The sequence below is a fragment of the Cibotium barometz genome, chromosome 55, assembly GCF_041138505.1.
Source record: "Cibotium barometz isolate CiBa-2024 chromosome 55, ASM4113850v1, whole genome shotgun sequence".
Classification (NCBI taxonomy): domain Eukaryota; kingdom Viridiplantae; phylum Streptophyta; class Polypodiopsida; order Cyatheales; family Cibotiaceae; genus Cibotium; species Cibotium barometz.
The window spans coordinates 23,720,670-23,792,405 of NC_141100.1; the positions used below are offsets into that span (position 1 = coordinate 23,720,670).

A 71,736-nucleotide genomic window follows, 5' to 3' on the forward strand; every position below is an offset into this window, starting at 1 on the left:
ACTATGTATGCTATGTAAAAGAAAAAGAAAAAGAAAAACCTTCATTCAATTTACATTTTGGAAGTGGTCAATTAACATTGTAAATTGATACAAAGCTTGAATTATTTCACAAAACAAAATATAGTCTTTCAAGGATTATATAAAGTATAGAATAGAAATCACTGACAAATGACACCACAAAACATGCATAAAAAGTCTCGAAATTGACATATCTAAATTACTAAATTTATGACCAAACTTAATCTTTTATGTCCTCTAAGTATTTCTTACTTTTTAACATTAAATATAGATGCTCAAAATCGTCGAGTCCAATGGACCCAAAAATACATACATATGAGTACGTTACAATTCCTAAAAGGGGTTGCGAATGTAATGATGATTCCTAAAAGGGGGTGAGAATGTAATGATACCCAACAATGGAAGCATCACAATGCGTTAAATACAAAGGAGCATAGAATGCCACACGATGAGGTAGATATATCTACCAATGCAAGAATGAGGTATCTTACTACATTACACTTTTTAGCATTGATTATGGTATCAATAAAGGTATTGGTGTCCTCTATCCTACCTATGTTCCCTTATATGGGCCCTATCATGCATCCTTAAATGGGTATTGGTGTCCTCTATCCTACCTATGTCCTCTATCCTACCTATGTTCCCTTATATGGGCCCTATCATGCATCCTTAAATGGGTGTTTCCCATGTACAACATTGTATCCATGTATCCACCCAAAATTATACGGTTTTGATAGCTATCATTAAGCTCAAAAATCTTCAAGTACACATTTCCAGAAAACTCCTCATGAACATGGACATGCTTTCAAATTAAACATTTTTTTGTAATAAAAGAGTATACACACACCCTCTCTCTCTCTCTCTCTCTCTACATGTGTGTGTGTGTGTGTGCATTTACAGTGAGCGACACAGAGAATATATATATATATATATATGTTTGTGTGTGTGTGTGTGTGTGCATGTGGAAAGAGAGAGAGAGAGAGAGAGAGAGAGAGAGAGAGAGAGAGAGGGGATTTGTGTTTGTGTTTGTGTGTGTGTGTGTGTGTGTGTGTGTGCGCATCAGCTTAATAATATTCTGTTTGGAAATTCTTCAATGAAGGAGTGATATATCATAGCCTATTGAAAAAAACAAAAAAGTAACATTAATAAGTGTAAGCTAGCATGAAAGTCATATAGATATAATGCGTGAAATATTCCATTTTGCTTTATGTAATAAATGTAGGCTTTACATCAATTTACAATGTTTGTGAACCCCTTCCAAATTATAAATTACATATCATTCATAGTACTCTTTAGCTATAAGATTTATAGCAACATTAATTAAACATACCCCCATTAATTAACAAATGCCTCCATTATGCTTTTGTAGTTTTCAAACATGTGAAAGTGAAGGAAAATCAGGATGAGCATAACCTATTTGAAGTTCTTATCCATGTATGTTAAATTTGAGAAACACATCGTCATACTGGATACAGTTGATAAGCATATGGTCAAAGATGATATGGTAAATAAGCACATGGTGCCTTTAGAAGAGACGTAGATGAACTTCTATCGTAGTCCTTTGGACTTGACCATTCAAATAGGTTTAGGTTTGAAAAGGTGGCAAGGTGGCAATCCTTTAGTGCGGAATGAACTTGTTAGTCCTTACCTTTTTCCTTGTTGTTTAAACTTGAGAGTCCTTACTTTTTTTTTGTTGATTACAACCTTTGAATATTAGTGATTCAACGAGTGTACATGTACTTGGATTTCTAGTGTACATGTACTTGGATTTCAAACGTGGACACCATGTCTCAAAAGTGGCAATCCTTTAGTGTGGATATTGCACAACCTTTTGAAGAAATTCAAGAGTGGATACCATGTCTGAAAAGGGTCGTAATCCTTTTTGGTGGATGCATAACATTTGAAGAACCTTTGAAGATAAAGTTAGTCTAAACGAGTTTACCAGGAACTCACGAGTGAGTATACCATGTTTTCTTATGAATATGCAACGCTACAATTAATATTTGTTTTAACTATTGTTTTGAAGCAGTGTAAATCACCCAGAGAGATTCAGGCCAAAGATTTGCCTGGGAAGATAGGTTTTATATGTACTATAGTGGGGGCCTTGCTGATGAGTAGAGACCAGAGTCACCAGATCCCAATTGATTTCAACCAACAAGAAGGCGTGGAGAACGTGCGCAGGTTATTGACGGACATGTTGTGAGTCGTGAGTGGTGAGTCGTGCACCACCCTTGTGTGCTCTCTTGACGGACATGTTTTGACACGAAGGCGTGGAGAACGTGCGCAGGTTATTAACGGACATGTTGTGACACCACCCTCGTGTGCTCTATAAATACTCTAACGCAGCATCAAGCAGCAATCGCATCAAACGCGTAATAATAGCTCCCAGGTCTATTATCTACATATTGATGCTGCGGCGTCAGTCGTGTAATTGCTTCCAAGTCTATTATCTACTAATTGCCACCGTTCCTCCTCCCAGGGACTGATCATCTCGCAAGTTTAGTTCTGTAACGAGTAATTGCCCTCTCATCTTCCTCTCTCTCTCACTCTGTCTCTCTATCTCTCGTACTCACCATTCCACCGCCTTCGAAGCAAAATCACCTGCAAGATGACATTCTTGTCAAGCTCCCTACTCCATCATCAATCAGAGTCATCTTTCACATAGGTAGAAAACTCCTACTTCAGTAGCCTGCTTGAGCACTTGCCTGAGCTGCTCTCTGGCGCTGAAGCGGTAGAATCGCCTCGCTTGGCATGCGGTGGAGCTAGAGTCGCTGAACTTCGTAGAAGCAACATACAAAAGCTAAAGCTGAAGACATGTCTTGCAGGAGTTCCATCATATATATGGGCATTATTGAACAGCACCAAAAAGCTAAAGTTTGAGTTTCTTAAAGGCTAAGCTTTTGACATAATCGATATTTTGACTTCAATGCAAATAGCCTACATGGAGAGAAATTACTGTCATGAGAATTAGCAAGATAGTGTGTCGTGACTTTGTGGGCCATGCTTGCAGGAAGGACAACATGCATAGTGTGCATAAAAACTCTGCCATGCATAAGGATCAGCTCTTGGAATTTCTCTGTCAAACAATACTATGTGTGCATGTGTAGCAGAAAGTGCCTTTGCTTTCTATTTTACCCACCTAAGTATTCGGGTAGCACTGTACATTGGTTAGACCTGATACCTTGTGCTTTTAGGTGAGGACAAGCAATGTGCGGCATTGTAAAAGGATTAAAGCATTTCAAGCCTTGCACTCCCTTTTGAAGGTAGTTTTTATTGATTTGTACTTTGCCTATTGGTGGCCATGAATGATATGGTTCATAAACTTAATGTTTCCTTGTGGACTGTGTGAGATTTTGATATTTGTTCCATCTTTGTACTAAGCCTTGAATCTTATAAAAGGCTCCATCATTCCATGTCATACGTTCTTAGAGAAAGGATGTTTTCTTTGGATGGACGATGTAGGCATAGTCATGTATCTTCTATCAAAAGCCTAACAATAGAGTTTAAGATGTTGGCACACTGTGTTCTTATGTATTATATATCGTAGTTTAGAGCCCAAATCAATAAACATCCTTAAAATTTTAAAGCATATATACTAATTCGATTATGTTCTTTGAAGGCATATGATATTATAAGAGGAACGTCTTTTTGTCTACTCGATGGGTGTGAATCTTACTCATATTACAAGTTTACCTATAATTTTGAAGCACATATACTAATGTCATTATGTTCTTGGAAGGCATATGTTATTTTAAGAGGGATGTCTTCTTGTCTACTTAATGGGTGTGAATCTTGCTCACATTTAGAAATTATATGTGGTAATGTATTCATATAGTTTTTTATTTTCCTTCATTTTATTTGGCTAAAATCATGAATTATTCGGATTTACAAAATGATATATTGTATGCTTATTTAAAGTTTTGTGAAATCAACCTAGTATATGGAGGAAAGGAAAGGTGTTCTTGGAGGTGGAAGAGGTAAACGGATAGGTAGAGGAAAGTTGACATCCAAGGGATGGGCTAGGAAGAGTCCTACATACTAGGGTTAACTCTGTTGATGCAGGTGTGAAAATGAAACAAGGAGAAAATTCATGCAGGACAGGAAACCTTTAAGGTGATATCATGAAGAACAATTTACGTACTAGGGTTAACTCTATTGATGGAGGAGTGGAAATGGAGCAAGGAGAAAATTCATGCAGGATTTGAAACCTTTAAGGTGATATCATGAAGAACAATTTAGTTATGGGGAAGAAAGAAGGGATGAGGGTGCCATTCATGTGTGAAGGAAACATGCATTGGATTCACAAGGCAATAGGGATGGCTTGCAAAATTGTAAGGGGATGACTTGAAAAATTGTAATTGAAGAAAGAAGGGGATGAGGGTAGACAGACATTGGATTCACAAGGTAGTGGGGATGGCTTGCAAAATTGTAAGGGTGAGATTGGATTTCTAGATTTAGGATCCTACACTCTTATGATTGTCTAAGGATACCCTTATGGAGGTTTATCCCATTTACAAAGGTTAGGGGATTAAGGCCAGATGTCACTGCTGGAGTGAAAATTAACACTTCAATCAACAAGATATGTACTAGAGAAGGGCACTTTTGTAGTGTCATTACATTAAAAACTGAAGAATATTTGGTGGAAGAAGATGTAAAAGAGAAAACGATTGGAAACAATGGCATCCTCTCATTAGAGGCACAACCATTCTATCCTCTTATTAGGAGCTACTTGGCCAAGCTTACCTCTTTTACTATAGAAGTGAGAGTTTCTTATGGTACTCTAATATGGCTACTATCATTGGTCTGGCCTTTTTTTTTGTATTTGATGGTGGAGATCCTTGTAAATACCTATCAACCACCTTGGATAATAAAGCTGATTTGTTAGGTGAGTGTAACCTTGATAAAACTCTTGAGCTTGTAGCACATGCTTTGGCACCCATATATGATTTCCATCGTTAGTAGTAGATCTAGAGATGGGTAATGGCTTTAGCTTTTTGTTGGAGTTGGATTTTTGAGCTCCTCTATGGTTTGTGGCCAACACGAGAAACACATTTTCTTCATAGTTTGTTTTGGCAAGGTAGTGGTCATCAAGGAAAACAAATAGCAAGGTAGTGGTCATCAAGGAAAACAAATAGCAAGGAAACTAAGGACTGGTGATACAGGTAACCAAAGCAAGGGGTGTGTAGCTTGTGATGTGGTTTCAAAGCACAAGCAGCGATTGCCTGTAGTAGTAAAGTCATAGGTGCATTCTTGCATATTTCTAAGTTGTAGAGAAGAGAATTAGGGAGATTATTCTAAGATAAGGCCCCTTTACCGGGAATGAAGGTCCACCTTCTCTTTGTGTTGGTGGCCGCAAGAAGAGAGATAAGGGATTCATCTACTGCTAAGGCCTAACAAGGGTCATATGTGAGGATTAAAAAAGTAAATTTGAAACTATGGATGGACTTGAGAAGCATATGAAGCCTCCAAGAGAACTTCGTTTCTCAAAAGTGATTGATATGATTAAGAATGTTTTTTAGAAGTGAAAGATGCATTTAGCATGAGAATACTGATGCATTGGATACAAGTTTACATGTATGTGGTAATGTTAAAAACCGATTTTAATTGAACTTGTTCATGGCCATGGTGTCATGTGATGCTCATCAAAGGACTTGAAGAGGTGGTGGCAATGGAGAGCCCTATGGAGGGGGTTGATGCCACAGGAAAGTAGTAGTAGAGAGGTTGTGAGTGCCCTTTAGTGACACTAGAGAAGAACTCTAGAAATGCATTGGCAGCAGCAGGTGATGATGTTGCTCCTAAGATGGGTGGTGCTATGGTGCCATGTTGCAAAATATATAAATCCACTAGAAGGTTGTGCGCTCGAGGGAGAATGCATGGTTGAGTGTGATCAACATGTTGATTGGTTATATACTCAAGTTCGTTATGTGACATGGCATAGAGATGATAGGTACCATCCATGTCACACATGGTTTTTGACATTGGTGGATGATGATGCATCACATAAAATGGTGAAAATGATGACGCATAGCCTCACTATTAGCATCACATCTTCAAGTGAGCTATTACTAAATTTTGAACATGGAGTGACGTTATGAGTCATAAAAAATGACGCTAAAAGTGACGTTCTATATCATGTCAGGGGCGTCACCTCTAGCATCACTTTCTACACCTCCCTTGTGTGACATTTCTGACGCCATTTGTGACGCTACAAAGCCAATCCCTTGTAGTGTATAAGCTTAATGTATAATCCGTATAGATTAAGCTTAATGCATAAGGCTTTTAAATTAAGCCTTCTGCATAAGAACGTAATGCGTAAGGCTTAATGCACATGGCTTCTGCATAAGCTTAATGCACATGGCTTATTCATAAGCTTAATGTAAATGGCTTAATGCATATGCCTTATCCATAAAGGTTTAAGCTTTATACATAAGCCATATGGCTTAATGCACATGGCTTATGCGAGCATAAGCTTAATGCACGTGGCTTATGCATAAGCTTAATGTAAATGGCTTAATGCATATGCCTTATCCATAAAGGTTTAAGCTTTATACATAAGCGATATGCATTAAAAGCCATATACCTTACGTTTATGCATAAGCCATATGTATTAAGCCTTATGCATTATGTTCTTATGCATAAGAAAAAACCCTTATGCATAAAGCTTAATGCATAGGGCTTATGCATTAAGCTTAATGTCAATGGCTTAAACCTTTATGCATAAGGCATATGTATTAAGCCATTTACATTAAGCTTATGAATTAAACCTTATGCATTATGTTCTTATGCATAAGACTTAATGTAAAAGGCTTATGCAAAAAGCTTAATGCACATGGCTTATGCATTAAGCCATTAATGTAGATGGCTTATGCATAAGACTTAATGTAAAAGCCTTATGCATTAAGCTTAATGCATAAGCCACATCCATAAGGCTTTTGCATTAAGTCTTATGCATAGGACTTAATGTAAAAGCCTCATGCATATGGCTTATGCATTAAGCCTAATGCATAAGCCATATCCATAAGGCTTTTACATTAAGTCTTATGCATATGGTTTATGCATAAGCTTAATGTAAATGGCTTATGCATAGATTTATGCAATTTTCTCGTAACTTTTTACCCATTCCCTTTTTCTCTTTCATCTTTTTTTGTTATTTTTTAATTAGTTTTATTTTTTTCTTTTTTTAAATAACTAAATTAATTAATTAATAAAAATAAAATATTCAAATGGTTAGATGTAAAAATAAAAAATGAAAACCAAGAAATAAAAACAGAAATGAAGATCCAAAACAAAAAATAAAAAATGAAAAGGCATGAATTAAAAATGAAAAAAAGAGGAATCAAAGGCAAACATTTTTCTTTTTTGTGATAAATTTCCCTTTTTAATATATATTTAAATTAATAAATATACATATGAATGAATTTTTATCCTTTTTAATATATATACACTTTTTTAATATATACACATTTAGAGTGTAAATGCTTTAGCATGGACAAGGTTTGGCTACATAGATAGGACACTTTGCACTAATGCCTACTTGGTGGTTCTACATATGGTGTGTCGGCTGCACGACATGCGGTCAAGGCCTTGTCACCCTCCTGGTGCAATTTTGTCAAGCAGGATCGAGGGACAATGTCCCTGCATGGTGCAAAGACAATGCTCCAAAATTTTATTTTTTTATGGCCTTTGTTGTAATGTATTTGTTATGGAATTTTACCGTCCATTGATTCAAAAAAATGTTTTACATGAGCATATAAAACTTGGCCAATGTAAGGGCTAAAATTTGAAACCTTCAAAAACTCTTCAAGAGAAGATTATTTAAAAATTGGGTTACTAGTGAAGACCAATTATCTAAAAATAAAATCAATTCAATTACACAACAGCCTTAGAAGAAGCACGTGCATGGGATAATTATCCAGCCAGAGCAAGGTGGGTACCTACGAAGCCTGGTAGCACAATAGCAAGGAGGGTAGTAAAGCAGTGAGGTAGGGCCTTGCGCAACATTCGAGAGTCACTCGCGAACAAGTGCAACAATAGGGTAGGCCTGATTGTGCAACATGGCAGCACTCGTTGAACAACTAGAGCTTGGACTAGCCAATTTTAGGAATTTTACAATATTATATTTTTTAGCTAGCTTTTTCTTCCTTCACCCTCAAATTGAGCAGGCTTTTTCCAATTTCAACCAATTCTAAGATGAATCGAATTTGTAAGAACACATTTTCCACACCGCACCTGATGGCTCTGTTGGATATAGAAATGACATTCATTTGTGGGGTGGTAATGCAAAGCAAAAAAGGAGACAGCAAAGGTATTGTGGTCATTGTTGGTCTAGATGGTGAGAGGACGAGCCCGACCATGGAGTATGAAACCCACATCCCATATCTCATTCCAGAGAGTAGGTTTTGAAGACTTTTTCAAGAGCAATTAACCCTTTTTTCTATGCTCCAATTCCTAAGATTCCCGTTGACCGTTCCCACACCCATTAGGTTCCCAACAATACACCACAATTGAATTCACAATTACACGCAAACAACCTTCATTTAATAAGCACATGAAGAATCATCAAGAGAACGATGTGGACTATAAATTTACAAAATTGAAACTCCTTAGTGCTCGAAAGCACAAATTGAATGGCGTTTTTTATTTTGTGTCACAAAATTAAATAGAAAAACACAACAAAATGAACAAATTAATGTAAAATGAAACACAATTCAAGCAAAAATTGACAAATTGGGACAAAATTAAGCATGAAATAACTTAACAAAACAAGAGTTAAACATGATCTTGACAAAACAAAGATGAAATTGCCATTGTGGGGTTTGTTAGTTTCTCCCAACTTGTTACCAAGTCGTTAAGTAGCTTCATTAGTGAATTGAACAAAGAATAGGAATCCTACGAAGGGAACATGTTAGTCTAGTTTCCCACAACCCATCGAGAAGTTGAAGGGTGCAACTCCAACAAAAAGATGAAGCCATTTTTCCCAACTCTACTGATGGAAATCATATATGTGTGCCAAAGCCAACGCTACAAGGTCAAGGGTTATATCAAAGTAACCTTGTCCTCTCAATACCTAAGAAAGGGGATTCATTTTCCAAGGTGATTGACAAATAATTATAAGGATCTCCATCAAATACGGAAAAAGGACAAACTAGTAATAGTAACCATATTAGAGTACCATAAGAAGCTCGCAGCCTTAAGAGTAGAAGAGGTAAAACATGGATATGCTTCTAGGAAGGGTAAGGTTCCAATTTTTGGTATACAAGAACCTGTAACGAAAAAGGTACAACACCATAAAAACCTACCCCAAGAAGAGTAAGGAGCCCATTCTGTATTTAATGGATACACAAGAACTTGAAACCTAAAAAGTTAACATAATAATAACATCCAAGCAAAAAAATGGTCTTTAACATCAAAGTAAGTTATAAGCCAGGTGGTTACAATAAAAGAAAAGACAATTGAAGGAGATCCATGATGCATAAACACGCTCTCTCTCAATAGGGGAAGAAAAAATCCCTACTGTAGAGATCGTAGTCTTGGATCTCTCAAATTTTGGCTTCGAAAAAAATGGGGTGGATCACACTGAAAACATTGTCAACTTTGCCAAGGATGTGTCGACAAGTCCTTTTAAATCAAAGACCTTTCTTCTTAATTTATCCCCAATAAAATGATTCAATATATTCAATACCCACCACACAAAAAATAGAACTTTAATGGTTGATTTATTTAATCTAGAATTGAAACCAAATAAATGATCCCTGCAAAACATTCTCAAAAGACTTTGTTTAAACCTAAATGATCCTTGCAAGACTTTGTTTAAACCTAAATTTAATTCTATTCCACCACAAAACTACTTTTCTATCTTGTCATACTACAACTTATGTGGCTTCTTCTCCTCTCTTGCTCTATAGGTCCTCTTGAGGAATAACTACCCTCACTTACTAGTTACTTTTAAAGAACTGTTTGGTATTTCACCTGTAAGCATGGAAAGTTAGAAAAGAAAACCACCAAGAATTTGTCAACTTTAAAAAATACCCAAAAAAAACATACTTGATATACAAGCTTAGCCATCTAGCCCCTAATAAGAGGATATAATGGTTGTGCCTCTTCTACGAGGATGCAATGGTTGTGCATCTACTAAGAGGATACCATGGATGCACACCTTTTCTTTCTAATATTATTAATGATAGCCACATCTACAAGTGACAACTCTTTCAGTATTATGATGCATCTACCCTATAGATGTTATAAGTGTTGATAAGCTCATCTCTACAAGATGGAAAAACAAAAGCATGCTTATTCAACATATTCCTTTTTGTTAAGGAACCAATAATTAAAGTCTTCACGTAAAAGTTTCATCAACTCAAAGGAAAATATCAATCACAATCACACATTCTTCTCTGTAGACAAGCTATTAAATAAGACATTTCAATTATCTTTCTTAAATGAATTATATAGTTCTCATAACTCTGATTTGCTTATCCCTGAACTCTTCAAGAGCTTCACAACGATAATCATGCTATTGTGCGATCATTTCCTTCCATTACATAAAACATATTATTTGAAAAGAAATGTAATTCTTCAGTCATTTCCACCTCCCTCTGAAACTCTTTTTCATTTACATCTTCTACCACCACCAAAGATTCTTCATTTTCTTATGTAATGACACTACAAAAGTGCCCTTCTCTCGTACATATTCTTTTGATTGAAGTATTAATTTCAGTGAGGTGACATCTGGACTTAACCCCCTAACCTTTGAATCAACCTACACAAGGGTATCCATAGACAATCACAAGAGTGTAGGATCCTAGATAAGGGCATCCTTGGACAATCATAAGAGTGTAGGATCCTACATCTAGAAATCATATCCTAGCCTTTTTATTTTGCAATTCATGTCCACTACTTTGTGAATCCAATGTTTATGTTACTTCACATGAATGACACCCTCTCCGCCATATAGTATCCTTGGACAATCATAAGTATGTAGGATCCTACATCTAGATATCACATCCCACCCTTATAATTTTGCAATACCTTGTCAAGTTAGTGTCTAGGTCTCTTCACATGAATGGTACCCTCTCCCTCACATTGTTCCTCATGATATCACCTTGAAGTTTTATAGTCCCACATATGAATTTTCTCCTTGCTCCATTCCGTCACCTCCATCTCTCAATAGAGTAAACACTAGTTCGTAGGGCTCTTTTCTTATGAGCCCCTCTCTTTGATGTCTACTTTCCTATACCCATCCCTTTACCTCTTCCACCTCCAAGAGCGTCTTGCGCTTCCTCTGTACACTTGGCTTACAATATATTATTTTGCAAATCTTTAAATAATTCAAGAATCTATTCAAATAAAGTGAGGAAAATAAAAAACAATATAAATACATTATGAAATATGATTTTTAATTGTGAGCAAAATTCACACCCATCAAGTACGATCTCGAAAAACACATTGCTCTTAAAATCAAGTATGCCTTCGAAGAACATAATAAAATTAGTACTTGTGCTTGGAATTACAAGGACACTTATTGATTCATGCTTATTGATTTAGGCTCTAAATTGCAACATCATGTACTACAAAAGAACACAGTGTGCCAACACCTAAAACCCTCCCATCAAGCTTGATAGAAGAGCTTGACCACATGAGTCTACCCAAAGACACCCCCTTGCCCTAAGCAAGGTATGACACAAAATGATGGAGCCTTTTAAAGATTCAAGTATCATTACAAAGATGGAACATGTATGAAACACTTGCATACTCACACAATTCTATTGAGATTTATTTTTTTTGTATTTCTATCCTCTCTTACTTTAAGGATTCTATTTTGTTCCTCGCTTTCTTTGGAAAGGAGTTAACCAAACCTTTTGTATAACTTTTATTAAGACTTAACCAAACCTTTTGTATAACTTTTATTCAGACAGGACATAATATATATTTGTTCTTGTCCAAAAAAAGGAGAAGAAGAGAGTAATATGGAGAAAGAAACCAAGGTATAATTTCTCCCAGTAGGGTATATATTTGTCTCAAAGTGAAAATATGTCAAAAACAAGAAAAACCCAACTTTAGAAGCTTTTTAGTGTTGTAATCACGAATTCAAGAATGCCCATGGTGGATGAAAGAACTTGAACTTTTACATGTTGCTTTTAAATGGTAATATTAGATTAAAAGTTATACAATACAACAAAATCCTCAGAACTGTGTTTTGAGTAAAATGCTGCACTGTCAAAGTAATATGAGATATAACCTAACTACAAGGAAATGACAGTCAAGCTTGGGTTACTAGAATTTGTGTGGGCAACTAGTTGTGTGCACGCAAGGGCATTAAGCAGCGGCGTACCTAGGCGGGTTGCCTTCCTCCTCCTTGGGGCTCTGGGCAGTGTCCTCGTTGGGGCTCTCAGGCACTGCCCAGAGGCCCTTAGCGTTCTTGCGCAGGCCCTTGTTCTTATCCTGCCACCAGAAGGAAGGAATGCCATAGCCGTCAACGAGGACCGAGGTGTGCTGCCAGGTCCCTGCCATGGGGGACGAAACCTGCTTCTTTGCCAGCGCCTGGGTAGCCGTCTACCATGTGCAGGTAGACCTCGAGATTGTGAAGGAAGTGCAGGTTCCTGGTAGTCTTGAGAAAGGGCGAGCCGTTGTTATCCAGTAGGAGTTCTGTGCCGACGTGGAAATAGGTCCACCGCATGGCGTCGAGAATCGGCCTAACTAGGCGTGGTATGTTTTCGTTGCCGAGGATGCCAGGAACTTTGGGCACGATATCGTTGTCATTAACCACGCGCAGCATCTTGATACCCAGCGCCTGAAAGTGGTCCTTGAAGGCGCGGTTCCCGACGCGAGGGCAGCCAAAGGTAAAGGCAGTGATAGGCGCAGCCACCATATTCTCGCCAACGTCTTCGGCTTGTGTAGCAGATACGCCAGTGTTGGGAGCGGTTTGGCTCCTGTGCTGTGCGCGCATGCAATAGAGGTTTTCGCCCGAAAGGGCCAGGTCGTAGGCGCTGACGGTGGCGAGTGCTCCCCCGAGGCTGTGGCCAGTCACCGTGATACTGAGCTCCACCGCATCATCCTTGTAGAGATCTAGCAGCCTTCGGATCTCTTGCCTTAGCTGCTCTCTGGCGCTAAAGCGGTTCAAACGGGAACCCTCCAGGGTGGAGGTGTAGAGGCTGAGGAAGCCGCGCTCCGCTTTCACGCCGGTGTGAATGTCCAAGTCTATTTTTTCTTCCTCCACTTCCTCTTGCAGGGCATGGCGATGAAGCCACTCAGCGGTGTGGTGGCCATGGTGTGAGGGAAGATGAGAGATGATCAGAATGAGGCTGCGTAGTACGCCATAGCCATGAACAGAGAGAGAGAATGCATAGACACCAAGAATAGCGTAATAGACGAACTGATTTATTCATGTGGAGGTTACAACCATATATAAGTGACGGTTGCTGGAGGTGTGCCGATTGGCATCACGTGTGTGTGGGTTAGACTTAAAGTCTTAATTATTCCAACACTCCCCCGTAAGACGAAAAAGTCTATACGAGTAATAAAGTGCGGATGTGTGTGTGTTTTGCTGAAAGAGATTCACCAGTGTTTACAGCTGGGGGTGAGTCGCCAGTTAATTATTTATGTATGTGTGCTATAGAATTCAACCCGGATCAATCACAGCTTTCATCATGAAGAACAATAGAAGTTCTGATTTTTTCTTGACACGAGCTAGTGGCTTCACTTGGATCAGTATTTGAATAAAATGAGCTGCATAATGCTTCTTTCGAGCTTGAGTGTCACCATTGACCTGAATCCTGAATCGATCTTTGATTGTAGCAGCAGAGTTGTAGGTTGATGCACCAAGATTAGACAAAACGACCATTGCTTCAAGGAGAGTTGGACCGCAGTTGAGTCCTGATCGGAGTGAAATTGATGGAGCAGTTTCCTTGTTCACCAAACTCTTCTCTAGTTGCAGGAAGCACGGGGCAGTAAACTGGAACAAGTTGCCTTCAGTTATATATGTGTTGGGCCAAAAATTGCCTTGGTAATTTGAGGCTTCACCCATTAATTTGCGGTGTGTCTTCTTCCCAATATCTTGGAGTTCCTGATCGTTTCTTTGTAGGACTTCAACCCAATTTCTAGGATTTTGCTCTTCTTGGGTATCTACAATCAAGTTGTAGTAAGGTACCAACGTTCCTTTGCTTAGATTGTGCTACATAGATGTCTGGCGGGCTTCGACATTCTTACAGGCGGCCGAATGAGTCATTGCAAGAATAGCGTTGTCACATTGATGTTGAAGACAAGCTTTCTCTCTATGGACATCTTTCAATTGTCGTTGTTGCAGCAAGGCTATTGATAGAAGCAGCATCCCCGCCATCTGTAGTGTGTTCGAATCACACAGATTTGGAAACACTTTGCCATCACTCTGATTGCTTGGGCTGGTGATGCTTACGTTTCGTTGTAGGATCAAGGTATCCTCCACCACTGAAGGGTGGGCTTCAGCATTCTTGAGGTCTTCCGGTTGAGATTCATTCAGGATCGTAAGGCTTGGCAATGCTTGCAAGCTCTCCTCCACCGAACGTGAAAGGCAGGCTTCAACGTTGCTGGCTGGACACAACGCACCTGTTTTGGAAGATGCTTTGCCACTGATTATTGAGACATGATCCTTTGTGTCGTTCATCACTACAAGACACGATTTTGTTGCATCTGTGGCTGTATGCAAGGCATGCATTGCTGTGATGAGGGGGGTTGCTTTATTGCTGCCAACTACTGGATCTGTGTTGCATGTTGTTGTGGCTTCATGATGTGCTTCATTGCGCACTGGTTTGCCCGTTTGCTGGCCAGAGGATGGCCCATTCATTTGCAGGTCTGTGAGATAATCTGCAGCGAAAGATGTTTTCTTGCCTGTGAATTGCAGCAGAGGAACATCACCAATTGCCTGGGCGTTGAGATCCGAGAGGTCTGCATGCAGCAGGATTTGGGCTAGACGATATTCATGGCCGTCAAAAAAATCAGGGTGAGAAAGACCGTAATTGATCAGGCCTGCGGCTTCTTTGTCTTCTGCATGCACGCCCTTTTGCTGGGAATCTCCATCACTTTGGTTGTCCTTTTCAGCAATCTTCTGTGGGACCCTTGGGCCGTTGAAGAGTGAGATGTTGATTTCGAGTGCATGCATAGATGCTGACGTCGTACCATTGTTGTTTACAGAATCTGGGTAGAGTATAGACAGCGTGCCTGGGCTTGGAGTACAGAATCCGTCAAATAAGGCTAAAACTGCATCTGCCCCTAACACAACAGGTGAGATTGGTTTGGACGTGAGGGAGATGCCAGGCGGCCTCAACAAATTCATAAAGAACTCCATCAGAGGGAGCGCCAGTGGGTAGAACCACAGGAAATCGTGAACTAGGCTCTGATACCATGTGAGGGAAGATGAGAGATGATCAGAATGAGGCTGCGTAGTACGCCATAGCCATGAACAGAGAGAGAGAATGCATAGACACCAAGAATAGCGTAATAGACGAACTGATTTATTCATGTGGAGGTTACAACCATATATAAGTGACGGTTGCTGGAGGTGTGCCGATTGGCATCACGTGTGTGTGAGTTAGACTTAAAGTCTTAATTATTCCAACACATGGTGCTCATGCAGACGAGTGCGACGGGCGCCAACTGCAGCTATGTCATCCTTGTGGGCGTTGTCGTCCCGCAGCCGTGGCGCCACGGCCACCAGCACGTCGCGGAAGTCCTCCGCCCACTCCGTGGAGGTGACCGTCCCCCGCCAGCACACCACAATGTCTCGCCGTCCCAGCCTGGCAACTTCCTCGGCTGAGGTGCAGACAGCGACGTAGCCCATCCAGTTGCACTGCCTTTCCTCTGATCCGTCGGGGAAGAACATCACCCCTGGGAAGGAGAACTCTGACGTCGCGTACAGGTACTTGGTGACTTGGTAGCCGCAGTCCGCCATGTCCAGCTCCTGGAAAAGCTTGGCCCGCCTGAACTTGCACCGGCCGTAGTGTGTGGACTCGGGATCGGAATCGAAGCTGTCGTAGCACACCTGCGTGAGCTCTCCATACCGTATGATCTCCTCTCTCAAGGCGTCGTCCATAACCGGGTCGAGCAAGCCTTGCCAGTCACGGGCTCCTTGGATTTCTCTCCATTTGTGAGCAATCTTGGGCCGTCGAGAACGTGTCGTGGTAACGTCGTGGCCTGACTCTGATTGAAGGAGGAGTAATTGGCGCAAGGAGCTGGGAGCCATTTTGCAGGTGATTTTGTTTCGCAGGTGTAAGAGAGGGGGAGAAAGAGAGTTAAAGATAAGGGACCGGCGCAATTACTAGAGTTAAAGAACGAAACTTGGGAGATGATAGGGCCCTGAGAGAGAGCGACTTTGGCAATCAGTAGTTTACTAGACTTGGGGGAACTAGTAGTTATGAAGACGAGGGTTGAATCTTAATTGCAGCGTTTGATGCGGGTGCTCCGTTCGGCATATTTATAGAGCCACACGAGGGTGGTGTCACAACATGCCCGTCAACCCTCAACACTAAAGGGCACGGGACACTGGGGAAGCCAAAGATTTGGGATCGAGGGTGGGCAAGTGGGGGGACGCTGGCGGCTTCAATCTGGGCCGTCGGATGTAGTGAACTCCAGGGATAGCGGGTGAACTCGGGCTTCGGCTGAGTTGGCAAAAAAAAAGCTTTTAAAGTAGCCACGCTGGACTGACGTGGCAGGACGCCACGGGGGAAAGCCGTGCATGCAGGGGTACCCGTATACCAGAAAGATCTCAAAGATTTGATTTTGCGCGTGCTTCTCTCTGCGTTTTTCTCTACACGCTTTGCTGCGATTGCAGGCTTGGCTCCGCGACGACGCTGTGCTTTTGCATGGGTGATCTTCTAAGCTAGAATCAAAGGCTCTTCATCAAGCTAGCCATCAAGCTGTAAAGGTTTTTCCTGCTTGTTGGTATTGCAACAAGCACCCAGCAACGCCTTCTAAGGTGTATGGTTCTTCATCAAGCCTGCAACACAATTTTATAGAAGCATGGCACCAAGTGCAAGCCGAGTGCATAGGAGGAAGAAGGCTGCCATAGGAAGCAAAACAGGTGGCAACGAAGGTCAAGCAATGGAGTTTCTAGAGTCTACACAACTTGACAAACGAAGAAGTCCTCGACTAAAGGAAAAGCAAGCATCACCGCAATCGCCCTCCCCACAAAACTTGGATGCTGCATCAGGGGAAATCTTGCCCCCACATAGCCTCAATAAGAGGCCCAAAAAAAAGTTGGAAACCATGCTCATGAAGCCTACAACCTCAATGCAGGAAAACGCGGGCCCATCTAATGTTAAAGGGGAAGGGATGGCTGAGGGGACAGATCAGATTTTGCCATATGCCATTGTACGATTGCCAGATGGGAGGGTTGGGCGCCAATGTCGTGCAAGTGACACTTGCCCCCTTGCTAAATCTTTCATAGAAAAGAGAAAGAGTATGATTGGGCACTTAAAGCTTGCTCATGGGTTAGATGTTGATATTCCCAAGCTGCCACTTGGTCGTCCTCCGAAGAGCAACTTAGTAGCTCGTGCTTTCCCACACCCGTATGCTCAGAGGTGGAAGAGACAGGCATACGAAAGATCGCAAGATAAAGAAAGAAAGTTTCAGATCAATCGACAAAAGTATGAGCATTCTCAATACATGCAGGCTGAGCGCGCATGGGATAACCTTTGTAGTCAGTTCAAGAACAAATCAAAAGAGGACTTCATAGCAAGCTGGGTGAAAGATAAGATGGACAAGTACATGTCAACAGCAGAGGCTCGAGTTGCCAAAATCCAGGCTCGGATAGATGAGAATATCTCCAAAGAGGTAAGCTTTGCTGCATCTAGAAGCTAAAAGGTTTAATTTTGAAGTGTTTTCATCTCATGAAGATGTGTTTTCAACTAAAGGATACCCATCATGTGTGCCCTTCTCGCTCTACTCTCAAGGATGCATTTATTAAATGCTTGCGTTAGGCCTTATGGTTAGTTATGGATGGGCCTGGGGGTGGAGAGCTATCACCAAGGAGTTGGTTTCCCCTTTTTGAGTCTCCTAGATGTACTTAAGAGAAGTTAATGCCCTGATTTTTTTAGGTTCTTTTGTTGTCAACAAAATGTAAGAATGTATGATAGTGGAGTAGCTGGGACGATCTTACAAGGCAAACACACACATAAGACTCTTTGTTTATGAAAGGCATAAGTATCGAACAGTTGGAGCAGAAAGGAAAGGTGCAATGTGCTCAAATATCGTGCGAGTTCTCGCTTGAATGTGGATCAGTGGTGTGCCGTTGCTCACACAATTTCTGCTTCAAGTTTTTGAGCCGTCTTTTACCTTGCCAATCTGCCCAAGAATGGATTTTAGAGATTTAGCCTACCCAACAGTTGTGCAATGCACGATCTATAAGCTCTACTCCTTAAGTCAGAATGTAACGTAGCTTTGTATTCAGGATTGTATCTAGTGGAAAGTGTAGCAACCTTAAAAGAGTGCCACCTGAAGCTCGTTAACTTGTTTTCCATCTTATGAATCATGCTTCTTGAACATGTGTTTTTATCTTATGAAGAATTTACGCTTTCTTATACTGAGAATGATTTGTGTAACTACAATTTATCATTTCTTCAATTCATAAGTCATGACTTTCTTGCAAATATTAGAGCTCATTTGATGTGTTAATTTGACATGTTGTGCAATGTTCTCTTGTGGGCTTATCCATTTCAAAAGGCTGAACTGAGTTGTTGGGCTGCTTTCGTTAATTTGCCTTCTTCTTTCTTCAGCTGGCAGTAGGGCAAGGGGTAGAATGAAAGCCAAATAAAGTGTATCCATAAATTGGGCAAGCTGGACAAAATCCACTGTGAAACAAAGTATGTTTGAGTTGCATGTATGCGTGCGAGCGAGTGTGTGTGTGTGTGGGGGGGGGAGGGGGGGGCGGGGTGGGGGGGTTGAGTCAAACTTATATGTCAAGAACAACCCAAGTTGCTCCTACACTCTGAGCTTCCATGCCAGTTGCCCCCTTGGTAGCAGATGAAGTCATGATGTGCAATGTGTTTACTCTTGAATTAATTGTTCTTGAATTAGATTACAATTTATATGTATTCTTGGTCATATACACGGTCGAAGTCTATGGCTATTTCCCAAGTTCACATACAACACGCATGGTTTCCTTGCTGCAGGCCAAGTTTATTCACCACATGTCAACTTCACTTCTTACATTTTTGAGATCACTTGGCATGGCTGTATTTGCAGGATTTCGTAACCCATGAGGTTGTTGGGCTTACAACTATGGATGGCTATTATTTATTGCAGGATTTTGGAACCCATGAGGGTGTTGGGCCGTGTGCGGATACAACAAAGAAGCACAACACTAAGAAGAACGTAAGCTTTGTCCTATTTTTCATTCATCCCCTCGTTCTGATTCATATCTCTATTTCACTAACATGGCTGCCTTGAAAGTGCCTAGCCATTCTCTCACGGTCTTCCCACTAGTTTGTTCAAGTCCTTTCCATTGCCTAATTTCCATGGTCTACTCGCAGCATGCCAAGTTTATTAACCTGATGCAGGTTTACTTGTTGCATGCAGAGTTCACTCACAGCTTGCTAAGTTTATTAACTAGATGCATGTTTTCTTGTTCAATGCAAAGTTCACTCACAGCTTGCCAAGTTCTCTCCCTGCAGCACTAACATGACTCCATAGTTGCATGCAAGGGTTGGTAAGCAAATTGCAATGAATGCACATGCAATGTGTCTACTAGTCATTGCCCAAGTTGACATACACCTCACACCTTTTGTTTGTTGCAAGATTCTGGAACCCATGAGAGTGTTGGACCATGCGCGAATACAAGAAAGAAGGACAACACTCAAAAGAACGTAAGCTTTCCAATATCCTTCACTCATCCCCTCGTTTTGAGTCATGTTTGTGATGTTGAAAGTGCCTAGCGATGCTCATGTGGGCTTCTTGGCATAAGTAAGTATGCGAATTCACGAGTGCAAAGATTGTTTGTAACTATGCATGGATATTATTTGTTGCAGGATTCTGAAACCCATGAGAGTGTTGGGCCATGTGTGGATACAAAAAAGGAGGACAACACTAAAAACAATGTAAGCTTTCAAAGTTTGCTAAGTTCTCTCTCTACATCACTAACATGGCTCCATAGTTGCATGCAAGGGTTGGTGAATAGTTTGCATGCAATCAATGCACGTGTAATGTGTCTACTAGCTCACACCTTGCTAATTTCATTCACATCATGCCAAGTTTATTCACATCATGCCAAGTTTCTTTGCTGCTGCCAAGTTCACTTACAACTCACATGCCCTATAGTTTGAGATCATTTGGGCATGCTGCAGGATTCTGGAACACATGAGGGTGTTGGGTCACGTGTGGATACAGAAAAGAACACCACCACTAAGAATGTAAGCCTTCTAATCTTGCTAAGTTCTCTATCTACTTCATTAACATGGCTCCATGGTTGCATGCAACGGTTGGTGAACAGTTTGCATGCAATCAATGCACGTGCAATGTTTCTACTAGCTCACAACATTATCGTCTTCCTTAGTGTCCTCACACTTATCCCTTCCTTGCTAGTTCATTCACACTTATCCTTGCTAGGTTGGGCCATGCACGAATACAAGAAAGAAGAGTAACACTCAAAATAAGGTAAGATTTCTAATCTTCTTCACTTATCCCCTCGTTTCGAGTCATGTTTGTGGTGCAAAGATTGCATACAACTATGCATGGCTATTACTTGCTGCAGGATTCTGGAACCGGTGAGGGTGTTGGGCCATGTGTGGATATAAAAAAGAAGAACACTAAGAAGAACGTAAGCTTACATTCTTCTTAGTTTGCTGCCAAGTTTGCTTACATTCAATCTTAGTGTTGTCTAGTTGTTGCATGCAAAGTTCAGTCACAGCTTACCAAGTTTATTAACTTGATGCATGTTTTCTTGCTGCATGCAAAGTTCACTCATAGCTTGTCAAGTTTCTTTGATGTTGCCAAGTTCACAAGTTCACTCACTACATGCCCACACTTTGAGATCATTTGGCCCATGCTTCTTGTTTGCTGCAGGATTTTGATTCCGGAACCCATGAGGTTGGGCCATGCACGAATACAAGAAAGAAGAGTAACACTCAAAATAAGGTAAGATTTCTAATCTCCTTCACTTATCCCCTCGTTTCGAGTCATGTTTGTGGTGCAAAGATTGCATACAACTATGCATGGCTATTACTTGCTGCAGGATTCTGGAACCGGTGAGGGTGTTGGGCCATGTGTGGATATAAAAAAGAAGAACACTAAGAAGAACGTAAGCTTACATTCTTCTTAGTTTGCTGCCAAGTTTGCTTACATTCAATCTTAGTGTTGTCTAGTTGTTGCATGCAAAGTTCAGTCACAGCTTACCAAGTTTATTAACTTGATGCATGTTTTCTTGCTGCATGCAAAGTTCACTCATAGCTTGCCAAGTTTCTTTGATGTTGCCAAGTTCACAAGTTCACTCACTACATGCCCACACTTTGAGATCATTTGGCCCATGCTTCTTGTTTGCTGCAGGATTTTGATTCCGGAACCCATGAGGTTGGGCCATGCACGAATACAAGAAAGAAGAGTAACACTCAAAATAAGGTAAGATTTCTAATCTCCTTCACTTATCCCCTCGTTTCGAGTCATGTTTGTGGTGCAAAGATTGCATACAACTATGCATGGCTATTACTTGCTGCAGGATTCTGGAACCGGTGAGGGTGTTGGGCCATGTGTGGATATAAAAAAGAAGAACACTAAGAAGAACGTAAGCTTTCTAATATTTTTCATTCATCTCCTTGCTCTGAGTCACATCATCTTGGTTTCCCACTAGTTTGTTCAAGTCCTTGCCGCTGCCTAACATGGCTCCATACACCTCACACTTTGAGATCGTTTGGGCCATGGCCATCTTCTTGTTTGTTGCAGGATTCCGGAACCCATGAGAGTGTTAGGCCATGCGTGAATACAAGAAAGAAGGACAACACTCAAAAGAACGTAAGAGATTCTAATATCCTTTATGCCGAGTTGTTAAAGCTTTTCATGTTTTTCTACATTGTTGGTTCACTCTTCTCTTTACTTGCATGGGCCCTGTTCTTGTTTGTTGCAGGATTCCGGAACCCATGAGGGTGTTGGGCCATGCGTGAATACAAGAAAGAAGGAAAACACTCAAAAGAACGTAAGAGATTCCAATATCCTTTATGCCGAGTTGTTAAAGCTTTTCATGTTGCTGCCTACATTGTTAGTTCACTCTTCTCTTTACTTGCATGGGCCAGGTAAGTGCAGCTAATTCAACCCTGGAGTTTGTTATGTCCTAAAGGGACTCAATGGGTGAATGCATTGTTTTCTTGCCATTGTGTAGGTGTTTGAGGTTTCAAGGAAAAAGTTGCCTATTAGGACTTCTCGTGCAAAGCAAAGTAGCAATGAAGAAACACCGATTATTGTATCATCGCCGACTTTTTCTGAAGCATACAACAATATGGAATTTATATTCGAGATCTCCAACATGCAGGTTATTGTTACAGAGAAAGGGGAGGGGAGGTTGGTAGCAACAAGGGGCAATGTTGCGAGATCTAGGTAAGAGGCTCTACACGATTGACAGTTTATCAAAACCATGTATTGTCATGATAGTCTCAGCTTGTGTGGTTTGCTGCATTTTTTTTTGTTTGGCTTTTGCCTTGCAGGTTAGCTTCCGGGGCTGACATTGACTTTGTTTCCATGAGATCCAAAACCTTTGTGCGCGTAGATGATAGCTTTTTGAGGGAAATGTTTGTTAATGAGGCATCCACTAGGACCATGAACTTGTTTGGGATGTAAGTGTATCACTTTGAACATTTTAGTGCACTTACATGGATGCACTTTCATTCCCTCCTTGCATGCACAGGTTGATGGAGAACAAGTTGCCATTGGACATTCTTGAGAAGGTGTTTTGGGCTGATTCTTTGTGGTATTCTATGTCACGTAAGCTAGTGGAGAATTTCCTCACCCGCTTCTTCGAGAAAATGGATATGTCAGCCATTCAATTATGTTTCTTTCCCGTTGTATGCAGGTGTGTGTGGTCACTTCATTGGTAAAGAATTTTGGCTATGCTTTTTTACATACCACTTGGCACTCAAATTTGTGCGCTTTTAATGGCTGGCTATTGTGTGCAATAGGAATCATTGGTCCCTCTTTACCCTGTATGTTAACAAGAACGAGGAGGTGCCCCTTTTAAAAGGGAACAAAAGCTATTTGTTATACATGGATTCATTGGGACTAATAAATCCAGAGGAGTGCTTGGATAGTTTGTTCATGTAAATTGAAATTCTCTTCCATGTTGGTTTTGTTCATGTATACTCATACAATGCATGACACATGACATGGTTCTGGTTTGGATTGATTACAGTGCTCTAAAATGCTTGGCACCGCATGTGGCTGATTCAACCCTTCAAGGTGCTTTGTTCAACCCCGAGACAGAGCTGAAACTAAAAATCGTTAAGGTGAAGGTGACGTTGATTTGTTGGTAGCAGCGAGTTGAATTTGTTATGAATGTTCTACATGCTGAATGTTGGTGTTACATGTGCATCATTTGGGGCAGGTACCGCAACAGGACAATAGCACAGATTGTGGCTTCTATGTGATGGCGTTTATGAGATACCTCATTGCCGGTATATTGCAAAACAATGTAGACAAGAATTGGGTAAGTGCTTGCTTCGTGTTACGTCTTTGCTGCTTCAAGAAGAACATGCAAGCTCATTTACGCTTACAGCTTTGCTTTTTTTCAGCTCACAGATCAGTGGTTTCAACATGAAGATGTATGCACGCTTAGGATGGAGCTTCACACATGGTGCATGAGTGTTTTGGAAGAACTGTGACACGTCTACTGTCTTGAGCAGCAGTGACATCCGAGCAGCATGTCTTATTTTGTGGGCAGCGCACTTCTTATGACATGTTTACTTTCTTGAGCAGCAGTGACATAGCAGTGACATCGGAGCAGCATGTTAAGGATGTTATTTTATGGGCAGCGCACTTCTTATGACACGCACAGTAGCATTTTTTACTTTGGAGCGAGAAGCATGTAGATGCAGGACCAGCCATGTGATTTTGGAGCATTTTTTACTTTGGAGCAAGAAGCATGTAGATGCAGGACCAGCCATGTGATTTTGGAGCACTGTAGGAGCGACAACCTCGCACCAGCGATGTGATTTTGGAGCAGTGTAACATGGCTTATCGGTGGGTGGCAAACTTATGACGCGGAGTCCTGCACGAGCGACAAGCATGTAGATGCTTTTTGGAGCAGCAACCTCTATTTTTGGCACCAACTATGCGATTTTGAAGCGGTGTTTTTGGCTTGTCGTGGGCAACACACTTCTTATGAACATCTTTATAAACATATTTGGCATCTAAGGATGTTTTGTATCAGCCAATTCACATGAAATACATGATATTTTTTAGCTTCTCAATATAATTTGTTTTGGTTTCGATGTAAATTGTCTATCAACAAATATGCTTCCGTTGGTTCCTTTTTCAACTTTGCTATTTGGTGTTTAGTTTAGTTCCGCAACATGATGGTTCTTGTTGATGCTCTTGTACTGGAAGCTCTTCATGTTGAATTTGAATCAGATTCTCCGCTGCTCTAGATAAGCCCCATATCTTGGCCCAAGTAGCGAGAAGATCGAGTATAATGACACTCCAACATGCATTGTAAGGAGCCAAAGTGCTTCCACGTTTTGGATATGGTCTCTGTTTGTAGATTGTGTGGGACGTGTAAACTCTCAAGCTAGTCCTGGTGCACATAGAGAGAGAGAGAGAGAGAGAGAGAGAGATAGAGAGAGATCTTGCTCTACCGATGCAGCCATAAAAGTATATGATGAGAGAGAGAGAGAGAGAGAGAGAGAGAGAGAGAGAGATCTTGCTCTACCGATGCAGCCATAAAAGTATATGATCACTTTTTTACCTTCTAATATCAAGCTATTAGTAAAATGATCTTAATCTTTTTATAGTATTGAAAGTGTTCATAATTTGGGTGACAAAAAGATTAACATGTTCATTGCATTCAAACTATAAAGCTTGATTGAGAATTGTGCCTGGCTGGTAGAAAGGCGGCTTACGCACCAGCAATGATGAGGTTTCTCATGACCCTAGACATTGACGGATCTGACCATCCCCTACAATAGCATAACAACTCAACAGTTGGAACTACTACCTCTTGACATGTCAGTCATGAAATGAGTTGATGTGACAGATCAATACAGTGACCATGCGACATAATATGCAGGGAAAGCCACAACACTCATACGCCAAGCATAAAAGTTTCATAGCTGATTATCAAAACTCCCTCTTCCATCCGCCCTCTCCCAACGAGAACCAGGCCTCCCGCTCTTGATCCCACCTGTTGCAAATAAACTGACTTCTGCTGCAGGGTCTCGTGGTACCAAAACCACCAGCTTTTGAAATAACTAATGTCTATCTGTCAACCCAAGTAAAACTAAGTTCTAACCCACATTGTGTACCCATGCAAAAAGTATATACAGTTTTAAGAGCACACAAAAAAAGAGAGAAGCTCGGACAAGATTGCATGAATCTAGTCTTGCATTACATGCCCAAGGGCTGTATAAATCAGCTATGGTCAAAAAACATAACACAAATTGAGCGTCGTTTTCTTGACTGATCCATAATGAGCAGACACATATGGTTTTTGGAGCAGCAAGTTATATCAAGCTATACTGAACATGAATTCCCTTCACAGAAACAACATACATACAAATTTACAAAACATTGAGTCTCCAGCTGATCCAAAATAAGCATATACATTTGGTTTTTAGAGCAGCAGGTTATACCAAAATGGACAAAAAATCTCCTCACTCGTTCCAAAATGATATAATGTACAAGTTGAATACATCTGCATTATTAATATACAAGTATTATCCTTTGCTCGGATGCAAGGACCTTCTCGAGTACTGAACCATTAGATAAATGCATAGTGAAGTGCCTCTCCTCATCTTCAAAGTGACCCATACATACATGAGATGAGTAGTCCCTTTTCAATGCAAAGGTTGTTGTAGAGGTTAACAGCTCGGTTAATAAGAGGAGCCTCTGAACCAACTGGGGCATGTCTACTTGAAAGGGGAAGGAGCGCGTGGCATGTATGGCACGAGTGACTTTGTATAGGATCAACTAGGAGAGTTTTACTACAGCAATGGTGACAAAATATGCGAGGTCTCTTGTCAAACCGCACCCGACTCCTGCCACGTTGATGCTTACGTCTCAAGACCCCTGTCATACAAGCACGTTTTGTTGGAGGCGAGCAGGCTATCTCTTGATCACATACGGTTGTAGCTACTTCATGCGGTCTCCCGTGACCAAGCCGAGTAAGCGTAACATGAGCTTGGATTTGTTTGATGGACCCCCTCATTGGCAAATCAATCTCCTTTGGGATAATCAAAGCTGAAATATTATTCTGTGAGATGCTCAATTGCTGGAGTATTGCTTCTTTCAACTTGGTGTCACATGCTGATAGATTCTCTTCCAAAACATGTAGAACCCTTTTCATGTCTTGAATGCAGCAAGCTATCTGCTCATTGATGTTGACAACCTTGCACTCACCACTCTTTATGTTATCTGGCATGTCCTGCTCACTTAGCCCAACATCAATGTCCTCGTCCATTTGACTTAGAGAATGAAGACTATCAAGGACAGGGAAAATGGCATGTAGATGTGGAAAATGATGTTGAATTATTAGGCGGATTCCATAAAGATGCTTACAATCAGATCCCCAACTTGGACAATCGCAATAGTTGGACTGAACACTGACATGATACCATTGCGAAGATGAAGACATACTCAAGATTTTGAATAGCAAAGTGGACTCATCAATCACTTGAAGGGTGGACGAACTAGCCTCAAATCTTCTCAAGATTTCTTCACCTACTGCTAATCTGGACGTATGACTCTTGCTTGATCCATGAATACTAAAACGTTGAGAATCAGCTGAAAAGTACGTAAAGCTGGTTAGTATCACGACACCTTTTCTTCATGAGTGTCAAGCAACAAAGGGGGGACAAGCCACAAGAGAAAAAAAGAGGTCATTACCTATTTCTTGTTTGTTCTTAAAGAACTCAAGTAGCGTTCCGCCGATGTAAGTGCCCGTTAGAGAATCCCCTGCAATAGCATGTAACAGAACTAGAATTGATCTATTTATCTTTGCATCAAGAAGAGTGTACTTGATGTATTGCCAGAGCCTCTCGACCAAGTTTGTTGTATCCACATTTCCATGTGAAAATAGACGCCCAAACTTTGGCCACCTTCTCCGCCACATGCATGTGGTGGCACACCATCCATTCGAGATGTATCGTTGAACATTGATATACGCTGAATATCTCTGCAAGAGCTCTTGGTATCTCTCTTCAAATGCCTCTTCACTTGCCATTTGCATTAGATTTGACAAGGAACTATACACATCATCTCGCTTCTCTTTTGGAACCTACACAGCCAAAATAAAATGAATATACATACCACCTGATAATGATATGCACAATAGAATGGATCTAGCTTTTAAAAGGTGACTTACTTGCGGTAGGAGGTTCTCTACCCATGCCTTCTTAACATGAAACCAGCATAGCAAGACATGGCATGCAATTTGGTGTCGTCTCCCTTCTTCATCTTGTGTCCAGCAATAGGGGTCTACATCAACAATCTTCATAATGGCTTCCAACTCTTGCTGGTTTTTGTCGATGATAATAGCCGTCGGATGAACTCCATGCAACCTTGTGAAGATCATCTTGAAGGTCAACTCCAAGGCTACACTTTCTTGGTTAGTGCCGATGTCATTAGTGCATAGCATGAGCCATATTGGAATACCCATGCCATTTTGGTTGGGCAAAACTGCAGCATACAGGGGCAAACCAAAGACATTTGTCTTGAATGTGCTATCTACTGCCCAAGTGTTGTGTCGTGAGAAACGAAGAGCAATTTGTAGCATCCACTCATCTTGAATGATGAGGACAAAGGGTCGTTTACTTTCATCAGAGGCTTGTGGGTTATAAGGTTGAACATAAAGAACCTACAAAGAAATCATGATGAATAAAGAGGCAAGAATAGGGGAAAGAGCTTCAAACATAAAGAACGTTGGCTGTAAGGTTGAACATAAAGAACCTTGTTCTGTTCTTGCAAACGAAGAGCCTCTCCAAACATCGCAGCCCAATCATTGTTTGTACATCTTCCTACAAGGATAGAGAGGCAGATTAGAAGTATAAAACAACCAAAAGTTACAAGGAGAATTGTTGGTAAAGCAAAGCAAAGTACCTTGTGTGCGCATTTGATATGACATCATTTGCACCTCTTTTGGTATCATGAAGAAGCGAAAGATTACACGATCTAATGGCAAGGCATTCTGTATGTGAAATCTTTCTTTTGATGTAGACATTTTTGCCACATGACGACATGTCCCTACGTCGAACAAGTCATCCATGCAACAAGCAATCACACGTGGGTGCACGGGCAAGTAATAGAGGTCAACACGTGAGCCTGGTATATGTCCCTCGTGAACATCATGAACTAGCATGGTCACCTTCTCTGTGTCATGAGAGTGCTGCAAGACCACCTTAAAGGGACACCCACACCTCTTGGACCTCCGCAATCTTCTCTTGTTAGCACCTCTCCGAGCAATACTTCCTGCCCTATGGCACATGTACTCTTGCACCCACTTGGATGGTCCATGCTTCTTTGTGGATCGAAGTAATACTAGCTTTGTTTGGTGCTTGATCATGATGTTGGTCAACTCTTGATTGACTTGAGACTTAGTTGTGACAATTGTTGATGCTGGAGCTATGGTCTTTTTGCTCGTAGGGGTCTGTTCCCCGACCTCAGTAAGCAGGCAGCCGCAAGCGATAATCCTATCTTTCACATAGTCAAGAGAAATTCCATGCCTCCTCTTGTCGGTGCACCATTCTGCCTTGATTGCATTGATAGTGGCATTCACACCATGATGAACACCATGCTCAAGAGGACGATGGGCTGCCATGACAATACGCTCCCAATCTTCAATGTATGCTATTTTCAATCCTGTTGATTTCGAACATAGGCAAAGGTGAAGCGGGCTGAAACAAAGCTCTTCTCTTATTCTTTTCCACCTCTTCAAATCCAACAAGTCTCTTGCATCGTGTGCTTTTAATGTTGGAAGCGTCACTGTGAGAGCTCCTCTAAGATCTTTCTCCATTAAGGAGAAGCTCTTCTCATCGAAAGAGAAAAAAAAGCTTGATGTATATGTAAATGGATCCAATGCCCCCCATGAATCAAGCCTAGGTGTACTCCATGAACTTGGAAAAACACCCTCATTATCATCTTGGAAGAGGTCACATACATCTGCGTCGTCACTTGATGTAGTGTCACTACTTGTTGTATTATCTAAATACTCATCCAATATGAACTGATTTGTGTCATTGGATGCATTCCAATCAGCCTCATTTGATGCATTCCAATTAGCCTGCCATGGCACCGCGAAGTCACTTGTGTCACTCGTTGGATTCCAATCAACCTGCTATTGAAGTCCAAGTTAGATAGGCAGAGAGAGGTAGGACATGTTCTTAAAACAAGTTTTTGCATCGTTTGCTAATTTTATTATGGCTATGAAAACAATGTAGGGCACTAGGAAGGGCAAACCTTTCTATAACTAATGCCACTTCAAAGGTAATGTCACCCTCCGCTCTACGAATGTCCACAAAGCCAATGACAAGCTATGGGGGGTCTGCTAGTCCTAGAAGTAATCAAACATTGGATGATGAATGAAGCGCTACGGCTAGAAGTATCCCCTACAAGGCTTTGCTCAAGACACAGTGTTGCAATCAATGTATGCATTTTTCCCTCCATGAGCGCTTCTTTCTTATCTGTTCTCGCAAAGATGAGGTGGTCTCTGTTTTAGATGGCTTGATTGACCCATGTTTTCAATATTCATTGAGCATCCATTTAGCTTCAATGCAAAAACCTCTTCAAAGAGAGAGAGAGAAAAGCTGATTTCAAGTGGCAAAATTGTGTGTATGTGTGTGCGTGCATGCGCGCACGCATGCGTGGTTTAAATCCAGTGTGTGTGTGCATGGTTTAAATCCAAAATCAACCTAAGTAAGGGGCTCTTCACATAGAGAGAGAGAGAGAGAGAGAGAGAGAGAGAGAGAGAGAGAGAGCCTGTTGATTGGCAAGTGTGAGTTTTTGTGTGTGTGTGTGTACCTGGTTTAAATCTGGAATCAATCTGAGTGATTCCTGAGAAGAGCTTTCCATAGCCGTGGTGATTTTACAGAACACATGCAACACATGCTCTACGACGTCATCATACAAATTTGAAATTCTGCCCTTTTGCAAGCCACGCTGGAGAAGCCTGCCCTCCACGTCAAGCCAACGTGGCTATTGAGTTTATTTTAAATTTCGATTTGGGGCGCCAGCTCAGCCGAAACCCGAGTTCACCAGTTGCTACCCGAGTTCACTGCATCCGACGGCCCAGATTGAAGCCACCAGCGTCCCCCCACTTTCCCACCCTCGATCCCAAATCTTTGGCTTCCCCAGTGTCCCGTGCCCTTTAGTGTTGAGGCCCGTCAACCTGCTCACGTTCACCACGTGTTTGTAAAGCAATTTGCTTCAGCGTTGAGGTGACCTCAGTTGATGACCAAGGCCATATATATATTGTCTAAGGCAAACCTTTGACCCGCACCTGCGAATCACTACCTCATTGATATTACTTAAAGCGTGGCATATTGATAAAATAAACAAACATGGTGTGCCCTTTAGAATCAGTGGGTCCTCAAAGGTTATACATCCACATAAAAGGATTCTCACCTGTTTAGGCACCGTCTCCTCAAAAGGTTATGCAATATCCACAGTGCCACCTTTGGAGATATGGTGTCCACTCTTAAATAATCCACTCACTTGCGTGAAAGGTTGTACATCCATAGTGCCATCAAAAAAAAAACATGGCATGCCCTTTAGAATCACTCAATCCTCAAAGGTTGAATGGTCCGTTCAAAAGAACTATAATAGCGGTCCATCTACGTCTCTTCTAAAGGCACCATGTGCTCAGTAACTATATCCACTTTGACCATGTCCTTACGAATAGTAACCATATCGATTTTGACAATGTCCTTATGAATTGTAGCAACAGTGACAATGTTCTTGTCAAATAATGTAGATGCGTTCGTATTTAAAATAGGTTATAGGCTCATACTGACTTTTCTTTACTCTCACATGTTTAGAAGAAAAATAAAAAGGCGTAATGGGGGCTTTTTTAAAAAAATATTGTTATGTATCTTATAGATAAAGAGAGAACTACGTATGCTATGTAAAAGAAAAAGAAAAAGAAAAACCTTCATTCAATTTACATTTTGGAAGTTGTCAATTAACATTGTAAATTGATACAAAGCTTGAATTTATTTCACAAAACAAAATATAGTCTTTCAAGGATTATATAATGGCTAGGCTCCATCCAAATGCATTGGTGGGTGTTGAAAAAGGTTGCCTATCTGGCCCTACCTAATGCCCGTTTACCTATCTATCATCCTCTTATTATATTGCTCCATTCATCACTCATTAGATTTGCCTCATTATGCCTCCCTTACACATGTATTGCATGTCTTCTTGTGCTTTAGTACACATGTCTTTTTTTTCAGGACTTGTAGAGACAATGAACTATTACATGCATAGATGAGAACTTGCATAACATGATAAATCATCCTTGCTTTGATTTAACATGGCATTGCCGACAATGGGAATGTGTATCCATCAAGCTCAATGCCGCCTTGTGTGTCATGACATTGCATCTTCTAGACAAAAGGGGACACAACATTGAGTTGCGAAGACTGTCGGGGCAAGTCGTCCAATAAGTTCACATTGGATAACATGTGTGAAAAATTTGTAACTGTGCAATTGAAATGTTCAAGTGTCCAATTTTAACAAGTGAGTTTGGCGTTGATGTTCACGACCTTCCTTTACTGGAGAAGGGGTCCTTTGTTGGGATTGTGTTGACTATGCAAGAGGAAATAACATACATTGGCAAAGCCTCTTCAACACTTCTATAGGATCTAAGAATCAATTCTAACAAACTTATGAGAGTTATGGATTTGTTTGAAAAGAAAAATAAGCTATTTAATGTGTAAACATGTGTCATATGGAGTGTGTGTGTCGATTATTGCATTTGTTGAAAGAAAACCCAAGGTTTTAAGGATTGAAGAAACCTTTACAGATTTGGAAGCAATTGAGTGTTACTGGCAATGATTAGAAAATATAATTGATTAGTTTAAGACTTGAAGAAACTACATGGAGAGAAATGACCTCATTATCATGAGAATTAGCAAGATGAGCGTGTTGAGACTTTGTGGGCCATGCTTGCAGGAAGGACAACATGCATAGTGTGCACAAAAACTCTGCCATGCATAAGGATCAGTTCTTGGAATTTCTTTGTCAAAGAATGCTATGTGTGCATGTGTAGCAGAAAGTGCCTTTGGTTTCTATTGTACCCACACCTAAGTACTCGATAGCACTGTACATTGGTTAGATTTGATACCTTGTGCTTTTAGGTGAGGACAAGCAATGTGCTTTCAAGCCTTGCACTCCCTTTTGAAGGTAGTTTTATATTGGTTTGTACTTTGCCTATTGGTGGCCATGAATGATATGGTTCATAAACTTAATGTTTCCTTATAGACTGTGTGAGATTATGATATGTGTTCCATCTTTGTACTAAGCCTTGAATCTTATAAAAGGCTCCATCATTCCATGTCATACCTTCTTAGAGCAAGGATGTTTTCTTTGGATGGACGATGTAGGCATAGTCATGTGTCTTCTATCAAAAGCCTAACGATAGGGTTTCAAATGTTGGCACACTGTATTCTTATGTATTACATATTGCAGTTTAGAGCCCAAATCAATAAGCATCCTTATAATTTTGAAGCACATATACTAATTCGATTATGTTCTTTGAAGGCATATGATATTATAAGAGGAATATCTTTTTGTTTACTCGATGGGTGTGAATCTTACTCACATTACAAGTTTACCTATAATTCCGAAGCACATATACTAATGTCATTATGTTCTTGGAAGGCATATGTTATTTTAAGAGGGATATCTTCTTGTCTACTTTATGGGTGGGAATCTTGCTCACATTTAGAAATTATATTTCGTAGTGTATTTATATAGTTTTTTATTTTCCTTCATTTTATTTGGATAAATCATGAATTATTCTGATTTACAAAATGATATATTGTATGCTTATTTAAAGTTTTGTGAAATCAACCCAGTATATGGAGGAAAGGAGAGGTGTTCTTGGAGGTGGAAGAGGTAAAGGGATGGGTAGAGGAAAGTAGACATCAAAGGGATGGGTTAGGAAGAGAGTCCTACGTACTAGGGTTAACTCTGTTGATGCAGGTGTGAAATTTGAACAAGGAGAAAATTCATACAAGACTGGAAACCTTTAAGGTGATATCATTAAGAACAATTTACGTACTAGGGTTAACTCTTTTGATGGAGGAGTGGAAATGGAGCAAGGAGAAAACTCATGCAGTATTTAAGGTGATATCATGAAGAACAATTTAGCTATGGGGGGGAGAAAGAAGGGATGAGGGTGCCATTCATGTGTGAAGGAAACATACATTGGATTCACAAGGCAATAGGGATGGCTTGCAAAATTGTAAGGGCATGACTTGAAAAATTGTAATTGAAGAAAGAAGGGGATGAGGGTAGACAGACTGGATTCACAAGGTAGTGGGGATGGCTTGCAAAATTGTAAGGGTGAGATTGGATTTCTAGATGTAGGATCCTACACTCTTACGATTGTCCTGGATACCCTTGTGGAGGTTTATCCCATTTACAAAGGTTAGGGGATTAAGGCCAGATGTCAATGTAATGAAAATTAACACTTCAATCAACGAGATATGTACTAGAGAAGGGCACTTTTGTAGTGTCATTACATTAAAAATTGAAGAATCTTTGGTGGAAGAAGATGTAAAAGAGAAAAGGGTTGGCAACAATGGCATCCTCTCATTAGAGGCACAACCATTCTATCCTCTTATTAGGAGCTACTTGGCCAAGCTTACCTCTTTTACTCCAGGACTGAGAGTTTCTTATGGTAATCTAATATGGTTGCTATCATTGGTCTCACTGTTTTTTTTGTATTTGATGGAGATCCTAGTAAATACTTATCAACCACCTTGGATAATGAAGCTGATTTCTTAGGTGGCCACATGACAGGGTAGCCTTGATAAAACTCTTGAGCTTGTAGCACTTGCTTTGGCACCCATATATGATTTCCATCGTTAGTAGTAGTAAAGATGGGTAATGGATTTAGCTTTTTGTTGGAGTTGGACTTTTGAGCTCCTCTACGGTTTGTGGCCAACAAGAGAAACACATTTCCTTCATAGTTTGTTTTGGCAAGGTAGTGGTCATCAAGGAAAACACATAGCAAGGAAACTAAGGACTAGTGATGCAGGTAAGCAAAGCAAGGGATATGTAGCTTGTGATCTGGTTTCAAAGCACAAGCAACGATTGCCTGTAGTAAAGTCATAGGTGCATTCTTTCATATTTCTAAGTCGTAGAGAAGAGAATTAGGGAGACTATTCTAAGATAAGGCCCCTTTGCCGGGAATGAAGGTCCACCTTCTCTTTGTGTTGGTGGCCGCAAGAGAGATAAGGGATTCATCTACTGCTAAGGCCTAACAAGGGTCATATGTGAGGATTAAAAAAGTTAAATTGAAACTATGGATGGACTTGAGAAGCATATGAAGCCTCCAAGAGAACTTCTTGTGAGAAGTGATTGATATGATTAAGATGGTTTGTTAGAAGTGAAAGATGCATTTAGCATGAGAATGCTGATGCATTGGTTACATGTATGCGGTAATGTTAAAAACGGATTTTAATTGAACTTGTTCATTGCCATGATGTCATGTGATGCTCCATCAAAGGACTTGAAGAGGTGGTGGAAATGGAGAGCCCTATGGAGGGGGTTGATGCCATAGGCAAGTAGTAGCAGAGAGGTTGTGTGTGCCCTTTGGTGACACTAGAGAATAACTCTAGAAATGCATTGGCAGCAGGTGATGATGTTGCTCCTAAGATGGGTGGTGCTAGGGTGCCATGTTACAAAATATATAAATCCACTAGAAGGCTATGCGCTCGAGGAGAATGCATGGTTGAGTATGATCAACATGTGGGTTGGTTATATACTCAAGTTCGTTATGTGACATGGCATAGTGATGATAGGTACCATCCATGTCACACATGGTTTTTGACATTGGTGAAAGTATAGTGTATAGTTGTTGACTTTGATGCATGTGGTTATGTTTGAGTATGTTCTTGTTTCTTTGATATAGTGATGGTAGATGCAAGTTCTTATCTATGTCCAAAAGATGTTATATGTGGAATTTGTTGATTTGAAACAAGCACCTAAAATAGGTGCCTAGTAGAGCTTGATGTTGGCGTTGATGCCAAAGGGATGGTTGTAATGTTTTGGGGTAGGTCTCAGTTATGGAGATCAATGAGATACCTTCTAAGATAAAGTATCACATGGACTGGTGAATGTTGTAGATGTCTCAGCAGGGATGAGTCTTGTCAACATGACTCAGGGACAAGGTCTCAAATGAGGCTTGTTGAGCATGAGTTTTCAAGAGTCTGGTGTTTTAGCGTGTGGTTGTACATAAAATGTTTGCATATAGGGTCCTATTGTTGAGCATGAGTTTAGGGCCCTTTTAGCATGTTTATCGTTGCATAGAAGATGGGTTGTCCAAGTGGTAGGACAAGGGGAGAGAGATAACATTAAATCCTTAGTGTGAGTACACTTGCAAGGTTGGTGGTCAAAGTGATATTTTCATTGAGTTGGATTATGAGAGATATCCCATGTGATTACTTGTGTGATACGCCTGTTTTACTGGTCTTGACATTGAGTTTGAGCATATAGAGGGAAATATGGCCATGAAGAAAATGAATGCATTGAATTTGAATGCCTTGGATAGCATGTGGAGTAAGAAAAATATCTTTTTGACCTTAGAATGGAAGCAAAGTGGTGAGTATAAAAGATAATCAAGATTTGGAAGGAACCCTTGGCAATGGATCATGGTAATGACTTGCGCATGTGTTGGGTGGTGTGATGCCAGGTGGGGCACAGATGTTACATTAAAGCTTTAGTCAATGAATGATGATTATTTTTGTTCATATGATGCTCTTGAGAGGTCTTGCGGTGATGAGAAATGATGGTATATATGCATGATGGGGATGCCAATAGTAGGCCGCTCTCAGCATGAGAAAAGTGATGCAATGTAGATCCATGATTATCGCCAAAAAGCCTGAGTGAAAGAAAAAAATGTGCACCATGTCAGTCAATCCCAACACAACAATTAAGATAATGTAAATAATAGCAAAAAATAATTCCAAAGACTAGTATGACCTCCACATCAACTACTCCATAGGTGTGGCTTCTCTTTCCACACAAAGTCTCAACCTTTGTAAGAGCTACCTAATGCATAAAATTGATGCACCATGTATAGAGAAATCAATATAAAGTACATGTGCTTCCATGGCATGTAAGGGACCTTTTTTGCCTCTCATTTTGTGAAGTCAGTATATGCACAATGTGGAAACTCTGAAATTGTGACACAATATTAGCAATTGATCCCAGAGTTCATAACATCAAACACATGCATCTCATTTGGTATGATAATGTTTTATGGTACTATATCCCCGTCTTTATTCATAACCCTCTCAATCCTTTTTTTTGAATTATTTATTTAGTTTAGATTTCCATGTCACCAACTTCCTCACCAGCTTTCAATCCCAATGAACAAGTCAGATATGACTTAATGTATGATTATGTTGCAATTGTAAGGATGGCTTGCCAACAACTCTGACATCATCATTCTCCCAAGAAAAACTTGATTCATTTAAGCACTCATCTTGAAAGGTCGATCTTGTACCCAAGGCAACATTCCGAAGATTTCTTGAATAGAATGATCCACATTCCATGTATGTATAATAGTGCTAATGTAGAACCACAAAAATTGCTATGCAATTTGTGTAATTTGTATGTTACAATGTTATATTATAGAACCACACAAATTTCTCTATAATTTGTGGGAGGACGCCTTAAATAGGATGGTGCATATTCCATGTATGTGTAATAGTGTTATAATGTCGAGAACTACATAAATTGCTCTATAATTCCATTTGGATGTTGCCTTCATCCCTTAAAGCATGGAGCTACAACACCATAGTTTGCACTCCTACCCAAATCATTGATCAAAGCTCAACATCGTCTCTTGGTTTTGAATAAGTACCCAAAGTATGTAACAACAGTGTTAACTTGTGTTCTTCTAACGGCCCATTTTTCTCATGTGGATGTTTGTCTCTTTGTACACTACATGATCATTTTATTTAAAAAATATGATTGTCTTCTCTCCTTGTGTTGTGACTATTATATACTTATGACAATGACTATTATGATTCTGAACAAAATTAGCCCTTCCTAAACCCACTTTTTTTGCACTCTTGTTGGCTCTCTTAGAGATCTCAAGAGATTGTATCCTAGTCTCATCTATCACTGTAGGAGTGAGATCTCGACAACTAACTTATTTCTGTGTAATTTACTATATCCACTCGCAAGTATCGTATTTCTCAGAGTTTCCAAATATGGGCTAGTCCCCAAGTGTTTCCCAGAAATAAAAGCATTATAATGAGCACTCTACGTCATACCAATTGCAAGATCTACATCACAAGCCTTATAATGAGCACTCTACATCCATAGGCTACCCTTATGCGCTAAAGAATTCTTGGTCTTAGGACAATTAACATTTCATATATGAAGCGTGATTTTGCAACATACCCCCCCTCTCCAACCCAAAAAAGAAATGGTACACTAACATCTTACCAAATGAACCATGTCCGAAGTGCTTCACTGCTCGTCCTCCTTCATAAATGGGCTAAAGATCAAAATTTTCTTAAGCTCTCCTTACACATATATAAGAGCAACAAAATTAGACCAAAATTTTCTTAAATCTCTCCTTACACAAATATAAGAGAAACAACTTTATACATTCAATCCGCTTCCAATTGTAAAACACATGCTAAGACCCCACTCAATTGCTACTCTAGTTTATTAACAAGTATTATATTGTACATCTCTATTCTCGAGTATACACACCAGTGAGGCTTTTATAGCCAAATGATGAGTTAATGAGAGGTATTCTTTAAATGCCTATCCCAATGTGCCTTGCCATAGCCGTTTATGCCGCATTATCCCCATCAAGAGTGTGACTACCTAGGTTCTTATGCATAAGAGTCTTTTGCATAGTCTTGTGCATAAGACTCTATGCATAGAGTTTATTGCATAGTCTTATGCAATAACCTTTATGCATAAGACTCTATGCAATAATCCTTATGCACAAGAGTCTTTTTCATAGTATTATGAATAGATTCCATTGCATAGTCTTATGCAGTTATTGCTCTTACATGAGAAAGTAGAGGGTGCTATGGAGGTTGGTTTCCCTTTGTTGTTTTCACTATCTATAGACGATGGTTATTTCTCTTACATGAGAGAGTAGGGGGTGATATATAGAGGCTGATTTTCATTTGTTCTTTAACTATCTATAAGAGTATTACGCATAAGAGTCTATGCGATAGTATTATGCATTGAGTCTATTGCATAGCTTTATGCATAAGACTCTATGCTCTAACTATATGCATAAGACTCTATGCTCTAACTATATGCATAAGACCATATGTATAGACTCTATTGCATAGTCTTATGCATAAGACCATATGTATAGACTCTATTGCATAGTCTTATGCATAGGACTCTATTGATAGAGTCTATTATATAGTCTTCTCGATAGGTTTTTCCCTCATGATCTCTATGTAAATTTATTAACGCATAACGTCCTCTGTAGGGTCACAATTCACATTCATTTATGGACTTAATTTTTGGTTGAGGCATTTTTATTTTCTAATTCTTTGGGTTACCCTGGTGACTAGGATCTAAGAGTCCTTGACTCTCTTACCCACATGCAACCAGATCACAACGATGACAATCGGTCATGATGCATCCTCGGGGAGGTCAGTCATAAATATTTAAGCATAGCATGTGAATTCAAAATAAGGGGTTTTTCAACTTCCTTTTTTTCACAATTTTTACATACAAAAGGGTACCATTTAAAGGGGGTATTCACAGATTGAATAGAGAAAGGGTGTGATTTATTCATGCAAAATTCATAAATAAGGGGTTTTAAAAATAGGCCTTGAATACACGTGATATAGAGGGTTTACATATAGTGAACCCCCAAAGGATGCATCTACCAAACGAGGACACACTCCACAATGGATGCTGCAGCAAATTAAGACAAGGATGGTGATGGTCATTGTCGTCTCCACTTTTGCACTTTCATTTATGGAATTTCTAAAGCAAGCAAGGGTAGGTCATGCGACTACAAAAGTTGCATCATTATCAATGTATTGAGACAGATGTTCGTGGGTGTTGTCGTTGCTCAAACCTGATTCATAAGAGAGGTGCACATCAGGAGAGCCTCCACTACTCATAGGTGGCGGAAGAGCCACTCTGTAACATTGTGCCACCACTTCCGCAAAATGCATTGTGGGCTTCTACTTGCAAAAGAATCAAAGCAGCTGCAATTTTTGCAGGAGATCACCTACCTTCATCAAATCTCTTGTTTGCATGAGCACCATGCCGATAGTAGGCAAGAAATCTGATTTCCACGAGAAAAGCTATCCCTTTGAAGATCATGCATTGCCTTCACCTACAGCCTTCAGTATATCAAAGCTTAAAGCACGGAGCACGTGAAGAGGAATGTGCTTTAAAATATACTCAACCACTTTGCTTATGCTACTTGAGGCAGTTGGTGTCAAAGAAAGACAAAGCTCCAGAGATGGAACCTATTCAAGTAGAATTTATGTTGGCACATGTGATGCTCTTGAGAGGTCCTTTGGTGATGAGAAATAACGGTATATATGCATGATGGATGCCAATATGAGGCTACTCTAAGCATGAGGAAAGTGATGCAATGTAGATCCATGATTACTGAAATGCCTGAGTGAGAAAAAAAATGAGCCCTATGTCACTCAATCCCAACACAACAATGAAGATAATGTAAATACTAGCAAAAAATGCCCCCAAAAATAAATCCAAAAACTAGTACGATCTCCACATCAACTACTCCATAGGTGTGGCTTCTCTTTCCACACAAAGTCTCTAGCTTTGTAAGAGCTGCCTGATGCATAAAATTGATGCACCATGTATAGAGCAATCAATATAAAGTACATGTGCTTCCATCAGGGATTTAATATTCACGTGATCATAAGATTTTTTGTGATAATAACACATGTGAACAAGTTATTCACATGTTCTCATGTTACCGTTCACAAAATAACAGGTCACTTGCCATTTGGGAACCCCTTAAAAGCTTGGCTACACATGGGAATAAGCTATTCACATGTTCTCATGTTACCATCTTCACATAATAGCAGGTCAGTGGCCACTTAAGAAGATTTTTTATGCCCGACAAAGATAATTTTTTTAGGCCCTTGTGAAAGCTTTGTGAATATAACATGTGATCACAAGATTTTTTGTGTTATTAACATATGTTATTAACATGTTCACATGTTCTCGTTTACGTCAGTGAAATCCCTGGCTTCCATGGCATGTAAGGAACCTTTTTTGCCTCTAATTTTGTGAAGTTAGTATATGCACAATGTGGAACTCTTAAATTGTGACACAATATTAGCAATTGATCATTCCAATTTTAGTAACATGAAACACATGTACATATCTCATTTGGTATGATAATGTTTAATGGTAATATCTCCCCATATTTATTCATATCCCTCTCAATCCTTTTTTCTGGAATTATTTATTTAGTTTAGATTTCCATCTCACCAACTTTCAATCCCAATGAAAAGGTCGGATATGACTTAATGTATGATTATGTTGCAACACTGTAAGGATGGCCCTGTAAACATCTCCGACATCATCATTCTCCCAAGAAAAACTTGATTCATTTAAGCACTCCTTCTCTTTAAAGGTCCATCTTGTACCCAAGGCAACATTCCTAAGATTTCTTGAATAGAATGATCCACATTCCATGTTTGTATAATAGTGTTATAATGTAGAACCACATAAATTGCTATGCAATTTGTGTAATTTGTATGTGTTATAATCTTATATTGTAGAACCAGACAAATTTCTCTGTAATTATTGGGAGGAGGCCTTGAATCGGATGGTCCATATTCCATGTATGTGTAATAGTGTTATAATGTAGAGAACCACACAAATTGCTCCATAATTCCATTTGGATGTTGCCTTCATCCCTTAAATCATGGAGCTACCACACCATAGTTTGCACTCCTACCCAACTCATTGATCAAAGCTCAACATCATCTCTTGGTTTCAGATAAGTACCCAAAGTATGCAATAACAATGTTAACTTGCGTTCTTCTAACTGCCCATATTGCTCATGTGGATGTGTGTCTCTTTGTAAACTACATGATCATTTGATTTAAAAAATTTAACTGTCTTCTTTCCCCATGTTGTGACTATTATATATTCATGACAATAACTGTTATGATCCTCAACCAAAATAGTACTTCCTAAACCCACCTTTTTTATTACACTTGTTGGCTCTCTTAGAGATCTCATGAGATTGTATCCTAGTCTCCTCTATCATTTTAGGAGTGAGATATCGGCAACTAACTTATTTCTATGTATCGTATCTCTCATAGTTTCCAAATATGGGCTAGTTCTTAAGGGTTTCCCATACATAAAAGCATTATAATGAGCACTCTACATCCATAGGCTACCCTTATGCTAAAGAATGCTTAGTCTTAGAACAATTCACAGCTTGTATATGAAGCGAGGTTTGGCTTAGACACTATGTGATGCATCATCATACTCAAACATAACCACATGCATCAAAGTCAACAACTATACACTATACTTTCACCAATGTCAAAAACCATGTGTGACATGGATGGTACCTATCATCTCTATGCCATGTCACATAACAAACTTGAGTATATAACCAACCCACATGTTGATCATACTCAACCATGCATTCTCCTCGAGCGCATAGACTTCTAGTGGATTTATATATTTTGTTACATGGCACCCTAGCACCACCCATCTTAGGAGCAACATCATCACCTGCTGCCAATGCATTTCTAGAGTTATTCTCTAGTGTCACCAAAGGGCACACACAACCTCTCTGCTACTACTTGCCTGTGGCATCAACCCCCTCCATAGGGCTCTCCATTGCCACCACCTCTTCAAGTCCTTTGATGGAGCATCACATGACATCATGGCAATGAACAATTTCAATTAAAATCGGTTTTTAACATTACCACATACATGTAAGCTTGCATCCAATGCATCAGCATTCTCATGCTAAATGCATCTTTCACTTCTAACAAACCATCTTAATAATATCAATCATTTTTGACAAGAAGTTCTCTTGGAGGCTTCATATGCTTCTCAAGTCCATCCATAGTTTCAATTTTACTTTTTTAATCCTCACATGTGACCCTTGTTAGGCCTTAGCAGTAGATGAATCCCTTATCTCTCTTGCGGCCACCAACACAAAGAGAAGGTGGACCTTCATTTCCGGCAAAGGGGCCTTATCTTAGAATAGTCTCCCTAATTCTCTACGACTTAGAAATATGAAAGAATGCACCTATGACTTTACTACAGGAAATCGTTGCTTGTGCTTTGAAACCAGATCACAAGCTACACACCCCTTGCTTTGCTTACCTGCATCACTAGTCCTTAGTTTCCTTGCTATGTGTTTTCCTTGATGACCACTACCTTGCCAAAACAAACTATGAAGGAAATGTGTTTCTCTTGTTGGCCACAAACCATAGAGGAGCTCAAAAATCCAACTCCAACAAAAAGATAAAGCCATTACCCATCTTTACTACTAACGATGGAAATCATATATGGGTGCCAAAGCAAGTGCTACAAGCTCAAGAGTTTTATCAAGGCTACCTTGTCATCTGGCCACCTAAGAAATCAGCTTCATTATCAAGGTGGTTGATAAGTATTTACTAGGATCTCCATCAAATAACAAAAAAAAACAGTGAGACCAATGATAGTAACCGTATTAGATTACCATAAGAAACTCTCAGTCTTGGAGTAAAAGAGGTAAGCTTGGTCAAGTAGCTCCTAATAAGAGGATAGAATGGTTGTGCCTCTAATGACAGGATGCCATTGTTGCCAACCCTTTTCTCTTTTACATCTTCTTCCACTAAAGATTCTTCAGTTTTTAATGTAATGACACTACAAAAGTGCCCTTCTCTAGTACATATCTCGTTGATTGAAGTGTTAATTTTCACTACATTGACATCTGGCCTTAATACCTCCATAAGGGTATCCTTGGACAATCATAAGAGCGTAGGACCCTACATCTATAAATCCAATCTCACCCTTACAATTTTGCAAGCCATCCCCACTACCTTGTGAATCCAGTCTGTCTACCCTCATCCCCTTCTTTCTTCAATTATAATTTTTCAAGTCATGCCCTTATAATTTTGCAAGCCATCCCTATTGCCTTGTGAATCCAATGTATGTTTCCTTCACACATGAATGGCACCCTCATCCCTTCTTTCTCCCCCCCATAACTAAATTGTTCTTCATGATATCACCTTAAAGGTTTCAAATACTGTATGAGTTTTCTCCTTGCTCCATTTCCACTCCTCCATCAACAGAGTTAACCCTAGTACGTAAATTGTTCTTAATGATATCACCTTAAAGGTTTCCAGTCTTGCATGAATTTTCTCCTTGTTCCATTTTCGCACCTGCATCAATAGAGTTAACCCTAGTATGTAGGACTCTCTTCCTAGCCCATCCCTTTGATGTCTACTTTTCTCTACCTATCCCTTTACCTCTTCCACCTCCAAGAAAACCTTTCCTTTCCTCCATATACAGGGTTGATTTCACAAAACTTTAAATAAGCATACAATATATCATTTTGTAAATCGGAATAATTCATGATTTATCCAAATAAAATGAAGGAAAATAAAAAACTTTATGAATACATTACGAAATATAATTTCCAAATGTGAGCAAGATTCCCACCCATAAATTAGACAAGAAGATTTCCCTCTTAAAATAACATATGCCTTCCAAGAACATAATGACATTAGTATATGTGCTTCGGAATTATAGGTAAACTTGTAATGTGAGTAAGATTCACACCCATCGAGTAGACAAAAAGACATTTCTCTTATAATATCATATGCCTTCAAAGAACATAATTGAATTAGTATATGTGCTTCAAAATTATAAGGATGCTTATTGATTTGGGCTCTAAACTGCAATATGTCATACATAAGAACACAGTGTGCCAACATTTGAAACCCTATCATTAGGCTTTTGATAGAAGACACATGACTATGCCTACATCGTCCATCCAAAGAAAACATCCTTGCTCTAAGAAGGTATGACACGGAATGATGGAGCCTTTTATAAGATTCAAGGCTTAGTACAAAGATGGAACACATATCATAATCTCACACAGTCTACAAGAAGGAAACATTAAGTTTATGAACCATATCATTCATGGCCACCAATAGGAAAAGTAGAAACCAATAAAAACTACCTTCAAAATGGAGTGCAAGGCTTGAAATGCTTTAATCCTTTTGCAAGGCTTGAAAGCACATTGCTTGTCCTCACCTAAAAGCACAAGGTATCAAATCTAACCAATGCACAGTGCTACCAAGTACTTGGGTGTGGGTACAATAGAAACCAAAGGCACTTTCTGCTACACATGCACACATAGCATTCTTTGACAAAGAAATTCCAAGAACTGATCCTTATGCATGGCAGAGTTTTTGTGCACACTATGCATGTTGTCCTTCCTGCAAGCATGGCCCACAAAGTCTCAACACGCTCATCTTGCTAATTCTCAAGACAATGAGGTCATTTCTCTCCATGTAGGCTATTTGCATTGAAGTCAAAATATCGATTATGTCAAAAGCTTAGCCTTTAAGAAACTTAAACTTTAGAAGCTTTTTGGTGCTGTTCAATATGATGGAACTTCTGCAAGACATGTCTTAGGCTTTAGCATTTGTATGTTGCTTCTATGAAGTTCAGCAACTCTAGCTCCACCGCATGGCATTCAGCATCGGCCAAGCGAGGCGATTCTACCGCTTCAGTGCCAGAGAGCAGCTCAGGCAAGAGCTCAAGTAGGCTAGTGAAGTAGGAGTTTTCTGCCTATATGAAAGCTGACTCTGATTGATGATGGAGTAGGGAGCTTGACAAGAATGTCATCTTGCAGGTGATTTTGCTTCGAAGGCGGTGGAATGGTGAGTACGAGAGAGAGAGAGAGACAGAGTGAGAGAGAGAGAGAGGAAGATGAGAGGGCAATTACTTGTTACAGAACTAAACTTGCGAGATGATCAGTCCCTCGTCCCTAGGAGGAGGAACGGTGGCAATTAGTACATAATAGACTTGGAAGCAATTACACGACTGACGCTGCAGCATCAATATGTAGATAATACACGACTTACAACCCCAACGTTTGATGTTATTGCGTATTTATAGAGCACACGAGGGTGGTGTCACAACATGTCCGTTAATAACCTGCGCACGTTCTCCACGCCTTCGTGTCACATGTCCATCGAGAGCACACAAGGGTGGTGCACGACTCACAACATGTCCGTCAATAACCTGCGCACGTTCTCGACGCCTTCCTGTTGGTTGAAATCAATTGGGGTCTGGTCTCTACTCATCACCAAGGCCCCCACTATAGTACATATAAAACCTATCCAAGGCAAATCTTTGGCCCGAATATCTCTGGGTGATTTACACTGCTTCAAAACAATAGTTAAAACAAATATTAATTGTAGCGTTGCATATTCATAAGAAAACATGGTATACTTACTCGTGAGTTCCTAGCAAGCTCGTTTAGACTAACTTGATCTTCAAAGGTTCTTCAAATGTTATGCATCCACCGAAAAAGATTACGACCCTTTTCAGACATGGTGTCCACTCTTGAATTTCTTCAAAAGATTATGCAATATCCACACTAAAGGATTGCCACTTTTGAGACATGGTGTCCACATTTGAAATCCAAGTACATGTACACTCGTTGAATCACTAATATTCAAAGGTTGTAATAAAAAAAAAGTAAGGACTCTCAAGTTTAAACAACAAGGAATAAGGTAAGGACTAACAAGTTCATTCCACTCTAAAGGATTGCCACCTTTTCAAACCTAAACCTACTTGAATGGTCGAGTCCAAAGGACTACGATAGAAGTTCATCTACGTCTCTTCTAAAGGCACCATGTGCTTATTTACCATATCATCTTTGACCATGTGCTTATCAACTATATCCAGTATGACGATGTGTTTCTCAAATTTAACATACATGGATAAGAACTTCAAATAGGTTATGCTCATCCTGATTTTCCTTCGTTTTCACATGTTTGAAAACTACAAAAGCATAATGGGGGCATTTGTTAATTAATGGGGGTATGTTTAATTAATGTTGCTATAAATCTTATAGCTAAAGAGTACTATGCATGATATGTAATTTATATTTTGGAAGGGATTCACAAATATTGTAAATTGATGTAACGCCTACATTTATTACATAAAGCAAAATGGAATATTTCACGCATTATATCTGGACTTTCATGCTAGCTTACACTTATTAATGTTACTTTTTTGTTGTTTTCAATAGGCTATGATATATCACTCCTTCATTGAAGATTTTTGGAATAGAATATTATTAAACGGATGTGTTGAGTTTTTTCACAAACATTTGAAATCACATTCTTAAGGATCTTTTATGCAAATGAATTATGTAGAATTGCTTGTTGAGAATGTTTCCTTGAAAATGACTAACACATTTTGTGTATTCATGTTTCTTTCCATTGGTTTCATATTGATAATGTACAATAATAAAGTGCTCATTTTGAAAATTCATGCTATAACTATTCCATTAATTTAAGGGACTTGTCTTACTTTCTACTCCAAACGATTGAATTATCACATGATTTTCAACTTTTATTTGTCTAAGATTGAACAAATATTTATTTAGGACACACATTTTGAGTACCGCTTATCTCTCTCTCTCTGTCTCTCTGTCTCTCTCTCTTTTCTCTCTGCGTATGTGTGTGTGTGTGTGTGTGCGTGCGCGCAAGTGCAAAGAGAGAGAGAGAATAGAGAGAATATATATATATTATATATAGAGAGAGAATATATATATATATATATATATATATTATGTATAGAGAGAGAATAGCTCTAGTCTCCCTCTCTCTTTGCATGTGCACACACACTCACCCGTATATATTTTCTCTCTCTCTCTCTCTCTCTCTCTCTCTCTCTCCACATGCACACACACACACACAAACATATATATATATATATATATTCTCTGTATCTCTCATTCCAAATGCACACACACACATATGTAGAGAGAGAGAGAGAGAGAGAGCGAGAGAGGTGTGTGTGTGTGTGTGTACTCTTTTATTAAAAATAAAATGTTCAATTTGAAAGCATGTCCATGTTCATGTGGAGTTTTTTGGAAATGTGTACTTGAAGATTTTTGAGCTTAATGATAGCTATCAAAACCGTACAATTTTGGGTGGATACATGGATACCATGTTGTACATGGGAAACACCCATTTAAGGATGCATGGTAGGGCCCATATAAGGGAACATAGGTAGGACAGAGGACACCAATACCTTTATTGATACCATATTCAATGCTAGAAAGTGTAATGTAGTAAGATACCTCATCCTTGCATTGGTAGATATATCTACCTCATCGTTAATAATGTGGCATTCTATGCTCCTTTGTATTTCACACATTGTGATGCTTCCATTGTTGGGTATCATTACATTCTCATCCCCCTTTTAGGAATCATCATTACATTTGCACCCCCTTTTAGGAATTCTAACGTACTCATATGTATGTATTTTTGGGTCCATTTGACTCGACGATTTTCAGCATCTATATTTACCATTTAGTAGAACCCAGAGTGGACGAGATTTACTAGAGGCATACTCAGGCCACTACTAGAGGTTTAGGGCATACCGGCGTTAGAATACCGATGCAAATGTCGAACGTCGGTATGCCCATCGTAATCTTGGAGACGACAAGTCGGGTGGGCAATTTTTAAAATTTCATATACCGACGTTTATACCGACGCGTATACCGTCGCGTATATCGATGCTTATACCGACACGTATACCGACGCTCGTAAGTTTTTTACAGCCGAGAACCTATTATTCTCTGTTTTCCGCGGTGTCGAATTGCATCCAGAGAAGGTATGCGTCCGTCCATCTCCTTCAAGCTTTCCTCTTTTCTCCTCTTCTCCTTCTCCACTTTAACTTATCCTCTTGCTTTTACTAGTATGCTCTTGCTTTTGCTTTTTAGGATATAGGGCGTTTAGGCTTTTGTGTTTTTTTGGCTCTTTATGCATGTTGAGAGCTCTCTATGTATGCATAGATCTCCTAAATGCATGCATAGAGATTTTAGGATTTTGTATTACTTGTGTATTAGTTCTTATTCTTATGTTTAATTTACTAATTACTTTGTTTAATATTTTGTTTTGCAGGTCTTTCACCAATCTTTCACCAATCCTCTTCTTCAGCTTCGCAAAAAAGAGGTAGTCCCTCTTTCGATTTTCCTTGTTTATGCTTTTTTTCACGTATTATTGTATCCCTGTTTTATGGTTTAGGGTTAGTTTAGGGTTCTTGCAAGCTTATACATAAGATTATTGCAAGATCTATGCATAAAACCTATCATAAGCTTGCAATCTCTATGCATAGCCTTCTTGCAAGCTTTATGCATAAGCTCTATTCATAGAGCTTGCGAGCTTGTAAAATCTCTATGCATAAGCTCTATGCATAGGCTTTATGCATAGAGTTTGCAAACTTATAAAATCTCTATGCATAGGTTTCTTGAAAGCTTGCATGGACATTGTACATAGAGCTTGCATAGCCTTCTTTCAAGATCTTTGCATAGCCTTCTTGTTGAAAGCTCTATGCATAGCCTTCTTGTAAGCTTAATGCATAAGCTCTATGTATAGGCTTTACACATAGAGGTTGTAAGATTATGAAAGCTCTATACATAGGGCTTGTAAGCTTATGCAAGATCTATACATAGAGTTTATGCATAGAGCTATATGAATCTAGCTGAATGCATGAATTAAGATCTATGCATAAAGCTTAATACATAATATTTTTATATATAAATCTTATGGATGAGCTTTATGCATAAGGCTTCATGCGTTATGTTTTTATGCATAAAGCTTTTTTTGATGTAGAGTGCCTTGCATGGATGGAGAGCATAAGCTTTTTGAATGTTTATACTCTCTTATACATATAACATATATTTCTTATGCTCTGTTTTTCTATGCATAAGGTATTCTCTTTATTCATAGAGTTTATATATGTTATCAAGGTAAGATCTCTTATCCATGTAAGACAAGATCATGTTTATTACACCATTGGGTGATGGGATTAAGGGTTAGCATAGTGCATAAGGCTTATAGCATAGAGCTTATGCATAAGACTTATGCATATGGCTTATGCATAGAGCTTATGCATAAGTCTTGCAGCCTTATTATGCGAGCTTATACTTAAGGCTTGAAAGCCTTACTTTGCATATGATTCCATAAACATTATTCATAAAGCTTGCATAAGACTTACGTATAGAGCATTACACATAAGCTTATGTATAGATCATTATGCATAGACTTTATACATAAGGCTCTATGCGTTCAGCTTCAGGTGTAGGCTTCTATGCATAGAGCTCAATGTGTAGGCTCTATTTGCAGAATCTATGTATATAGATTTTTGCATAAGGCCTTTATAAATAGCTATTTATGAATAGAGATATTTTTAAAATCTCCCTCAACGGCTGGGGAAAAGAAGCCCGTTTGACGCTTTTTTTAATATTTTTAAAATCTCCCTCAACGGCTGGGAAAAAGAAGCCTGTTTGACGCTTTAAATGTTATTTTTAAAATCTCCCTCACAGCTGGGAAAAAGAAGCCCTGTTTTATGCTTTACATAATGCTTTGTGTAATGCATAATGATTTGTATTTAATGAGCTACATATACATGCTATCCTGCTAGATGGAGCCTCTCAATCTTGAAGAGAGAATAGCGTGTCCATGCATGCGATGTAAGTACCAAATCTTTCGAATGTTGAACTGATAAATTTTCAACTTGTATTTGACTAAATCTAAATAGTAACGATCAGATATTGCCATACTTTGCAGGCTTTTGAAAGACCAGATATTGCCCCCCGGCAATGAGATGCCTCCATCTCGTGCAGATGCCAAGAAGTTATTGAAATCCATAGACATGGATTACAATAATATTCATGCTTGTCGCAATGATTGTTGCCTCTTCCGCCATGAATATGAGCATTTGCAAGAATGTCCCCATTGTGGCTCTAACAGATATAGAGAAGATGTTTAGGGGGAAGCTGTCCCGGTAAAGGTTCTTAGGCACTTTCCAATCATCCCAAGAATAAAAAGCATGTTCAGGTGCAAATCTATAGCAAGCTTGATGACATGGCATGCCACAACTCGATCCACAAATGAAGTGATGCGTGTGCCTACTGATTCACCCGCATGGAGACACATTGAAGAGAAATGGCTAGCTTTTAGGGAAGGTCCTCGTAACCTCCGTCTTGGCCTAGCAATGGATGGTGTAAACCCTTTTGGTTTAAGGAGCTCTTCATGGAGCACATGGCCTGTTTGTCTTGTGAATTATAATCTTCCACCATGGTTAGCAATAAAGAAAGGTTATTTGTTGCTCTCATTAATAGTTCCAGGAAAGTACAAGGTGAAGAACATGGATGTATATTTGGCACCACTTATTGATGAGTTACGTACCTTGTGGAACGGAATTGAAGTGAAGGACATGTCAAAGCAGCAGAGTGGCCAAAGACTTGCAACTGTGCAAGGTATTCTCATGTGGACAATGCATGATTGGCCTGGCTATGGAGAATGCTCTAGTTTGTCTATATCGGGTTACAATGCATGTCCTGTATGTGGTCCTCGACTTGATTCAAGATACTCAAAAGCATTACGAAAGAATGTCTACCAAGGACATGTTAGGTATCTTCCAGAAAATCATGAATTGCGGGATGGTAATCTAGGAAGACCTCCTCCAAGTGCACTGAAGGCAAGCGGTTGGAAGATCAAATGGGAGGAGTGTGGCAACTTGGCATGTCCTGGGATGAAGAGGCTCTCTATCTTTCACGAACTCCCCTATTGGGGTGATCTCCTTATAAACCATTTGCTTGACCCGATGCATATTTTCAAGAATGTAGCTGACATTCTGTGGAAGACCATGACAGGAAAAAAGGAGACTAAAGGCCGAAGGGACGACTTGGAAGAGATAGGTTGCATGCAAGAGTTGTGGGCTCGCACTAGACCCAATGGAAAGGTGCTACTTCCAAGAGCCCCATGGGTTTTTAGTAAGATGGAGGAACAACAAGTCAAGAGGACAATTTCAGAGTTTCGGACTCTTACAGGTTGTATGCATTGCTTGAAAAGTGCATTTACAAAGGATGATAATCTTAGTGGCCTCAAGAGTCATGATTAGCACAAGTTTCTACAGTTTGTGCTACCCATAGCAATAAAGATTGCCTCACTGAAGACATTAGAGCTACTATCTATAAGATTGGCACATTGGTGCGCTGGATTTCTTCAAAAGAGATAAAGAGAGACACTTTGGAGACAGCGCGTTTAAACTCCATAGAGGCAGTCTCTGCATGGTAGAGAAGTTTTTCCCTACAAGTTTATTAACAATCCAGATGCATCTGCTAGTTCATGTTGTAGATGAGGTTGTAGTTGCTGGAACAGTCCATTCAAGATGGATGTTCTTTTGGGAGAGATTTATGAAGACATTAAAGGGATTTGTTCGCCAAATGGCTCGCCCAGAGGGTAGTATGTCAGAAGGGTGGCTGATACAAGAGTCCCTTGTTTACATCACTAAATATTTAAGTTCTTCAGATCCAGAGATACCTCGACTATGGTCTCAAGAGTCTAACAAGCGAGTCATTGGTGAGGAACCTCAAGGCAAAGGCATTAAGAGAAAGATGGCTGATACAAGAGTCCCTTGTTTACATCACTAAATATTTAAGTTCTTCAGATCCAGAGATACCTCGACTATGGTCTCAAGAGTCTAACAAGCGAGTCATTGGTGAGGAACCTCAAGGCAAAGGCATTAAGAGAAAGATGGATAACAATTTGAGGAAAAAAATCAACAAATTTTGCATCTTGAACTCTCATGTAATGGAGAAGTGGATTGAGACATATGAAGCTCTCAAGCGACAGCGAGTACAAGATCGTTTAAGTTTCAAAAGGAATCGCACTACAAGAAATATCCCATGTCCAGAAGGTATGCAAGCTCTTCCAGACTTTCCCACAGGTAGATGGCTAGAAGCTACAATTTTAGAAGCCAAACGTGCTGGTTTAACTATAACAGAGGAGGAGGAGGAGCTTACAAAAGGATGCGATTGGCATGTAAGTGTTTAAGTTCTACATGTCTCTCTTTTTTTTCTCTACATGTCTCAATGTTTGTTTGTCCATCAACAATCTTTATGTGCTATTTGTAGTATCACAAATATGGGACGTTTTGGTCACATGGACGTCATTTTCGAGTAGAACGAATAGACCAAAGAAGAGCAACCTTTGATTGTGGTGTCACAGCACAGTTTGTTCAAGAAAGTCGTGCAAGTGCAAGTGATGATAACACAATTACTGGAATGCTTGATTACTTTGGAACCATTCAAGACATATTAAAGGTTGGCTTCAGAAGTTTTGAGTTGTTTATCTTTGATGTGAAGTGGTTCAAGGTAATCATAAATGGGCCACATGCAACTGTACGTAGAGACAAGAGTGTCCTCATCCAAGTGGACTCCACAAAGGTATGGACCGATCAGCAAGATACTTTTATGTGCCCAGAGCATTGTGAGCAGGTTGTCTTTAAAGCGGATCCAAAAGATCCACGCTGGCTATTTGTGGTTCAAGTCGCCCCCCGCAGTAAGCAAATTTTTGAAGAATTTGAGCTACAACAGGGTGATGTGGATCCACAAGGTGGTGGGGAGCAGCAAGAACAAGCCGATATCAACAATGAAGAGGAGCAAGCAAATGAAGAGGAGCAACTAGAGCAAGATCCAAATAAAGAGGTGTAAACCAATGAAGCTGGAAAACATGTTGAGGAAGAAGACATAGATGATGAGGACATCCTTCATCAAGGGACTTTTAATGATGAGGATGCTGAAATGTACATAGACATAGATCTCTTTGGGGCTATTGATCTTAATGAGGATGATAAAATAGATAATGATTTTTAAAATGATGTATCTTAATGATTATGCAAATAGTTATGACATATTTGTAATGATTTTATGAAATTGAAGGTGCAAAGTGATATGGTTTACCATTGTTGTTAGGAAAGTTAATGTTTGTTATATGGTCCTTTCATTGTTTACCATTATTAATGTTTACCGTCATAATCACTAGTGTAGGTGCAAATTGATATGGTTTTATCATTGTTGTTAATCATTGTTAATGTTTGTCATATGGTTCTTTCATTGTTTATCGTGTAATTTTCATTTGCACAAGTTTGTCATATGGTTTTTTGTCCAACAGGCCATGGGTGATGACTCACCGCAGCTCAACTACAGTCTTGATTTCTCATTTAACCCTACACCGCAGGGCATGGGTCCCCAGCAGTTATATGGTTTTCTCTCGTCCATGACTCCAGAGCAGAGAGCCATGGCTCAGAGTTATTGGGGTTCTGGGACAGGGACATCTACCTCACCATCTGGCTTCCCGATGCCAGTTCCCACACCCCTAGGTACGACAGCAGCTTCCACACCTCATACCACATAGCCTTTCACTCCTCTTACAGCTCGATCTACCACCTCTTCACATAGATGTCGCTCACGTAGTAGGTCTTCAGGGGGAGGTTGTTGTGGTGGTAGTGCCACAGATGCTGTGACACCACCACCACGTGAGCGTCGTCCTTCGCTCTCATCTGTTGATAGCACACCCATAGGTTCACCTTCCACTCCCTGGGGTGCACATGACCATGACAATAGCAAGATATACACAATTAGGGATGGGGCACCAATAATGAATAGTTCAGGAAAGGCAATGAAGACACGCATTCGACAATTGTGCACTGTACAGTTTCACAACTCTGTCATGACTAAATGGAATCAACAAGATAAGGAGAAGAAAAATTACATAAATACAAAGATAAAGCAAGAGTTTCAGCCATCTGACCCTATGAATGTCATCTCTAATGAGTGGATACTGTATACAGCTTGCATTTTGATGGGGCATCGTAGGTCAGAGGCGAGGGATGCATTTAGAGAGGGGAAAGAGAAACCGGTTTGGCTAGATGACACGGAGTGGGAAGCCATTGCTCAGGAGCTCACAGAGACACCAGAGAGGTTTCAACAACAAAGAGAGGCGGCAAGGGCAAGACTCCAAATAGTAGGGGCTTCTCATCTTGGGAGTGGTGGTTACAAAACCATGCGCCATGAATTCGTAAGTATTTGTAGCAATTTTATTTATCTAAATGTATGTATGTGGACTAAATGTTGATTTCTAAAAGTTATAATTGTTAATCGTTTGTGTAGGAGTTGGCCATGAATCGCCCACCAAGTAGGCGAGAAGAGAAGTACGCTCACAAACATGGCCTTGTGGCCTTATTTGAGATGCTTGAAGAAGAAGGAGAGACCGTCAATTGCGAGGCATTACCATAATGTAAGATGACCTTCAAACTATTGGTATATGATCAAAAGATTCTTGAGTATTAATGTTTAATTTAATTTCTTGTTTATCTGAAAAATAAAAAAACGAGCACGATTGTCTTTTGTGCTCGTTTTTAGACAGAATGGTGCTGTGTGTTTACTGTTGTTGAGTCCTGTTCATTGTTTGCAGGTAGCCTGGCAACACTATTCTGTCTAAAAAAAATTCTGCTATAGCGTCGGTATATTCCCCGGTATAGGTACCGGTACAGGCACCGGTATAGTTGTTGGTATATCTGCTGGTATACATGCCGGTATTGTCGTCGGTATAGACGCCGATGGAACAACGGTATAGACATTGGTATAGACCCCGGTATACGTGCCGGAATAGAGGACGGTATAGACGTCGGTATGCTCGTCGGTATGGGCACCGGTGTAATGTCGGTATAGACACCGATATTTTTCCTGACGCTTATACCGATGTCGTCATACCGGCGCAAATACCGATGTTTATACCGATGACAGGGCTTTTTTAGACCCCGTTCAATGACGTCGGTATAAGCGCCGGTATTAGGCTATCATGTAGTAGTGAGGATAGCCGCCACATCCAGCGTGGTGGTTGGGTGGACGGGCGCTGGAGAAAGGTCCTATTAGCTGGATCTTTTGTTGGTGATTCTCTCTCTCATTTTGAGATTTTGTATTGACGAATATTATTGTTACTTTGGATTTGCAAACGATTATGGTTAATTGAAAATCTCTTCATTTTTCGAAGTATGATGTGATTTTTTTGTAAGTTTTGAGAAAATTTGTGCTAGATCATGGAACAGAATATGGATACGTTTCAGGAATCTCACTTTTTGATGACAAATATGACAAATCTACCAACTCATGTAATTAGCTTTCCAAGTTGCATCTTCAATGATAAATATTACAAAGTCACTAGGGAGCAGGTCTAAAAGAATACAATCTTTATTCAAAAGTTTAACATAGTTTATGCCAGTTTATTGTGAAGTTAAACCAAACAATTCTATTTTCCTATCTTTGCCATTCACATTCAATTGCTAAGGTTTTATTCTCAACTTTTATTCTCTAAGGTCTTTATGGATTTAAAACTACAATTCTCTATATATCTCTGTTTTTATAGACTTTTGGCCAATATTTCTTGTTAATAATGATTAATTCCTCTTAGTCTCTTATCAAAAAGAAAATCCCATGTATCTTATCCTCTTGTAAGTGATTGCTATATTCTTTTACTTTAAGATGTTCCGTCCGAATTTCCCAATTCGAATGGATGAACCTTACCAACATTCCCCGTATGTTTTCGTTCACATAATCCTAAGTTAGAAGATTTTCTTCAAAAAACAAAGAATTGCCCCCTTGTTTGGAGCTGCAAGACTGGTAGAAATTCTTGCTTCTCCTGAGCCTTTCATCTTTCCTTCCATGAATTATGATCTCACCTTTGATGTGTTTATCTTTATCTTAACCTAGGGAGAGAAAGGGAGGTGAGGAGGCTGTAAGGTTTCATACAAGTGTGAAGTCAAAACCCTAACTTTGTGTCATAGTACCTTTTTTAGTTACAAGTTCTTGTATACCCAAAATGGAAACCTTACCTTTCCTAGGGAGCATGTCCATGTTTTACCTCTTCTACTCTAGGGCTACAAGTTTCTTATGGTACTCTAATATGGCTACTATTATTAGTTTGTCCTTTTTTTGTATGTGATATTGATTATTATAAATATTTGTGAATCACCTTGTAAAGAGCTTGGAAAATGAAGCCCCTTGCTTAAGTATTGAGATGACACAGTTACTTTGATATAACCCTTAAGCCTGTAGCACTGGCTTTGGCACATATATATGATTTCCATCATTAGTAGTAGAGTTGGAAGAAATGGCTTCATCCTTTTGTTGGAGTTGGACCATTGAGCTTTTGTATGGATTGTGGGCAACTAGAGTAACATGTTCCCTTCGTAGTATTCCTATTCTTTCTTTAATTAGCTGAAGCTACTAATGACTGTAACAAGTTGGAAAAACTAACAAACCCCGCAATGGCAATTTCATCTTTGTTTTGTCAAGATCATGTTTAACTCTTGTTTTGTTTAGTTATTTCATGCTTAATTTTATCCCAATTTGTCAATTTTTTCTTGAATTGTGTTTGATTTTACATCAATTTGTTCATTTTGTTACATTTTTCTAATTAATTTTATAACAAAAAATAAAAACTCCATTCAATTTGTGCTTTGGAGCACCAAGGAGCTTCAATTTTGCAAATGTATACTACACATCCTTCTCTTGATAATGCTAAATTATGCTCATTCATCAAGGTTGTTTGCGTGGTGTAATTGTGAATTCAATTGGTGTATTGGGAACCTAATGGGCGTGGGAACGATCATCTGGAATCTTAGGAAATGGAGCATAGAAAAAAGGGTTAATTTCTCTAGAAAAAGTCTTCAAAAACTACTCTTTGGAATGAGATGTGGGATGTAGGTTTCACACTCCATGGTTGCCGCTCGCCATCTAGGCCAACAATGACCACAATACCTATGTTATGTCCTTTTTTGTTGTGCACTATCACCCCACAAATGAACGTCGTTTCTATATCCAACAGAGCCATCACATGTAGTATGGAAAAGGCATTCTTCTTCCGACTTCCATTCATCTTCGAGCCAGTTGAAAATTGGAAAAATCCTGCTCAATTTGAAGGGAAGGAAGAAAAAGCTAGCTAAAAATTATAATATTCTAAAATTCCTAAAATTGGCTAGTCCAAGCGCGCCAGCTATTTTGTGAGCGCTGCTAGGCTCCACAATCAGGCATACCTTGTTGTTGCGCCTGCCTCACGAGTGACTCCCGAACGCTACATAGGGCCCTACCTCATTGTTGTACTACCCTCCTTGTTTTTGTGCTACCATTCTACACAAGTACCCACCTTGCTGCTGCTAGGCTTGATAATTTATCCCATGCACGTGCTTCTTCGAATGTTGTTGTGCGATTCAATTGATTTTATTTGTATATTATTTCTCTTCACTAGTAAACCAAATTTAAAATGATCTTCTCTTGAAGAGTTTTTGAAAGTTTCAAATTTCAACCCTTACATTGGCCAAGTTTTCTATGCTCACGTAAAACATTTTCATGAACCAATTTTGAAGGTAAAATTGCATAAAAAATACATTACAACAAAGGCCATTAAAAACAAAATGGCATTGTCTTTGCATCCTAATGGGAACGTTGTGTCTCAATCGTGCTCGGCAAAATCACACTGGGAGGCCACAAGGGGCTTCTGCCCCTTGACCCCATGTTGTGTAATAGACACACCATGTATAGAACCACTACGCAGGCATTAGTGCAAATAGGACTATCTCTGTAGCCGCACCTCATCCATGCTAAAGCATTTACACTACAAATGTTTATATATTAAAAACTCATGCTCAACAAGCCTCATTTGAGACCTTGTCCCAAAGTCATGTTGACAAGACTCATCCCTGAGACATCTACAACATTCACCAGTCCATGTGATACTTTATCTTAGAAGGTATCTCATTGATCTCCATAACCGAGACCTACCCCAAAACATTACAACCATACCTTTGGCATCAACGCCAACATCAAGCTCTACTAGGCACCTATTTTAGGTGCTTGTTTCAAATCAACAAATTCCACATGTAACATCTTTTGGACATAGATAAGAACTTGCATCTACCATCACTAATAAAATATAAGTGAAACAAGAACATACTCAAACATAACCACATGCATCAAAGTCAACAACTATACACTATACTTTCACCACTTTATGTGATGCATCATCATCCACCAATGTCAAAAACCATGTGTGACATGGACGGTACTGTGACATGAAAAACTGATATCTTTCATTTTCAATTTTGTGCATATTTTGATGGTTTCTCAATGGTAATAAGGTGGAAGCTTGTCCAAGAAGATTTCGGCGCCCACAATAGAATAACAGCGTGGTGATGCGGCGGCTTGGCGGCTACCCCGATAACAGCATTCTATCTTCAAATATAATGGTTTTACTTGATTTAGGGTACACACATTATAAATGCCACAAGTATGCTTGATAAATACTTTGGTATGGTAGATAGGCTAGTGATATGGAAAATAAAAGTGGGCCTTCATGCTCACATGGATTTTAATTGTATTATTAATATGGTATTCACCATAAGGCTACAAGTTGGAGAGTGTGGAAGGCATGTGGAGGAGTATGTGTAGGTGTATAATTGGGAAAGATTCTTCTAGAATGCCTACATGGAAGAGGAGAATTCTGCCATGTGTAAGTGGGATCTCCACCTACATGTCACTTAGACTTGGCTATTATCTCATCACACTCTCAAAGTAAAAAAGTCTTCAATTTAATAATCAATAGAAGACTTAGCCTAAGAGGACAATTGATGGTGACATCTACCCTTATGTCACTGAAGGGTTGAAGATTTTTATGTTGTAATTTGTAACAATGGAAGAGAGGGTGATTCTCCACGTATAAAAGGAGTCCTTCTCTCCCTTTCAAATCAAGGAATGAGCCTCCTCAATTGAGCATTTTGTCATTGCCATTCTCTTATCTTCAAACCCTTATTCAAACACTCTCTTTACATGTGAATGTCTCATTTAGCATTAGCTCCTCATGCTTAACCCAATTTTGAACCTCTTTGATGATTCATGATAAGTGGGATAAGGAGTTATTTTCTTGGCGGGCCTGTGACTTCTCAAGGTAGCCCTTGCCTTATTGCCGCCCTCCTTCACCAATGGTTTTAGCGGTAATGAGCATGTGGAAAGACTTTGAGGACCATAGGTAAATCTTTATGATTGTCCGCTGAGCAATGTTAACCCTTACCCTCTAGCTTGAATCATGAAGGAGATGAAAGGCAAGAGGCTATGTGAAAATTGAGGTTTCATGCAAAGAGAGAGAAGTGCAGTTTTTGTGGTCTAATACCCAAATTTCAACGTCATCACTTGGGTATTGATTTCTAAAATTGATCATATGGCTAGGAAGCTCTTTGTATACTCTTTCCACTGATGTAGCTAATTTATTAATCCTTTACTTCATTGATGATCAGAATTTCTCCCAAAGTTGCTAACTTTTAGGCGAATTTTGGTAGTTTTACGCTCATAACTTTTCGCTCGGTTGTCCGTTTTTGAAAGTTTTTATATGGGCACAAAGTTCTCTTCAAGATCTACACATCCATGTAATCCTCTTTTGCACAGTCTTTATGGATTTAAAACTGTAATTCTCTATGTATCTCTGTTTTTATAGACTTTTGGCCATTCTTTCTTCTTAATAATGATTAATTCCTCTTAATCTCTTATCAAAAGGCCAATCCCATGTGTCTTATTCTCTTGTAAGTAATTGCTATATTCTTTTGCCGTAATATGTTCCGTCCAAATCGCCCAATTCGAACGGATGAACCTTACCAATATTTCTCGTATGTTTCCATTCACATAATCCTGAGTCGAAAGATTTTCTTTCAACAAAGAATCGCCCTCTTGACAGGAGCTGCCAGACTAGTGTGAGGTGAAAAAAAGAAAGAAAAACCTGCCTCTACAGCTCTTCCACCTCGCAAGCTTGGAAACAGTACCACGAACGGGGCACCACCAGCCACCGGCTGGAACACTCTCTCTTTGTTCACCACCCACCCACACTGTAAGACAGCTCAGAACCACAATGAACAGATGATTATTCAGCAAAACACACAACACCATACACACTGTATAAACACAGCAAATACACCAAAGACCAGGATTTTGGTCAGGATTTACTGCCAAGGGAATACACCCTTGTGTCTAACAACCAAGCCTCTATCTCCCGATCTCTGTAATCTCCAGAGGGCGCCCACACCAGCAACCCTTCTTCTCTTTCTCTGTAGCCCGGCTACTCTCTGTCCCCAGCTGCTACCTGCCAATTGTCGTAGGTGAGCTCCACTGTCGCCAGCCCACACATCAGCACCTCTTCTACATCCAACACACACAAAAATCCAAGGCTCCCTCTCCGGTCAGCATCCATGCACTGCCTGCAATCATCGCCCACACAAGACCAGCTACTCTCACCAGAAGGTGCCCACACCAGCTAACCTTCAACTCAGCAGCTCCCACTCTCTGTATGTCGTGACCAGCAGCTTCACCAACCACCAGAGCCTTGCACAATCTCTTCAGCACCACGAACCACTGCTCAACGCAGCATCACCATCTGCATCTAGCCAAAGCCACATCACTCAATCCCTTCCTAACAGCAGCCCTCTCTTGCTGCTTCAATCATCAGCCCATACTATCATGATCACCTAGAGGCCTGCAGCCTCTTCTATACAGTCACCAGCCCCTCTATCACCAACACACAAGGCGGCTTGCAACTGCTCCCACTAACATCTATCTCTGCAGACAGACCCCTAAGGCACCACCTCTTCATCGCTGAATCACGAGGGCAATCTCCTTTCTCAACGAGGCGGCCTCTCGATTCTTCACACCTCCTCGCCTGTCTCTTTCACTGCACACGCCCCTACTCACTTCTTGCAGCTCTCTCTTCTTGTGGCTGCATACGCTCCGTAGCCCCTCTATAACCAAGGCGCCTGCATCTCCCATGAGGCGACCACGCTCTTCACTAGCCCTTCCGACTCTCTACTAGATTGCTCTCCACGCCCACCTTGCTCTGATACAGCTTTCACCTTCGCCAACTGTGGCTGACCAACGCATACTCTTCTTCTCTATGCCAGAGGCGGCTCTGCTCTTCTCTCCGTTCTCACCAGCCACCGCCTACACGACCCCGTACTGCAGCCAGCCGGCCGTCAGTCACCATCTGCTCTGTTAACACACGCACTCCAGCCTGTCAGCCGTCTGGAGTCGACGCCAGCAGCTGCATCAACCATCTAGGCGGCTCCCTCTTTTGTCTTCCGTAGCTGCTGCGCCTGTCAACACCACAAGGTGGCCTGCTCCAGCCCTTCCGCTAGGCGATCCTCTCTCCTCCTTTTTTTCGTTTTTTCCTCGAAGCAACCATCATCCCCCCTTCACGCCTCCGCCACCTTCTAGAGCTTCAAGCTGGCGACCACCTAAACTTCCAAGTGGCCCCTTTACAAGGTGGCCACCTAGTCAATATATTTTTACTTATTTTTTTAAGGCTCCAAAATGATAGCCACACTCAATACTAAAAAACCCCTCCTCTTCCTTGTACTTCGGATCATATCACCGCGTCCATAACCTTCCAATACCAGAGCTGCCCCCGGCCTTTGCCCGCTACATCATCATACCAAACCCGACAATTGCCAGTCGGTGCCCTGCTTTTAGCAACTATCTGCACACCACACTATTGCAATAAAAACTTCTAGATCCCAGTATTTGCTCCGGAAAACTAAACACGTGCATAAACCAGCTCACAACCAAACCACTCGGCTTGTACACTTGCCAGGGCATTCAAGGCAAATTTTATTCACACACCACACGCACCATATATACACTGACCAAAAACACCTTTCAAATTTTTACCTGACAACTGGCACAAATTCTTGCTTCTCCAGAGCCTTTCATCTTTCCTTCCATGAATTATGATCTCACCTTTGATGTTTATATCTTTATCTTAACCTAGGGAGAGAAAGGGAGGTGAGGAGGCTGTGAGGTTTCATACAAGTGTGTTTTGATTCTAAGAAGTGACCGAAGTCCAAACCCCAACTTTGTGTCACATCTTTTGGTGGAGACGGCGGGCAGGTTTTACTTAGAATTATTCTATTTTAACCTCAAGATCCCGCATGATTAAAGAAAAGTTATTTTGAAATAAGTAAATTTCCCTTACTGCTACTACTCATCTTGTGGTGCAAGATGTTCAACATTCCGGTGTTCCAAGGATCAGAAGGAGAAGACCTCGGGAGTTATCTCCGAGAGTTTAATCGAGCATGCCGCTTGACGGGTCGGTCTATGAAAGAGAGAGCAGAAATACTTCCAGATTTCTTGGAGGGTGTGGCCTTAGCTTAGCATGAGGCTTTGCCAGAGCAGAGGAGTCCAAGAATGATTGGGAAAGGTTGACCAAAGTAATGAAGGAGAGATTTGGGACAGTGGAGTCACCAAATGCTTTACTATTGCAATTGGATTAGATTTTTCAAAAGGAAGGAGAGTCAGTTTCTGCCTTTTCAGTGAGGTATGAAGCCTTGTTCATCAAATATCAACAAGCTGCTTTACATGTTGTTGCTTCTTCTTCTTCTTCACCTTCTATGGAAGATTCAAAGAGTTCTTTAGCAATGGAGCACCTTAAGATGAGCAAGTTTATTAGGGCTTTGGATTCCCGCTTCCATGGAAAAGTTCTTAGCAAAGATCCCACTAATTTTAAAGAGGCTCTTCGTATTGCTTTGAAGGAGGCCACTCTTCATATTGAGTCCACATTCCAATCTTCTCCGAGTGTGCCAACCCCACCACGAGTAGAGATAGCCTCAACATCTCAGGTACAAGCTCCATCCTTGGATCATAACATTGCACAACTTATGGCACAATTTGCTGATTTGAAGTTACACTTAGTCAATGCAAGGCCACCTAGGGTTCCACCAGTTGAGGATAGACCTAGGGATAGAAGTAGTGTCACATGCTATGAATGTCAAGAGAAGGGACACTATCGCACTGAGTGTCCAAGATTGAGAAAAAGAGAGGATAAAAGTTTAGTACTTTTAGAGGAAATATGCTCAGAAGAAGAGGAAACATTGATGCCATTAACGGTAAAAAGGGATCGTAAAACTAGAAGCCAGGAAGAGGAAGAACAAGAAGATAAATCTGAAGAAGAGGAGAAAAATAAGAAGAAGAAGAAGTCATCTAGGAGAAAAATTAGACAATTTAACTTTCCTCTTGGACAAGGATCTCTTAGTTATGACCTCTTAACAGATCTTAGGGAGAAAACGGCACAAATCACATTTGGACAGCTTTTGGCACTCTCTCCCAAGCTCAGAAAGTAATGGGGTAAGCTGGCTAGCACAAGGAAATCTAAGAAAAAGAAGAAGCGGGATAATGGGACTCCTATGGCTCAAAAGGTGGATATTGATGTAGGAGATGATGTGCCTTTGATTGATGTCATCATTGAGGGGTAAACAATTTCTAATGCATACATTGATGGAGGTGCGTCAATCAATGTCATGAGTGAGAAAACAATGAAAGATGCTGATTTAAAGTTGTCTTCTACGAACTCTCCCTATCGCATCAAACTTGCTAATAATACTAGGGTGAGAACCTTAGGATTTGTCAGGAATTTGGTAGTGGATTTATGTGGTATTTCTGTGCCTACAACTTTTCAGGTCATTCCTACAAAGCCTGATGCTAGGGCTTACCCATTGATATTGGGTAGGCCATGGCTTCACCAAGTGAAGGCAATTCAAAAGTGGGAGACAGGTGATCTTATTCTGCAAGGTGAGAATAAGAAGGTCCACTTCAACATCAAGAGTCGTCGCAAGAAAGTGGTAAGAGGTGAACCTTCAACTTTCGAAAGTTCAGAGTCAGAGTCATCCGATGAAGAAGAGACAAGTGGTAGCTTCGAGGATTCCATCTCAAAAGGAGAGATAGAGGGAGTTGCATTTGGTCTTTCCCTGGGAAGGGATCGAGGGGATGTTGAAGACAATGGAGCCTTGGAAGGGGAAGCTTCTTCAACCATGTGCAAGAAAGGAGATGTGGACCTCACTAGTCTTCACCAATAAAATGAACTTCTTCTTGATGAGTCCATAGCAGGTACTGAAAGGGAGAATTACTTAAAAATGTTGGATGGATTTCCTAACCTTTTTGCAAACAGCTACTCACAAGTGTGCCAAGTTACCCTAGTAGAGCACAAGATTGATCTCAAGCCCCAAAGTAAGCCAGTGGTACAGCGGCTAAGGAATTTGGGAGTAGTGCAAGCGGAGGTGTTTAAGAAGGAGGTAACTAATTTGCTTGAAGCTGGATTTATTTTTCCAGTAGAGAATTCAGAGTGGATTTCCCCAGTTGTAGTCACTCCCAAAAAGGGTGGAAAATGGCGTGTGTGTGTGGACTTTCGTCCCCTAAATAAATGCATGCACAAAGAGGGATTATTATCCTCTACCCTTTTAGGATGAGATTTTGGATCAAGTTGCAGGTCATGAGTTGTATTCAGTGTGTGATGGATACTCTAGATACCAAAAGGCTGATGAATTGGCTACTAAAACTTTGGCTTCTTTCAAAGTAGCTACTCTTGCATTAATGGATATAGGTTGTCCTGAGCTCCAAGATGTTCAACACTATTTAGATATAGGATACTTTCCTCGTGGATTGAATCCTCAACAAAAGCAAATGCTTACCAGGAAAGCTCAACCTTACACAACTCTAGGGGCTATTCTTTACAAGTAAGGTAAGGATAAGATCCTTAGAAGGATAGTGAGCCTCGAAGAATCTAAAAGGATTATGGAATTATGTCATGAATGTTCAGGTCACTTTGCCTCAGCTAGCACAACTCGGAGGATCCTTAACACAGGGTATTATTGGCCTCGACTCAGCAAAGATGTTTATGAGTGGTGCAGAAGCTGTGAAGTATGCCAGGCATATGGGCATAAGCAATTGGTTCCTGGACCCTTAAACCCTATCCCGACATATGGTCCATTTGATAGGTGGGGATTAGATTTTGTGGGTCCACTTCCTCGTTCCTCACATGGGAAGTATTACATATTGGTGGCCACAGATTATGCAATAAGGTGAGAAGAAGCAAAGGCAATGGTCAATAATAATGCAGTGGCAGTGGCGTCCTTTCTCAGGGAATACATATGTGCTCGATTTGGGTGTCCATTAGAAATCCTTACGGATGGGGGGAGGTCTTTCAAGAATGACTTGATTGAAGCTTTGGTGCAGAAATTAAAAATAAAGCATGCTATGTCAACTCCCTATTATCCCCAATGTAATGGTTTAGTAGAAAAAACTAATGGACTGCTTTGTGGATCTTTGTCTAAGCTAGTGGACACTATGAAGAGGAAGTGGGATGTGCATTTGCCAGAGGTCCTATGGGCCTATAGGATAACTTACAAACTCTCTCTTGGTTTCACACCTTTTCAGTTAGTTTATGAAATGGAGGCTATTTTGCCAATAGAATTGGAAATCACAAGTCTTTGCACATCTTTTGCACGCTTGAATAATGAAGAAGAAACACATGCCCAATGCCTAGCACAACTGGAGATCTTGGATGAGAGGCGACTTCAAGTACTTCAAAATTTGGAGGCTACACAACAACGGCACAATGCAAGGCACGACACTCTCACGAAGAAGAAGAAGAAGCCAGAACTCAAGCAAGGAAGCTTAGTCATGCGGTATGATGGCCGTGTGGAGAAACGGCTAGATAAGAAGCTTCTTCGACGCTGGGAAGGCCCCTTCAGGATAAAGCAAAAGTTCAAAAATAACACCTATCTTCTAGAGGATGCAAGTGGCCAGGAGGTTCCGAGACGTGCCAATGAGTACCGGCTAAAGATATTCTACCCTCGAGCACCATGGCCAGCACACCCCCAAGACAAGCATGGAGGATCTGCTGGGGGGGGGAAAGATGTGACATGAAAAATTGATATCTTTCATTTTCAATTTTGTACATATTTTGATGGTTTCTCAATGGTAATAAGATGGAAGCTTGTCCAAGAAGATTTTGGCGCCCATAATGGAATAACGGCGTGGTGATGCGGTGGCTTGGCGGCTACCCCAATAATAACATTCTATCTTCAAATATAATGGTTTTACTTGATTTAGGGTGCACACATTGTAAATGCCACAAGTATGCTTGATAAATACTTTGGTATGGTAGATAGGCTAGTGATGTGGAAAATAAAAGTGGGCCTTCATGCTCACATGGATTTTAATTGTATTATTAATATGGTATTCACCATAAGGCTACAAGTTGGGGAGTGTGGAAGGCATGTGGAGGAGTGTGTGTAGGTACAGAATTGGGAAAGATTCTTCTAGAATGCCTACATGGAAGAGGAGAATTCTGCCATGTGTAAGTGGGATCTCCACCTACATGCCACTTAGACTTGGCTATTATCTCATCACACTCTCAAAGTCAAAAAGTCTTCAATTTAATCATCAATAAAGGACTTAGCCTAAGAGGACAATTGATGGTGACATCTACCCTTATGTCACTGAAGGGTTGAAGATTTTTATGTTGTAATTTGTAACAATGGAAGAGAGGGTGATTCTCCACCTATAAAAGGAGCCCTCCTCTCCCTTTGAAATCAAGGAATGAGCCTCCTCAATTGAGCATTTTGTGTCATTTTGCCATTCTCTTATCTTCAAACCCTTATTCAAACACTCTCTTTACATGTGAATGTCTCATTTAGCATTAGCTCCTCATGCTTAACCCAATTTTGCAAATTGCTTTACAAACAACACGAACGCATGGTGAACGTGCGCAGGTTGACGGGCATGTTGTGACACCACCCTCCTGTGGCTCTATAAATATGCCGAACGGAGCACCAGTAGAATTAGCATCAAACGCTGCAATCAACCCTCGTCTCCATAACTACTAGTTCCCCCAAGTCTAGTAAACTACTGATTGCCAAAGTGGCTCTCAGGGCCCTATCATCTCCCAAGTTTCGTTAGTAATTGCGCCGGTCCCTTATCTTTAACTCTCTTTCTCTTACACATGCGAAACAAAATGGCTCCCAGCTCCTTGCGCCAATTACTCCTCCTTCAATCAGAGTAAGGCCACGACGTTACCACGACACGTTCTCGACAGCCCAAGATTGCTCACAAGTGGAGAGAGATCCAAGGAGCCCGTGATGACTGGCAAGGCTTGCTCGACCCGGTTATGGACGATGCCTTGAGAGAGGAGATCATACGGTATGGAGAGCTCACGCAGGTGTGTTTCGACAGCTTCGATTCCGATCCCGAGTCCACACACTACGGCCGGTGAAGTTTAGGCGGGCCAAGCTTTTCCAGGAGCTGGACATGGCGGACTGCGGCTACCAAGTCACCAAGTACCTGTACGCGACGTCAGAGTTCTCCTTCCCAGGGGTGATGTTCTTCCCTGACGGATCAGAGGAAAGGCAGTGCAACTGGATGGGCTACGTCGCTGTCTGCACATCAGCCGAGGAAGTTGCCAGGCAACACCATATTGGGGAATATGGGAATTTCCCACAAGTTTGGGACACGTGGTCAAAAGTTTGGATTAACCATAACTTGAACACCACTAATCCAAAATGAGCGCTTTATAGCTCTTTAGATTCCATTTTTCGCGTTTTCCAACGATAGGTCATATGATAGGGTTTTGAGAAACTTACAAACATGTTATCCATGTCTCTTTTTTTAAGTATTCAAAAATGAGAATTGGGAAATTCCCAAATTCACTAATATGGTGTTAGGCTGGGACGGCGAGACATTGTGGTATGGTGGCGGGGGACAGTCACCTCCACGGAGTGGACGGAGGACTTCCGCGACGTGCTGGTGGCCGTGGCACCCCGGCTGCGGGACGACAACACCCACGAGGATGACATAGCTGCAACCGGTGCCCGCCGCACTCGTCTGCATGAGCACCATGGCCACCACATCGCTGAGTGGCTTCATCGCCATGCCCTGCAAGAGGAAGTGGAGGAAGAAAAAATAGACTTGGACATTCACACCGGTGTGAAAGCGGAGCGCGGCTTCCTCAGCCTCTACACCTCCACCCTGGAGGGTTCCCGTTTGAACCGCTTTAGCGCCAGAGAGCAGCTAAGGCAAGAGATCCGCACTCCGCTTTGTCAGAGCCGAGCTTTGCTTGGCAAGTTGGTGGTTCGTGGCCTCCTACCAGGCGCTAAGCCGTGGAAGGAGTTTCTTGTTTCCAGGATTCTCAGCCGCACTCCTTCTCTTAGCGGCCCCTGGACCCCCAGCATTAGGTGAATCTTTACAGAGCAGCGATCCAGAGGAGTGGGCCTTGGCTTCGAGGAGCGTTTTGCAGCTAGCCTTCTGAGGGCCTGGGAGCATCTGAGGCCGTCACTCTTCCAGACTCCCCCGGGTACCGATGAGGAGCACCTGAGGCATCCATTGATCTGGAACCCCTTGATCCGACTTCCCAGTGGTCATATGGTTGGATCGCAATCTCACGTGTCATGGGGTCCGTTGAGCTCCGGCCCAGCCCAGTCCCTAGACGACTGGATATGTTTTCAGCAGCTGCCTCTAGAGGCTCAGGAGAGGAGACTCAGCGGGATGAGGGGCAGAGAGTTGATGAGGCAGGACATTGAGGCGGCCATCCCCCCGCGGGAGTGGCGGACTCTAGTATAGGACCCTCCACCTTCACAGTGGATGGGCGTCTTTACTCGGCATGAGATCCTTCTAGCGGTCTGCGGCTCATCAAAGAGAGTCGCCCCACTCACCTTCGAGGTGGGAGAGGGAGGCCAGCATCAGAGGACCCGACTAGATTTGGATGAGTTCCAGGGTTGTATCTTTCAGAGGGTGCGGGTGGTCGGCTTTCATCAGAGACAGTGGCATGTAGACCCCTCACCGGCCTCGATAGGGGAGGACTATTCTTGGAGATTATGGGCTTGGGACAGCAGGCCTCTTATTCGCCTTCAATGGGATCCAGGCGAGTGGCTTTGGCGAGATCCCTATTTGGCCCCTACCAGCCTAGGCACCCCCTTTTTTCAGTACACAGCGAGGCTGGGGCGGCGGATCCAGAGGCACAGGATAGCAGGCACCCCGACGGCGACTGAGCATTGGCGGGGCGACAGGGGCTCTCCCCTGCCTTCCTTAGGGACTTCCGGCAGTGCCTTTGGGCCAGCTTCCGGCCCCGGAAGGTGACGCTTTTTCTCTGGCTTACAGCGCATAGAGGACTGGCTGTGGGGGCTTGGCTAGCTTTTGGCAGACACCCAGCGTCCTGCCCTCGGTGCGGCCATGCACAAGAGTCGCAGAGCGGCACTGCTTATGGGATTGTCCACAGGCATAGCAGGTCTGGCAGCGCGCTCTCAGGATGGTTTTTGCAGGCTCACCAGGTGAGATGATGGTGACGTGGGGTGCGGTGGCTTGGGCCACGGACAGCGGCCCGGCCCTTGGATACGAGGACGTCCCTGGCAGTGTGACCATCCAGGTCTCTGACAGGGCGATGGCAGTGGTTCCGACGCCAGGAGGGGGACTGACACAGATGGGAGATGATCAGCAGCATGACGGCTTGGCACATATGGAGAGCCCGATGCAGGGAGGCCATAGACCGCCAGGCGACTCCACTGGCGAAGGTCATACAGGCCCTCTGGGTGGACATCATTCACACCTTGAGAGGACACTGGGGGAAACTTCAGGGCGACTCGGATCGCATGAGATCGTCGCAAGGCGTTCCTCCGCACACTTGGCAGCCTGGCCCTTTCCTCATCGCGCGAGGGACGAGGATGTCACTTGGCACTACAAGCCTCCAGTTTGGCTCTTCTCACCTCCCGCATGTACTACCAGGTAGCCTCCCCAAGAGAGCGGCCAGCCACGGGGGTGGAGCTCCGGTGTCCACTGTGTTTAGTATCCCTCCTTGTGAGGTGAGCTTTGTAGCTTTATGGCGTTTTCTCATTAACTAATAGAAGGATCGTTTTTTTTTTTTAAAAGGCGAGAGATGCGAAGGCTGCTAGATCTCTACAAGGATGATGCGGTGGAGCTCAGTATCACGGTGACTGGCCACAGCCTCGGGGGAACACTCGCCACCGTCAGCGCCTATGACCTGGCCCTTTCAGGCGAAAACCTCTATTGCATGCGCCCACAGCACAGTAGCCAAACCGCTCCACACACTGGTGTATCTGCTACACAAGCCGAAGACGTTGGCGAGAATATGGTGGCTGCGCCTATCACTGCCTTTACCTTTGGCTGCCCTCGCGTCGGGAACCGCGCCTTCAAGGACCACTTTCATGCGCTGGGTGTCAAGATGCTGCGCGTGGTTAATGACAACGATATCGTGCCCAAAGTTCTTGGCATCCTCGGCAACGAAAACATACCACGCCTAGTTAGGCCGATTCTCGACGCCATGCGGTGGACCTATTTCCACGTCGGCACAGAACTCCTACTGGATAACAACCGCTCGCCCTTTCTCAAGCCTACCAGGAACCTGCACTTCCTTCACAATCTCGAGGTCTACCTGCACATGGTAGATGGCTACCCAGGCGCTCGCAAAGAAGCAGGTTTCGTCCCCCATGGCAGGGACCTGGCACTCATCAACAAGCACACCTCGGTCCTCGTTGACGGTTATGGCATTCCTTCCTTCTGGTGGCAAGATAAGAACAAGGGCCTGCGCAAGAACGCTAAGGGCCTCTGGGCAGTGCTTGAGAGCCCCAACAAGGACACTTCCCAGAGCCCCAAGGAGAAGGAAGGCAACCCGCCTAGGTACGCCGCTGCTTAATGCCTTTGCGTGCACACAACTAGTTGCCCACGCAAATTCTAGTAACCCAAGCTTGACTGTCATTTCCTTGTAGTTATGTTATATCTCATATTACTTTGACACAGTGCAGCATTTTACTCAAAACACAGTTCTGAGGATTTTGTTGTATTGTATAACTTTTAATCTAATATTATCATTTAGAAGCAACATGTAAAAGTTCAAGTTCTTTCATCCACCATGGGCATTCTTGAATTCGTGATTACAACGCTAAAAAGCTTCTAAAGTTGGGTTTTTCTTGTTTTGACATATTTTCACTTTGAAACAAATATATACCCTACTCGGAGAAATTATACCTCGGTTTCTTTCTCCATATTACTCTCTTCTTCTCCTTTTTTTGGACAAGAACAAATATATTATATGTCCTATCTTGAATAAAAGTTATACAAAAGGTTTGGTTAACTCCTTTCCAAAGAAAGAGAGGAACAATATAGAATCCTTAAAGTAAGAGAGGATAGAAATACAAAAAATAATAATAATAAATCTCAATAGAATTGTGTGAGTATGCAAGTGTTTCATATGTGTTCCATCTTTGTAATGATACTTGAATCTTTAAAAGGCTCCATCATTATGTGTCATACCTTGCTTAGGGCAAGGGGGTGTCTTTGGGTAGACTCATGTGGTCAAGCTCTTCTATCAAGCCTGATGGGAGGGTTTTAGGTGTTGTTACATTGTGTTCTTTTGTAGTACGTGG

At 40.9% G+C, this 71,736-nt stretch overlaps 4 protein-coding genes and 1 long non-coding RNA gene across 5 annotated transcripts; 3 read left to right on the forward strand and 2 right to left on the reverse strand.

Moving 5' to 3' along the window:
- Positions 1-19,781: 19,781 nt before the first annotated feature.
- Positions 19,782-20,437, forward strand: LOC147607523 (uncharacterized). Its single transcript, XR_015264685.1, has 3 exons — positions 19,782-19,850; positions 20,013-20,081; positions 20,328-20,437. It is a non-coding gene; the product is annotated as an uncharacterized LOC147607523 (long non-coding RNA).
- Positions 20,438-24,338, forward strand: LOC147607524 (uncharacterized). The gene is made up of 16 exons (XM_086790763.1): positions 20,438-20,461; positions 20,590-20,637; positions 20,735-20,800; positions 21,046-21,117; positions 21,215-21,280; positions 21,526-21,597; positions 21,695-21,760; positions 21,919-21,987; positions 22,100-22,168; positions 22,352-22,566; positions 22,674-22,802; positions 22,874-23,038; positions 23,145-23,282; positions 23,375-23,468; positions 23,567-23,668; positions 23,754-24,338. Exons 1-16 carry the CDS (start codon positions 20,438-20,440, stop codon positions 23,841-23,843), a joined length of 1,485 nt encoding a protein of 494 aa, XP_086646889.1. The 3' UTR covers positions 23,844-24,338.
- Positions 24,339-25,261: 923 nt separating this feature from the next.
- On the reverse strand, positions 25,262-27,832 carry LOC147607525 (uncharacterized). Its single transcript, XM_086790764.1, has 4 exons — positions 27,539-27,832; positions 27,061-27,451; positions 26,849-26,958; positions 25,262-25,438 (listed from the first exon to the last, which is right to left on the reverse strand). Exons 1-4 carry the CDS (start codon positions 27,830-27,832, stop codon positions 25,262-25,264), a joined length of 972 nt encoding a protein of 323 aa, XP_086646890.1.
- Positions 27,833-27,936: 104 nt separating this feature from the next.
- LOC147607526 (uncharacterized) lies at positions 27,937-30,456 on the reverse strand. The gene is made up of 3 exons (XM_086790507.1): positions 30,190-30,456; positions 28,273-29,503; positions 27,937-28,190 (listed from the first exon to the last, which is right to left on the reverse strand). The coding sequence occupies exons 1-3, from the start codon at positions 30,238-30,240 to the stop codon at positions 28,042-28,044; spliced, it is 1,431 nt and encodes a 476-aa protein (XP_086646633.1). The 5' UTR covers positions 30,241-30,456; the 3' UTR covers positions 27,937-28,041.
- A 37,156-nt stretch (positions 30,457-67,612) lies between these two features.
- LOC147607527 (phospholipase A1-Igamma1, chloroplastic-like) lies at positions 67,613-71,006 on the forward strand. The gene is made up of 3 exons (XM_086790765.1): positions 67,613-67,767; positions 68,026-68,376; positions 70,223-71,006. The coding sequence occupies exons 1-3, from the start codon at positions 67,613-67,615 to the stop codon at positions 71,004-71,006; spliced, it is 1,290 nt and encodes a 429-aa protein (XP_086646891.1).
- Positions 71,007-71,736: the final 730 nt, after the last annotated feature.

What these genes read in the sequence shown, in the direction of transcription:
- LOC147607524 (XM_086790763.1), top strand. Translation starts at nt 20,438, where the DNA reads ATGGCTCCATGGTTGCATGCAACG. An exon ending in AGGAAAACACTCAAAAGAAC is followed by an intron (nt 22,169 to 22,351) that starts GTAAGAGATTCC and finishes GCCATTGTGTAG; the next exon opens with GTGTTTGAGGTTTCAAGGAA. An exon ending in ACAATGTAGACAAGAATTGG is followed by an intron (nt 23,669 to 23,753) that starts GTAAGTGCTTGC and finishes GCTTTTTTTCAG; the next exon opens with CTCACAGATCAGTGGTTTCA.
- LOC147607525 (XM_086790764.1), bottom strand. Translation starts at nt 27,832, where the DNA reads ATGGGTATTCCAATATGGCTCATGCTATGCACTAATGACATCGGCACT. An exon ending in TAGAGAACCTCCTACCGCAA is followed by an intron (nt 27,452 to 27,538) that starts GTAAGTCACCTT and finishes TTGGCTGTGTAG; the next exon opens with GTTCCAAAAGAGAAGCGAGA. An exon ending in TAAGAACAAACAAGAAATAG is followed by an intron (nt 26,959 to 27,060) that starts GTAATGACCTCT and finishes CGTACTTTTCAG; the next exon opens with CTGATTCTCAACGTTTTAGT.
- LOC147607526 (XM_086790507.1), bottom strand. Translation starts at nt 30,240, where the DNA reads ATGGAAAGCTCTTCTCAGGAATCACTCAGATTGATTCCAGATTTAAAC. An exon ending in TGATTCCAGATTTAAACCAG is followed by an intron (nt 29,504 to 30,189) that starts GTACACACACAC and finishes CTTCAATAGCAG; the next exon opens with GTTGATTGGAATCCAACGAG. An exon ending in ATATCAAATGCGCACACAAG is followed by an intron (nt 28,191 to 28,272) that starts GTACTTTGCTTT and finishes CTATCCTTGTAG; the next exon opens with GAAGATGTACAAACAATGAT.
- LOC147607527 (XM_086790765.1), top strand. Translation starts at nt 67,613, where the DNA reads ATGGCGGACTGCGGCTACCAAGTCACCAAGTACCTGTACGCGACGTCA. An exon ending in TCAGCCGAGGAAGTTGCCAG is followed by an intron (nt 67,768 to 68,025) that starts GCAACACCATAT and finishes ATATGGTGTTAG; the next exon opens with GCTGGGACGGCGAGACATTG. An exon ending in AGCGCCAGAGAGCAGCTAAG is followed by an intron (nt 68,377 to 70,222) that starts GCAAGAGATCCG and finishes TTTTTTTAAAAG; the next exon opens with GCGAGAGATGCGAAGGCTGC.